Raw genomic sequence first — 70,642 nt, forward strand, 5'->3', positions numbered from 1 at the left:
TGGGCAAGGCCAATTTCCTATTCGCTATTTGGGTATTCCGATTCATTACCGGAGACTTACAATTGCTGAATGGAAAATAGTGGAAGAAAGACTACAAAAATGCCTTATTAGTTGGAAGGGTAAATTGTTGTCCCTGGGAGGAAGATTGGTACTCATTAGTTCGGTACTGACAAATATGGTACTGTATATGTTATCATTCTTTCTCTTACCAAAAGGAATACTACATAAACTCGATTATTATCGATCCAGATTCTTTTGGCAAGGGGACAGCGAGAAAAAAAGTATCGACTGGTTAAGTGGAGTATAGTTTGTAGTCCCAAAGATCAAAACGGGCTTGGAGTTCACGACCTGGAGGTCGAGAATTCAGCTCTGCTAGGTAAATAGTTGTTTAAGCTTCTTACAGAGGATGGGATTTGGCAAACTATCCTTCGGAGAAAGTATATCGGCTCGAAGACGCTATCCCAAGTGATTTGGAAACCTAGGGATTCTCACTTCTGGGCTGGTCTCATGGCGGTAAAAAATGTCTTTTTTCGCCATGGTACTTTTTTGATTAAGAATGGTGCACAGATACGGTTCTGGGAAGATGTTTGGTTAGACAATGCACCCTTAAGTGAAAAGTATCCTGCTTTGTATAGTATTGTTCGTCGCAAAGGTGATACCATTGCCACAGTAATAGCTACCTCACCCCTGAATGTGACGTTCAGACGGGTTTTGCTTGGACAAAGGCTACATGCAAGGAATGCCCTAATTAATTCACTGGCTGGGAGATATTCACCTATCGCCTGAACCGGACGAATTTAGATGGAATCTCCATGTAGATGACACTTTCTCGGTCAAATCTTTATACAATACAATCCTTCATTTTGATATACCAGTTGATAGTAATAAGAAAATTTGGAAGATGAAGATACCATTAAAAATTAAAAAAATTGGATGGTATCTTCGTGCAGTAGTTATTCTTACCAAAGACAATCTTGTTAAATGGAATTGACACGAAAATACACAGTGTGTTTTTTGTCATCATGATGAAACCATTAAACACCTTTTTTTCAGTGCCAATTTGCGAGATCTATATGATCAGTCATCCAAGTAGCGTCTACCTTGTATCCTCCCACCAGTGTGGCCAATGTCTTTGGCAATTGGCTTCATGGCATCGGTTCAAGGTTCAAGTTGCTTCTTAGGGTGTGGGCGCTAGCAGTTATCTAGACGCTTTGGCTAAGTAGAAATGACAAGATTTTTAATGATTAAAATTGTTCTTTGTTTCAGGTCATCTCCGTTCGTGGTTACCTCTTCAGCGAGTGGAGAACCGAGACCTATTTACGGAGGTCTGTACACGGTTGGAGGCTACAGCAAGGGATACTTTTTCCCTACATAGGTGGCAGCATAGCCTTCAGATTGCAGCCCCACCCACACCTTAGGCGTTATATGATTCATCGCTTCGATATGTATTTCGCCTAGTTTCTTTGTTCATTTTTTGACTTGAGATCTTTAAAACGGTTGTGTGCATCATGGTTATGCAGAGGCTGGATGTAATTGCTTCTAAAGTAATAAAGCATCCTTTATCGAAAAAAACATAGCACCGATCGATCATGTTTCCATAGTCAAACGGCCACTTGTTGCAACCTTTCTTATAGATGATAGGTGAGTGAGATCGACGCTCTTAAAATGCGAGATGTTTGGAGATGGCATTTCACTCCTATGTTCCTGTGGACAAATTGGTTGGGTTGTTCACTGTTCTTTTGTCCGGCCTAATTCGGCCATGCAAATGTGGAGGCCACAATTTGACACACCAGCCACCAGTACATCGGTATACTTGCACTTGAATCATGAAAATGTGCTCAGCTGAAAGCTCCATGCTAAAGCATTCACCGGATCTGCTGGGCAGGTGGTGGAGGATTTATTTGGTCTCAGAAGAAAAGGTGCAGTCAAACAGTCAAAGAGAAGAAGAATAATAAAAGAGAGAGCAAGAAAGCAAAACTCGTCTCAAATTGCTTTGTAGTGGCACAATCAGTACATACACTTGGGGCTCTCTTTTCTGAAGCCGGAGAAGATGGCATCAGGAAAAGAACCACTTCCCTCAAAAATAAAAGGGAAAAGAACCACACCCATGCGTGGCTGCTCAATCTAGAAACAGCTGTAATCTTGATGAGGGATCATCAGTCTGCACTTCATTGGTAGTAGTACAAGTGAAGTACATATATACCTCCATCTTGAGTGTTGGTTGGCCAATCAACAAAGCGCTCTTCTTTCTTTATTGAAAGAAAACATCATTCGGTGGTCAGTGCAAATGTTGCAAAGATATCTTCTTAGATGCTGCTTGCATCCAGCAGCTGGGCGATCTCATGAAATAAAGTTCCAAGGGATGATTCCCCTAGAAAGAACGAGGAGCAACAAAACCATTTTTTTATTTCGAGAATGGAGCTGCAAAAACATGGCTAATATGATACTCTCCACTTGCCTGCCCAAAATGAAGCTACTACTACCAGTTTTTAGTTACAACTTAAAACAGGTAAACATAACACAAATCAAAAACTAATAATTGACAAGGTGCAATTCACATATGGAAGTGGAGAAACAGACATAAAATGAACCAGGATAGGATTTTCCGCGGTTTGCTCGTCAGAAGTGGTGCCTCTGAGATGCTTCCAGCAGGGCCATCCGCTGGAGACGTTCTGGGGAGTGTGAAGGACCCTCCTTGCACCGACGAACTCGGCGGCGGTTCCGGCATTTCGCCGCCTGCTTCTGCAGGCGCTGGTGCAGATAGCGGAGGGATAGACGTCGAGTAGTCACGGTTCACTATTGTCGGTGGGTCTGTGAGTAGAGGGACTTGATGTGGCCCTGCGTGGAACGAACTGTCAGAAACAAAACTTTTTGGCCCGGAACAGCAGGACTAGACGGATCAAATGAGCTGAACTATAATCATAAGTAATCATAAAACATCAAAGGAGATGTGCATTTTTCAAGGTGTTTAAGTTTAAAGATCTTGTCAGTCGTGTTGTTTACTAATCTGAACTTTGTTCCGAGTTGTGAGATTTTACTGATATTCAGTAAGAAATTGTGATGTCGGTTACTACAACAATGCATCTGCATGTAAACAAGGGTTAGTGCGGAAGAATTTGTGAGCGTATGTTGATGCAACAGATATATTCAGGTAGTGCAGTTTGCGCATCGAAAAGTTTTTGTTCAGAGTGTTCTTGTTCAGAGTGAAAAATGCCTAGTTTGTGGTGCAGAGTCTACAAGGACGGAACGGAATGCTGTCACAGCCCTGGGTCTGAACCTACAGAGAAAAGATTACAGCAACAGCAGTTACCTGGGCATTTCGGTTGAAGGCCAGTGTTTAGCCTGCAAAGGGAAAGTAAGATTTTGAAAACGTGATACTAGAAAACTGGGATACACTGAAAAGCATTGGGCAACATGGTGCTTACAAAGTTTTAATGGTTCCATTTACAAAACCTCCATAGCTGCAAGAAGAAACATTGCAGCCTGCACTTGTGGCGTGGGTGCTCGCATTGCCCAGAAGCACGTTGCTGTTACTACACTGCGTGCTTGGGCATGATCCTGACAATGAAGCTGGTGTGCAATACAAACTGGTGCAGAAAAGAAGAGAGGAATTATACTCCATAAAAAAATTGAGCGGTAATGCTGCATTGTGTAACAGAGAAGGTATAAGCTGAATTTTACTTGAGATTTCCTGGCCCACAACTACACTGCACACAGTTGCCAGCAGTAAGCGCATAGGTCCCATTTGCCACAAGCAATCCATGGTCTGAAGCAGACTTTGGGAATGAGGATGCACATGCTAGAAACAAAAATATACAGCAAAACATCATCAGAAATATAGTAGGCGAATGCTCATGTTCAGAAAAGAGCAAGCAGAAGTAAAGCAGACAAAAACAGAGATCCACCATGAATAATTGAGTACTCTGCATGATAATTTGTTCTCAAAAGATGATTGGTAAGGAATAGGTGAACTCAGGGTGTTCAAATAATTGAGTACTCTGCATGATAATTTGTTACTACACTACATTTCACTCCAACACCAAGTACAAACATTCACATTTATGCCCCGTAGATCAGGCAATAGAGCATGGCAATCCAGTAACCAAGATCAGTAACGCCGTGACTCTTACTGTCTACGGACCATCCTTATAAAATGTGGCTAACAGATAGAAGAAAAGATCAGCAATTCGATAATACTTACCTGGCAATGGGATGGCGAGGATGTCTCCCGGCGCGGCGACCGGACTGCCCATGGCGTTGACGTTCATGACATCCGTGACGGTTGTCTCGTACCCGGCGGCGATAGCAGGCACGGTGTCTCCGACCTGCACGACGTAGGAGAGGTACACCGCGGGGAGGTTGCTGTCGGAGGAGTTGAAGCAGACGCATGGGAGCGGCACGACGAGCGGCTGGCCCGCGTCGAGCGGCGCGTCCGGGTCGGCGTCCGCGAGGCCGTTGGCGCCGCGGATCTGGTCGGCGGAGGCGAGCCCCGCGAAGACGACGTCGGCGAGCGTGGCGAGCGTGTCGGCGGGGCGGGCCGCGTAGCGGACGGCGACGGACTTGCGGACGCCGTCGGCGCAGGCGCAGCGGGCGGGCACGCGGAGGAGGAGGCCCGCGGGCAGGATGCGGTGCGCGGCGCCCGGGGCGGCGAAGTCGAGCGCGTTGGCGGCGAGGAGGGCCGAGGGGTCGGTGGCGAAGAGCGCGGCCACCTCGGACACCTTCATGTCCGCGTATAGCGTGTAGCCCAGGAGCGCCGGGCAGGAGTCGGAGCCCGAGCAGGGCTCGATCGTCGTCTTTGCGTCAGAGGCCACGATCGCGGCGAGCATTACGGCCGCTGCTGCCACGAAGGCGGACAGCTCCATTGTTCCCGATCGAGAGATGCTAGCTTGGTGCTTCGTCAGGCAGGCCGTGGAGCTCGATCGAGAGTGAAGTGAAGTGTGCAGCGGCTAGCTAGTATGTGTAAGCTGTGAGCTGTGCAGGAGCGTGGAGTAATCGATGGGGGCCTGGCCTGGCCTGGCCTAGTCGTCAGTGGGCGAAACGGGGCGCTGATGCGTGGGTTTGTAATGGCGGGAGGAGAGCTTGTTTGGTTTTGGCAGCTCGTCATGGGAATCTGTGCCAAAACCGGGGGAGGAGGAAAGGGTCGCAGAGAGACGGCCGGAAGGGCTTTCCCGTGGCAACCATTCGGTTTCGCTACCTGACCTGTGGGATTGATGAGGAAAAGCAGATGAGTAGGCAGGGCGGCGTGCGACACGCGACCGTTTAGGCTTCTGCGCAGGTAAAAGTGAGTCCTTATTAATTCACCCGGCCGCCTCCGCGTCGCAATCGAAACGTCGTCAACTTCACGTGACACTCTTCCTGCTTCACTTTATTAATTCACCCGTATTGAAGAGCAATGGTGAAGCATCGCACATTTGCACGCGCCATTAATTGGTACAGCTACCTACACGTACGCCACGCATCCATCCATTTCGTGGGTCTGTTTTTATTTATTTTTTCCTTTATTTCGCTGCAACCAAATCGCTCGCATCCTTTCCTCCCTTCTTTCATCTTCTTCTCTTCTTCTCCCTCGCTCCAAACAACGAAAACAAAACATGGCGAGATATGTACGAGTCAAGCACGCCCATGCACGAAATGCACTAATGCATGCACGTCCAACTATCGCTCAAAATTTTAAAATTCATCTCTAAATAAACTAGCCTCCTACTACCACAAGCTAGCTAGGGCGCACGCTACTCAATGGGTCAAAACTAAAACACAATTCCATGCCATGGAATGGAAAGCATCCCTGTTATCCAGCCTTTTTTTTTCCTACTATACCCAAACTCTACCATCGCTTACCCCATTTAACATGTTTTTTTCCTACTCCCTCCGTCCATAAATATATGCCAAAGATTTATTTGAATTTGGATGTATCTATACACTAAATCGTGTCTAGATACATTTAAATTTAGATAAATTTTTAGCATTTATTTATGGACAGAGGTAGTACTATATTTCGCAGCGACAAGCGGCGAAATAGCAACGGCTTCAGGTACGGCGGCGACTTCTTCGCACCGGCAACTGCTTCGTGCACGGCCTCTGGCATGGCGGCGGCGGCCTCGCGCTGCACCCAGCGATGACCACGGTGGTGGCCATGGTTGTGGCGGCGGCGGAGGCCGGCACCTGGACCATAGCGACGGCGAGGGGCAACAAGAGGTGCCCTGCGGTGGCGGAGGCCACCATTGCGGTTCAGGCGACGTTGGTGGCGGCGCCCGAAGTTCCGGCCAAAGTTCCGGCGACGAGCAGCGGCGACCGGTCCAAAACTCTGGCGGTGAGCGGCAGCCAGACCAAAGTTCCGGCGACGAGCAGCGGCGACCGGTCCAAAACTCTGGCGGTGAGCGGCAGCCAGACCAAAGTTCCGGCGACGAGCAGCGGCGACCGGTCCAAAACTCTGGCGGTGAGCGGCAGCCAGACCAAAGTTCCGGCGACGAGCAGCGGCGACCGGTCCAAAACTCTGGCGGTGAGCGGCAGCCAGACCAAAGTTCCGGCGACGAGCAGCGGCGACCGGTCCAAAACTCTGGCGGTGAGCGGCAGCCAGACCAAAGTTCCGTCGAGTAAACCGTGGGCGGCGATGCTCCCTGGCTACAAAATGTGCAAAGGCAAAAGCCAAATACGGCAGTGAAGCCATCTCTTTTTCTCACCATTTCTCTGTTCTCTCCGGTGGCCTATTCGCTTTTGGCAGAACAAGTGTTGATAACGTGAAGAGAGACAAAGATAGAATGGCAAATGGATACTTTCATTGATAGGGACCTGGGGTATTTATAGTACCCCAACAGTCGTGAGTACATAGTCGGTTTACATGCATCCCTTGGGATGGTTGCGTTTAGACAACGCTAGGCAATTGCAATGGACAAATGTTAACTGCAAGCGGTTATCCTAATGGAAATATTAACTGCTACATTAGCCTACATCTGACGCTAACTTCTAGCCACAATATTTCCTAACACATGCATCGAGTCGCAATCATTCTTCGCCCAAGTACATAGCAGCAACACAAGAAGCTGAAATGAAAAGCAAAAGCTAGCACAACAAGCGCTGCAAAGATCGATGGCACGCTTGACACCAATCGTTGCGGCTGCCACTAGTTGTTTGAACACCCTCAATCGTCTTCTCTTGAGCATCTGAGGCCAATGCCGCCGCCGTATCATCTGGATTGCGGAAAAAAAAAACTGTACATCGGTATGCGTGGCACACCACACGGATCTGACGACCTATCAAACGCTATTTAACATTTAAGAGGACTGCAAAACGTTCACTAGATGGAGTAATTTGGATGAAAACCCGTTAAACCGTGTAACTAGTGTCAAAAATAACAAATTAGGAGGTAAAAACTGGAATTCACTCATCGTTTTCTAACCGGCCTCTTCCTCTTCTGACCGCCCCAGTGTGACGCTGCAAAACAAATCCATTTCAGCCATCCCTTTATTATCTATTTATCAAAAACAATACTACTAGAGGATGTCAAACTGACACTGCTACTTCAATCACCTTCAGATTTTCGAATTTCTGGCTCATCAAACACCAAATTCGATCTGTCAAATCATCTACAAACACATTTCAGCCTCACAACTACAGGCCCGCACTACCGACCCATGCATCGCGACACCAAACATCACTACACAACCATCAACCATTACAACAAGCAATGAAGCAAACAACCTGTACGTGGTCCTTTCCACCACCCAAACATTACAACAATCCATCCTCCCAAGCACAAACACACACACAGGCCGCCACGGCCACAATGCCATGCCAGACGGACGGACACAAGCAAGTAGCAACGTCCTCCTAGGCAACATGACACTCCCCAACCATCCAGCGCCAAGAACGACCCAAGAACGAACCTGCTGTCATGCCAACATCAACCACTAGTCAAACATGAACCACAATCTTCTTCTTTCCTACTTATATTAGTATACTACATTCAATCACAGAGGAACCAGAGTCTTACCTAAACACATGCATGGAGAAGACTGTCGTCACCGCTGCAGTCCGGTCCACATCAAACAAGAACACACCATGCTCAATAAAGCAAAGTCCTAAGCAGCACACAACATGGGCACAATCGCACCTTTCAGTGCCATTTCCAAACCCTACAAACAAATCTTCTTATTAGATTGATAGCAAGTGAGGAAACGAAACCTCTAGGCCAGCAATGGACATGTTTTTAATTTTTACAGGCCAATGCAGTGCTTTTCAGAAGAGAAAACAAAAACAACACAGACTAAACCCTCCTCGCTAACTCAAACAAACGGAAATCCTCATGGGTTAGTCCTACAACAACTGCTGCAGAAGCAGATTTGGACTCAAATACACAACGGTTACGCTCTTTCCACAGGACTTGTGGAGATCACAAGCCTAAAGAAAACACAAGAGGGGGAACCACAAACTTCCCTACACACATGGAGTCAATGGTGAATGCCGCTGCTGTCTTCCAGTCCTCGTTATCCTTAAACAAGAACAAAGCAGGGTCAGCAAAAATATACAAATAAAGATATTTAAAAAAATACTCCATAATAACAGCACTCTAAGTTCGAACTCACTATACTGAGCACTTGAACATGCACAATTCAAATGTTTGCAACAAGGATACGGTGAAGCAAAAAACAAGCAGCAGCTATACAATATTCTACAAGCTGGCCATTTACAACAGAAAACACACTCTCTACAATCATTCATTTCCTGGCAAGAAAAACACTTGGACAATAGAAAATAATGGGCACAGTACAAACTACTTGCAATGTTCAAGAATATTTCAACCAATGTGACAAAGAGCACAATCTGCAAGACATAAATGTATATATATAGCAGAAAACTCTAAACCTCACCCACAGCATATCTCCATACCATCAGAAGCAAATTATAAGCAAAAACAAACCTAGCTAGTTTTACGTAGCTTTAGATAGGCCAGTACAAAGTCAAAATATATTCCAATACAATTTACCTACAGGCATCACTAGATTAAGCAAAGATACAGCACTAAAGGCAAATATGCCATGACAATAGGCTCAACAAGATCGATACCAACATGACAGCGAGATCAACCAATGACCAAGTCATATCACCACCACTAAAGTGTTAAGGGGGAGCTCATCAGCTCGCATGCCAGAGCCCAGCACAGCCATGGCTAGGCCTAAATCTCACATAAACAATCGAGACGAAGAACAGACCACCGCTGTAGGAGGTTAGTTGTCGAAGCCAAAGGAGTGGCGTCGGAGAGCCAAACCCTGCATGCAGCAATAGTATTCTTTCAGTACATACAAGGAATCAAGCCACCAATCATAAGAAGAGTCAGGACATAGAAGGAATCAAGCCACCCATCATAAGGAAGTGAACTCAAACCAGGTTACTCAAGGTCTCGTCAAATGAGAAATAGACACAACTACTTCTTCAGACTTTCTAACAAATAGTGACTATGAAAGAAACTACCATGCATCAGCAAAATAAGAAGCATAGGACCACTTAAGGTACTACTAGTATATTGGCTTCATCAAAGGAGATATTGGCTTCATCATTACTGTCCAACCAATCTGAACCAACTCATGCATTTAATCTGAACAAATTCATGCATTAAATCTAGAACAATAGATGGAAACTCTGTACACTAGTAGAACAATCGTAATCAGCACAATAGTCAATTCGCAGCCACCTGAGCATGTCCCCGGTGCACTTCTGCATGTCAGCGATGGCCTTCACCACCGCGCCTCCAACAGCACCTCACGGTACCCCGGCTTCACGCCGTTCATCTCCTCTATGCTTTGAACCTGAAAAATAAGCAAGGTTTTCAGTACTGCATATGCATCGCAAACAGCAAATGATCAACATAATTGAGCACATATGGAGTTCATATGCATCTGCTACCTATGCACACAACTATTTTTCGTTGACTGAAAGGAGCTGGCATCCATAGATGCAACAATCCTATACTGCCTACTCATTCAAATTCAACATCGAAAGAGATTTATATATTTTGCAAAATTACATGGACGAGGAGAAGAGGTGCTCAGCAGCAACAGCAGCGGAAGGTCGCCGGCAGCAGCAGGTTGGAGAGGTGGCCAGCGGCAGGTGCCGGGGGACGTGGACGCCGGCAGCAGCTCGGGTAAGTGGCTGCAGACCAGTAGACCTCGACACACTACAGAACAGCACCGGCTTGAGCAAGTGCAGGGATGGAAGACGCATAGGAGGGGGAGGAGGAAGGACTGACCTAGGTCGTGGGGAAGCAGCGAGCAAACTTGCCGAGCTCTACGGCGTCTTCCTGGTGGCTCCTAGTTCCACAGCTTGGCGCTGACGCGGCAGGAGCCGACCCGGCGGAACCGCGACGGCCGCTCCGCCGATTCCGCCGTCGCCGTCGCCCCCAGCTCCGATGCGCGCGAGCAGATGGATGGTGGCGGACGCAGTCGCCGGATCCAGAATTCCATACGACGTACGGCGAAGAGCAGCGGTCGCCGGGGACGGGGGCAGCCTCACCGGCCCGCCTTGCAGCGATTTTGGCCGTCGGCAGCCGCGGGGAAAAGGTGCGCGTTTGGACGCGCTCTGCCTTCGTCGTCCAGGGCCGAACCTCCGCGGCCAAGGGGAGAGGTCGGCCGCGGGGAGGAAGGGAGAAGGAAGGAGGCGGAGGCGGCGCCGGCGAGCGGGGTTGGGTAGGGAGAAGGCGTTGGTTCGCTCTGGGAGTTGGGCTCACGCCTGTCGCCTGTTGGACCAAAATTTGGTCTCGTGCCTGTTCGGATCTCCATCTTATCAATTCAATTTTTTTTTTTTTGTGAATTCTTATCCATTCAATTAATTCGTTCTGCCTACCGATGATTTTTTGTTGTTTCCCGCTCAGCCCAAAATGAGCACTTCTTCCCCGCCGAAAATCAAATAAGTAGGGCCTACTCCGACTTTTCATGCGATTTTGACGATGTCTTGCTATGTGGGACCTATGCATGTGAATGGATAGTACTCGAGTACTAGCTAGCTCCACATATGTTATGCGGTGTCATGAACTTGCACCTATATGTCACACGATGTCACACTTATCAAGTAGGGTATAACTTTCAAGACATCGTTTTCAGGAAAGGGCCCGATAAAAAAAATCAATCGATACAATGCAAACCGGGGATAACACATGTACGCGTGGAAAATCTCAACGAGAGTAATCATGGCATGCCAATGGTAGAGGACCTACGGAGCCGAGACTATGCAACTTGTGTCACCGTGATGTCCATGTCGTCCGCCGAAAGGCAATGCTAAGATCTAGGAGCTCCGCCGAGGATCTCACAACACTAAAGACTTACCAAGGGAGGGTCAGTAGTGAATAAATGATTGGTGGTTGGGGGAGGAGGGAGATTATGTGAGGTGATGGGAAGCCACATCGACAATGGAGACTTCTAGAAGAGATATAACATATGGGTGGAAGATTAAGTAGGAGAGACATACATCGAATATGGTAAATTTTGTGGACATGGAGAGTGATGCATGACAGCGAGGCACATCGGTGGTGACTAGGAGGAAGTACATGACATTAAAATATTACTATGACGGTCTATGCACATGAAATAATAAAGACTGGCATGGTACACAACAGGTTTCTCATTGTTAGAGTAAATCATATCAAATGAAAATGACATAAAACAATACATATTATATACTTTTTCATACTGCAATAACAAATTAAATATAATATGCATTAATAATAAGAACATATTGTGTGTGTGACCCTCTTTACACCAACCTTACATGCCACATATGAGGATCCGATGCCAAAGGTGAGCCTCCTCGTGCGATTTCAAACGCCTCTTTGTCTGGTAGGCCCCGTGCCATCCACCTCGTAGATTTTCCTAAAAAGTGGTGATTTGATGTCACTTTACTCCTTTTATGTTTTAGTAGGTCATAAGGACAATAATGTACCAAAAAATAGGCCAAGTTCTTATAAGAGTTGAGTCGATGGCCTCAAAATGGTAGCTTTGCACTATAAATTTTGAATCTTTTGCGTGTAGTCTGTTTGGTGAAGCGACTTCTACTTCAAAGGTGTGTAATGGGTTCTTCCTATTTAAACTACCCTTATATACCCATATTAGGACACATGCCCAAGGGGAACCATTTTTTACCCTTCCTCATGTGATATCATGTGTCCCTTGTCTAGCGGGCACAGCAACATCTACCCTGAACTTTCCATTGAAAGTGTTAATTCCATGAGATTTCACCCTTTTTATGTGATAGTAGGTCATATAAATTTGAACAACTTAAAAAGAAACCAAGTTTTTACAAAAGTAGGGGTCGGTGGCCTCGATGTGAGAATTTTACACTATAAGTCTAGAATATTTCTCCGCATCAATCCTTTTTGTGAAAGGAGTGCCTCTTCAAAGTTATGTATTGGCTTTTCATATTTAACACATCCCATATATACCATATTAGGACAACATGCACAAGGGGAACAATTTTCAACCTTTCCTCGTGCAATTTGATGCGTCCCTCTATCCGTCGGGCCCCACGGTGCTACCTCTAGTTTTTCATCGGAAGTGGTGATGCTATGTGACTTTACACTCTGTTCATGCAGGTACACAAACATGAATAGTTCCAAAATGGACCAAGTTGTTACAAGAGTTGAGTAGGCGGCCTCGAAGTGTGAGTTTTGCACTATAATCCCGGAGCGGGTGACTTCGGCCACGATGCGAAGTAGAGGAGTGAGGTTGTGTCAATGTGACGTTTTCCGAGTGGAGGATGGCGGCGGCAAGGGCATAATTTAGCTTGTCAATTGATAGAGACATGTGGCTGATCAATTACTTTTCCAATGGTCGAAGTCGCGACACTTACATGAGCATTTCTCTATTGTTATTTTGATTCCACACATGCTTCCTGGTCATGTTGAAAGAAATTTTTTCTATAGGCAACTATCGATCTGCCATACTAGCTACTACTAGTTGCAAGCAAAATTGTTTACCATAGTATATCAAGCTAGCTTTCCTTTTTCACACATAAAATCTGTTGACGGTTGGATGGTGTCCGATGGAAGAATCGAGCACCGGCCATACAAACAGCTCCATCGAGTGCCCATGGGTGTCTCCACGTCGCCAGGTACAAAGGAAAACAAGGGCATGGGTTTTGAAGTTGAGTGAACACATGAGTTTCATGAGATTTCTCCGCTCCTCCACCATCCATGCATGTGAGTTTGTGACACTTGGAGCAATCTACCATCGTGTGGGATCCTGGCTAGGTTAAATATGAAGGATTCTTGGCTAAGTTGATAAAGTCCATTGATTTTTCGAAGCCCATCGATTGTTGCGCTGGTAATCCTGCGTTTCCATCCTTGGTGGAGGTGGCGATGAGTACCGTACCCTAGGGTGGATGGCTGCATGGGTTAGCTTGGCTCCTAGTAGAGTGAGATGAGTTTCTTGGGAGCGGTGATTGTCATTGGAGGCGAAGGATACGACAACTAGCACGTCCTCTCTCATGATCGGTGTCGCCGCCTCGCCCTCCTCCTTGTGGCATGTCATGTAGTGCTTTGAGGAGGACGTGGTGGTGATGATGGGCTATGCAGCTGGGTGGTGCAGTTGACGAGGACCATGTCGAGGTGCGTGGTGTCTTCCCTTAACGGCGGCTCGAAGCCGAAGGAGCACGACCACTGTCGCAGCAACAAAGTAGGGTGTAAGTACATGAAGCATCGTTAGCAACTATCGGAAGGTTTTGGTTACACCGGTGGGAAAGGCGGCGATGGGGCTCTTAGACCCCAACGGTCCTGGCGCATGAGCAACTTGATGCCATTTTTTAAAAGCTATATCCCTTGGTGAAGAAATCAGCGGAACGATCGGGACTCAAGCTAGGTGAAGAAAAAATTCAACTTAGAGAAAAACTATTACAATTGCAAAAAAAGAAGGAGAAAAGTTATATTCCCATATCTAGAGACTAGTGTTTCAATTGATTGCTAGGTAGAGAGAAGCTGCACGGCTCCCATGGCTAGATCCTCCCTCTATCCCAAAATGCCTATAATATTTAGATAAAGTAAAACTTTTTAAAGTTTGACCAACTATATAGAGAAAGATGTTGAGATTTTTCTGTACATAGTTGCTCAAACTTTATAAAACCATCATGAAATATATTTTCATATTATGTGCATTTTAAATTTTTAGATGTTGAGATTTTTCTGTACATAGTTGCTCAAACTTTATAAAGTTTGAATTTGATCGAAAACTATAGGAATCTAATTTGGGAAGGAGGGAGTATTAGACTAGTCACAATGGGAAGTATCATATGGTAGTATCATGCATATGATACTAGCGTATGATATTATCTCCACAATGCATAGTATCATGTACTAGTATCATAAGCTTACAATATTTATTGATTTGTAGAATCTCAATACAAACATGTGTACAAGATTTGTTTGAAATTAATTTTTCTAGTTCTACGTGCTATGATATAGTATCTACCTATGATACTACTATCATCTCTTTCATCATTAATTGATGCGACACATCCAGCATTTTGCATGCATGCGGTGCATGATACTAGCTATGATACTCCCATTGTGGGTAGTCTTATGGATAGGATGTGCTTCAAACCAATTCCAACTTCTCCTGTGATCTTCTTAACTATGTGGAGATAATTAATGCCCGCTTTATGTAGTCTTGGGACTGTGATTTCTACTATTTCATTTCCAGCAGGTCTCTCCCATCAATTCATGTCCAACCAATAATATCAGAGCTTCATTCATGGAAACGTGATTCCCGAAAACACAGGTTAGCTAGTACTTTTTTTCTCTCTCGAAATTAGACTCCCTATCTCAAAAAAAAAAAGAGAAAAAAGAAATCAGACTCACTAAACCAAAGCACGCTACTTTTCTCTTCCTAAATGTTGTACAACTGCCAAGAAAGAAGGGGAAAAGTTATACTCCCATGTCTAGAGACTAGCGTTTCAATTAATTGCACTACTAGGTGTAATAAACATTCTCTTCTGATCTTCATAGCTATGCGGAGAAAATTAATGCCAAATTTATGTGGTGTTGGGACTATAATTTTCGCTCCCGTCGATTCATGTTCGGCCAATGAAACCAAAACTCGTTGGAAACCCAACCCACGAAAACACAGCCAGCCTAGCTATACTTTCCTCTCCCAAAGAAAAACAAAAGTGGAAAAAGAAATCAGACTCCCGAAACCAACGATTCCCTTTCTTCCCGAGCCGCCGCCTCTGCGCCTCCGCTCGCAGCTCCTGGCCGGCGCCGGAATCCCCAGCCTCGCGGCCCACCATCACACCAGCTCAGGCTCCTCACCCCCACGGATGATGATCCCCTCCCCGACGACCCAACCCCACGCCGGATTTTCGCTAACCCTAGCAGCGTCAACCTCGCGGGGTTCGGCCCTTCCGTCGATTAGCTAACAAGCGCGTCGAGGGCCGCATCTGGCTTTCAAGGTCGCCGGCGTCTTCGCAGGGATGCACGACGGCAGGGAGGCCGTGGTCGCGGCCGTCCGTCCGCGACCTGTACCAACCGCCGATCAGGTGCACCTCGCCTGGTAGGGAGGCTGTGGTCGCGGGCATGACCGCCGGTTCTCAATGCTGGGATGGGGTCGTCCACGACCTGCAGAGCTCGCTCCCAGTCCTTACCGCCGCGCTTCAGGAGGGGCTCTTCCATACCAAGGTCGATTCTTTCCCCTTTTCTGGCGCTCCAACCAATTCCGTGCTTGCTATCCGATTACGCAATGACAAGACATCTCAGAGCGAGCCTCCTGTAGGAAGGGGGCTTCACGCACCGTCATGGGTGATGTTTTCGGCCTCGGCTACATCACCCTATGGTGATGTTGTATTTTGATCGAATTTTGTTTAGTTGATGTGGTCTGATTCTGATGATAGCTTGAATAAGAACACGACATTTGATCTTATACAAGTAGGTACTCGTGCTTCAGTGAATGCTAGTTGGTTATACTCGAACCAACACTTGAACATAAGGTTGCTCCAGTAGGTAAATTTGTGAATCAGTTGCTTAGTAGACCGGTTATAGAGGTACGTGCGAGGGGCTCTTGGCTATGCTAAATTGCTTTTGTTTTGGGGGGAGCTTGGCAACACAAGTAGCATCTTCAATAAACTGGCTAGGTATAAATTTTGAACGGGAAAACACATTTTACCCTAGATTGTTGTACTTGCAAACGTTTTGGTTGAAAGAACTCTCTTGTTTATTTGCTATGGAAAATAGAAACAAAACAACAGGCTATTTTCGTGTCTTGTTCTATTCTCATCAACATTAATTTTGTTTTTTGGCCCCCCTCTATCTGGTTATCCAATCGTCTTTCATCCATGCCTTCCCCTCTTAACTATTAATATAATTCTTTTTTGGGGTCCCACTATACTGCCTTCTATGTAGTTGGCTTAAGAGTTTAAGTTCTTGCACTTATTGAATTCTTTCTATTTGCAGACTAAAATTTGGACTTGGACAAATTGGAACCAATTTATGAATAAAGGAAGAGGTAGTAGTACGCATGCTTAGTTGTTATGATTTGATTCTGATGATAGGAGGTTGAAGACACGATAGGAAGGATAACAAAAGAAATATTACTACATTTGATCTTTTGCTTTGACTTCCTGTCAATGCAATGTTTGATAAGGGTAGGACTGTGCTGACAAAATTTAATCTTTGTTTGTAGCTGTACACTGAGATTACTGTGCATTGCCATGCGACTAGTTGGTCGCTTGTCTTGTGAGATGAGAGATTTAACGGGAAGAGGTGTGCAGCTTGCCGGTGGGTGGTGACCACAGCGGTGCTTTTGCCGTTTCTGATACTGAAAGGCGTCGTTTAGTCATATATATTCCACCTAGATCTCACTGCCTTCTAGAATAAAATAGGTACTCGTTCCACTCGAAGAAAATAATAATAATAATACTAAGGCGTTCCTCTTGTTTGAGCTGTCGAACCCCCCTGTACAGAATAGAGCACACGTATTATATACCATGCGGATGGAAATTAGGCCGAAATTTGAAGATAAACAAGGCAGCGTGCTGCCCTTGTTCAGAAAGAAATATACCTATTAATTACCGCGGAGTAATGCAGTTTTCCTGTTTCACTTTTTCTAATGTATGTTGTTGTCTTCTTCGTGTTTTGATTGTTGCTCCTGAATGAAAATCGTGATTTTCCTTAACCATGTGCGTACGTGTGCTTTTATTGCAGGTGGATGTTAGTAAGTTTCAGGAGAGGTGCTGGTTGAGCTATGCTAATAGTTTCACCCTCATGCTAAGGGACCTGGAGAAGCCGAGCAACGCTTCTCTTTTTTAAGAGATCTACATGAGTGATCCAGCGTATAAGAATCGTGCAGATATTTGAGAGCCAGCCTTTGTTGCACAACAATTCCGTGTCTCTCTTCCAGTACGTGAAGGCTCTTGCCAGTCTAACATGCTGGATGAGTTCCCCTGCTCAAAACGTTGAAGAAAGAGGTGTGTAGTGCTTTCTACTACTACTTTCATCATGAAATTTCAGAACTGGAGCACTATTTTCATCTAGCTTGTAACTGCAATGAGCTAATTATTTTTGTTTGTGAAATGTTGAAGAAACGGCTATGTTTGTAACCTCAAATATCAAATTTTTGGAAGCTTTTCATGTTCAGAAACGGCTATGTTTGTATATGAAGAACACTTGATAACCTCAATTGTTAAACATGTTCATAACGAGCTATGTTTTTCATCTAACTATCTAATGTAGTAAAACTATGTAAGTCGACTATATGCCATGTTCAGGAGCATGTTTTCTGTACTCTATTTCTGTTGTATTGTCTCCTACAAGCTAAACTGATAGTTTCTTATATTGTTTTTGTGCAGACCAATGTCTATTCATGATTTGGTCCGGCGAGACCTGGTCCAGCTCTGGTCGTGCAGACGAGGAAGATGATATGGACGTCGTGGAGCCTGACCACCCTGACATGCAGAAGGTACCTCGCCTGCTCCCAACCACCACTCCAAGATATTTTTCCCCAATTCTGTGGTTCTGTGGTTCTCTATTCTACAGCTTTTCATGATAGCCCAATCGTGAAGTATCCTGCTTGTATCTAGCGTGAAATTGTTCTTTGACCTAGTCCTTACGTTCTTCAGATCCAAGTAAAACTAAATTGCTCGAAAAATGTGGTTGTTTTCTTTCGTAGAGGTTAGATCCTCCAGTTGAGGAGCTGACCGAGGAGATCCCCGGCGCGTCCCAGGAAGTGAAGGGCATGGCCCTGGAAACCCTATCTCTCTCTCAAGGTAATCTTGTTTCCCTTTGCACAATCTAGCTAGTTTGGACGAGCTCCATTTTGTTATCTAATCTACTTGGTGTTGTTTGGCTTGAAACCATCGGAAGTCGTTGAGCATCTCACCATGGTGATCCCGCTGGACTTCAGCAACCATGTATGCATGGTACTAGAGGTACGATGCGTAGGCGACTTACACCGCAAATGTGTTCCTTAGTCTGCTGTCTTTTGTTGGATTATAGTCAAGGAATCGTGGATGTTTTGCTACTACCCATGTGGCTAGCGGCAGCTAACTAAGTTGATATTAAAATCCATGTGTTTTTTTTTTGCAGCAATTGTGTTGTTTAAATGTAAAACCTGCTGCCGCCATCTGTGATGATGCCTATGTCGATCGAAAGGTGATGCCTTCGGTTTCCTATTACCACCTATTTTTCTTTCTTGCACAAGTTAAAATCAGCTTCTACTTGTTGTTTACACTTATAGTAATGTGCCTATGTATTCGGTATTATGTTAAAAAAAAGAGAGTCGTGCACAAGTGTGATATGCCGATGCAGCTCGCCTAATCTACCAAGTCATTATGTTAAATAAAATAGAGTCGCCAAGTAGCTTGCCCATCCTGTTCGCAATTATTCGCCGACCTATCCCTTGTGATTTTTGTATCAGAGTGCAACTAAATGCTCAAAAAATGTGGCATTTATCCATGACAGACGGGAGATCCTCTTGCGGTCAAGGAAGTGATGCATCCCAGCAAGTAAAGGGTGTGTCCATGGAAGCCATGTCTCTCTCTAGGTGATCAATCTTGTCCTTGATAATATTTCTCACATGTTCACACAAGTATTTATTCAAGTGAGTATGACTCCATTTGTGTATAATCTGTCAATCCCAATTGCTATTTCTGCTATGTTTGATGCCAAACATCTTGCAGCATTCCTTATAGATTCGTAAATCTTTGTAATTAAAGTACTCCGGATAACATACTCCTACTACTATCTCATTTATTGAACATTTGTTGGAACTTTTTCTTATTTTTCAGGGGACAACATCGGAGCTCTGGTACATGTATATGAGGCTCTTCTTGGTCACTCGACTCGACAAAGGCGACGAGGGCGACAAGGACTGAGTTGCAATGCGTCTTGCATTCCTTTTACAACTTCTCCACTGCTTGCCACTGAGCACCGGGAGCAAGATGGCGGCGGTGCCAGGGAGCATGGGATCGACTGAGCGTCGGCAGCAGCTGGATGGCAGGAGCTGTCTGAGATGGTGAGGACAGAAGCACGGAGACAGTACAAGGTGTCCCTCTGGTCATCGCCTTCTGTGATGACGCTGGCGGGCCATTCGATGCGTCTCCTTCCTCACCTCAGTGGCATGCTTTGCTTCAGCTTGCAGGTTATGACCTTCCCTCTCATTTTCTCACTGGTTTGATTTGGTCAGCACATCTACAGTACACATGATTTTGTAAGTGCTTCTCACAGGTGAATATCTTTGTTCATGCCTAGACTTGGATTCTATTATTAGGGCTGCATAGCATATGCTTTTTGCGATGCCTGTGGTTTTCCTAGACATGTGTATATGGTATAAATTTCATAAAGTTGGTTGCTTTGATTTATTAAAATATTTGGAATTGACCTGGTTGTTTGCTTGTGTGTGCACGCTCTTAGTTTTGTATCACTTTGGTGGTATGAATCACTGCCATTGAAATTCTTTTATGAGGAGGCAAATCAGGCAACAAAATGGGTAAATATAAATATGAGATCTCGTTAGAAGTTGAGTTTTCCTGTAACACGACCATTTTTTCCATGTGTGTTTGTCCAAGAGACAAGATTAATGTAATTTGGGAGATACTAGGTGCACATCAAAGTTTGATTAAAATATTGTAGAGGATCATCTGGGTGATCAATCAGGAAGCAATTTGTGTTGCCTCCCCTTTTACCATGATGCATTAGGCACATTACTTAGGAAGTACTGGGGTAGCTTCTAGTACTAGTACATTTAGCTCAATCTGTTGGTAATGCAGGACTAGAAAATGTTATTTGTGTTTGCTTTGCACCTGAAGACTGCTTTGCTGCTTTATCCTCAACATGGTTATGAACTGTTGATAAAACCGTGTGACTTTTTATGCTGAGACTTGGTATCTCGTTGTGTTAGTGAGATCCATACCAATATATTTTTGCAAAGCACCTACTGGATCAGAGCTTGGTTTGGAGTGGATCATTTCCACTAGTACAACAGCCACTGGTAGATGTTTTGAGTCCTGATTTAGCTTTGCACCTAATGGATATAGTAGTAAGGTTTAGGCGATTAGTGATTTTTCTGCAATGCTGAGGAATCAAGCTCTAGCAGCGTGTTTGGCAACTATGGAGAATGGGAGTGGGAGTTTGGAGCGGGGAATTTGCTTGGGGACTAGCTTAGGGAATTAGACTATTAATCCCAATCCCACGTTTGGTGACTCCTGGGAATTATGGATAGGAATTAGAGGTTCGTGGCTTTAGATGTTGCGTCCTCTCTGTCGTTGGCAAATATCTCTGCCTTGCCAGGAGCAACCGATGGCTAGCTAGCCAGTCGAAACGAGAAGCTTACATTTTTGGTAGTTACCTCGCTACGTAGTACCCAATACAGCTTTGCGACGTTGCTAGCTCTAGCCGTGAAAAGGAGTTCGACGAGTCATATCAGGTCGATGTCGGGCGAACATGCGCCCACAGTCCGACAGCACCGGCAGGAAGCGACGCTGGCCGTACACGACGGTGCTCTTGTAGCAGCCGGACTTGACGGCATGGGCGCCCACGGCAATTGACGAAGACCCCGTTGCAGCAAGAGGAGCTCTGGCATAGATGAGAAAGAGGGAGTTCTTGCGTGGCTTTCCATGACGACAAATGAAAGATGCTCGCAGAGCGTATTGAGTATTATTCAGACTCCACGGTTTGTCTTGATCGACTAGATCCAGTCATGTAGCATCAGCGCCATACACACTTGGTAGGCGTTCAAACAAATGAAACCATTTTTTCTGTCCAATTCCCTATCCCCGATCGAATTACCTGGTCACCCCAGGGAAGAAATCGAAGGGAGTTTACCTTCTTAATTCCCCTTCCCATTCTCTCCTCAACTCCCATTCCCTTCCCCCAACTCCCCCCAACCAAACACGCTGAGGTTAGCAAATTTGTGTAGATTCCTTTGCTTAACAAAGAAAATTCAAAGCCGTGAATCTTGAGTTGCTTAATGTATCTTGTATGACAACAGCTGTGTCTAGTGAAATAGAAAAGTTGCCTTCTCTACTTATGAACTAAAGTTTCTGTTTCCACTTGCTCACCTATTTTATTATCCTCGTGGTGGCCTGAAGCTAAGGTTAATAATGCACTTTGGGTGCGCCACCTGGAAATCATTTTCTGTAATACACTTTCACCTTGTTAGTGCATTAATCATCTTACTATCTTTGTGCTTTAGATAGTGAAATTGTGATGATAAACAATTGTGCAAATTAGTACTATTCTCAAGGGAATTATCAACTCTGTCCTCAGATGGCTGGCATGGTAGATAAGTTGTTTTCTGGAGAATTTGTAGTTGAGCTGGCATTTCAACGGCTAGCTGTAAGAGATAGATCCAATGCCTCGAGGATTATTGAATATGTGTTAATTTTTCAGTTGTTTGTAGTTCTGGCAAGTGAAAAACTACCAGTGTTTTCCTTATCATATTTCTCCTTCCCTTTTATATATCTGCAATATAATGTTGATGTTCACTGAATGATTGTAGGTTCTGGGGAAACCACTACCTATACCACGGATGTGCATTGTCATCAGCGGATAACTTAAACCGTCACTGGTTTGTGCCAACACATTTAAAGCTGGCGCTTTTGATCAGTTGAAGCAGAACGAACCAAGGTGAGGATCCCTTTTTACGGAATGTTCTCTAGCTTCATTGACCCAGATTTACTTACGGGCTGAAAGCTTATCATAGTATAGATCTCAGTAACTAAAGTTGCGCTCTTAATTCACAGGTATATGGAGTTGGACCCAGTTAAGATTGCCATCGAGGGGCTGGAGAGGTTTAGCAAAGAAAACTATCATCTCATCACCACCATAGAGACGAGTGGACGCCATAAGAAAGAGGTATCCTTTTTTATTGCCAACACTTGTGTTTGTTGTTGACCTGTCGTCAACATAGTGAAAATCAGGAACTTATCCATATAGGCAAATTGAGTTGACATTGCGATGTTGATTTCCCAAACAATCATGTTTCCCTATAATTAAGGATTTCAGGCAGGTTTTTGTTCAAGTATTGCTGCATATCACATATATAAAGAACTTGTTTCGTGAAATAACACTTACTCAGCTGCGGTACTGAATACCTCTGTATAGGTCTGGCATATAAATCCTCTTTTCTGTCAATTTTAAGTGTCTTCGCAAGATCTTTGTAAATTAGTATGGCCCGTCGGCGACGTTGCACCTGAGTGCTACTATGTTATTCTGCGCCCCCACTAGAAAGTATGGCCCGTTGGCGGCGTATCCTGGGCCGCCGGCGCGCCACGTGCTGTTTCCGACACTATTGTCTAGCCTCGAGGTGCTGCCATTGACACATACCATGCCGTTGGGCAGATCAATGGCGAGCACCTGAACGGTGCCGTCGCTGAGGAACAGCTGTGGCAGGCTGTGCGAGTGGTTAGATGCATTGATGCTCACTCTAGCTTGCTTTGTGATTCTGTGGTGTCTAGTAGTTGAAGCATCTGTGTGCACTGGAGAAACTCTAGTGCTGAATAGTGATTTGGGGAGAAGAGGGTGCTGAATAGTGATTTGGGGAGAAGAGGGTGCTGAATAGTGTTTGGGAACTTAATCTCATTTGAAGCTCTTGGTTTCTATTGATAAGAGCATAACAACATCACAAGAGAATTGTATTACTGTGTGTGTCCATCCGGCTTAACCGGAAGTCCTAGTTTTATGAAATTTTGTTCATTTTTTCTTGTATTTTTTCTGATCATAAACATCAATTATTGAAAAATAGGTTTACGAGATCTTATGTAATTTGGCACCCGCAGTTGACTTCAATACTAGTTGAGGTGGCTCTTATGTTGCTAATGAGACTAGACCAATGCTAATTGAGTATGTTTTGTAGTTATGGGAAGGCTGTGAGGCCGGTTGTCTCCTACGCGTGAGTCTGCTAGGTGAGGCAGGCTGATTTGGCGGCAAGCAGGGAGCCGAAATTACGACGACGAGCAGGGTCAGCTGCGGAGGAGCATGAGGCAAGCTGTGGTGCATCGTGCAGAGGGGCGGTTGCGTGGGTCTCCGTCGACACACGCTGCCAGCTCGGCGGCACCACCACGAACAGCGGAAAGTGAGCTGCAGCTGCAGCCGCAAGACGCCGGCGATCATGGCAAACTTTCGGAATGCTCCAGACCATAAGCTTTTGTAATGCTTGAAATGAGAAAGTTTTAATAGTGTAGTTTCCTTTGTCTTGTATGTATTAATCTATTTTCTTAGTTCGCTCTCTCTCTAATCATACTTGTGAGTCGAGTTGAACCGATGTGAGTAGTTATGTTTGCACACATTGTGATCTGTGATCTTAATGTCCCAAAAAGAGCCATTGTCATGGAAAATTTTGAGTGCAATTTGTAGTTATACTTTTGTTCTTAAAGAGAACGCTGCAATGTTTTATTTCCGCACTTCTGGCAGACAAAAAAAAAAGGAGTAAGAAGATGGTGTAAGTAGTTGCTTCAATCGATCTAGAGTTGGAAAACAACGAATGAAAGATGATGTACTACAATTGATTGATCAAACTAGTTGGGATGATTATCTCGTACTCCCTGGTTTCAATATCTATGGTGTACGGATGGTGTTCCGGCGATGGTGTTCCGGCTAGTAGCATCTTCACCAAAATTTTCACCAGTAAAGATGGTGAACGGAATTGATCATCTTGACACATACCAATAGCTATGGTGTTCCAATCCATCAAAGGTGTTTGCTTTCAAAGGATACTGCTTTTTTCGGTGCAAGCAGGTTCGATTAATGGGATTTTGGCCGTTATTAATGCACTTCCCTTATTTAATGTGTGGGCGTCTGTTTCGTTTCACGAGACTACTGAAAAGGAGTTTCCTCGCCTATGTATGGGCAGACGTTTCGTTTCACGTGACCCAACAGAAAAACATGCATGCATTACCTTCTCGTCTTCTCGGCAGTCACAGTCACTTAATTAGCTCCTAATTATTGGGTGTTTTTTTCCTGGAATCACTCTCCCTCCACGTCACTGATCCGTGGCGCTCTCTTGCATCCGGACGGTCGATTCTCTCCATCAAGCAACCAACAACGAGGGACACACATCGAATCTCTGCTCTTTCCCGCTCATCTCTCTTCTTAGTTTCCCCCAAACAAATCATATCTGCCTGACTAGTTCTATAAGTAGAAGCTCATTGTCACATACCGCGTGCGGATTGCGCGTGTGACTATGACTTAGACTTTGACTCTTGCTCGGAGAGGAGAGAGAGAGCTCCACTCTGGCCGAAGCTTGGTTTAGAATGGCGTGCACTCTCAAGCAGGATCGTGGCAATCGGAGTGACGCTCCGGCGTGTTAGCGACTAAAGGTCAGAATGTTCTTCCCTCTAGTCTATGTTGCGATTTTTCTGGTTGGAACTGATAAGCCAAAGAAAAGTAGTGTGATACCATTTGTTTCTCTTGCTGCTTGATGTCTGTTGCTACACCGGTGATATATTAACAGGCTGAGTTGTTTGTCCTCCGACAGACTGAGACCTATTACCGGGGCATTTCCATGCACCTCATCTTCACTAGCCATCCATTTGTTATTTCGAATTATAGCCATTTAAGATTTACTAGGGAGTTCGGATCCATTGCAAAACATACACACTTCCCTTTCATTAAATTTTGAACTATGGTCATAAAAGGGTATCAGAAAATTACTTCTTTATCATCTGTATTCTTCTTTGCATTATTGGGTACCTGATGAAACGTCATAAGAGGGATTTTTTAAACTATGGTCATAAGAGGGATTTTTTTATAGAGTCTAAGAGCATCTCTAGCAGAAACGTCAAACCGCAAACCCCATAACTACGTATCCAGGGAACCCCAACGCAGTTTTGGGGTTCGACAAACGTACGCGCAGAGCAGAAATGACAAACATTGGATTGAAGCAACAGAACATTGGTGAAACGTACGCGTGTCTTGTTTCAACAAATTTCGTTGTCTGATTTGGACAATAAAATCGATATGCTTTAGATTTGTCAGGATAACCAATAAAATGGCAACTGACTGTCTTGGGGTCTAATTTTCCCATAACCGGATTAAAAATCCTTGCTTCAGCAGGACAGCCCCATACATGAAAATAATTCAGGGTTGGCTTTTTCCCAGTCCATAATTCATACGGTGTTTTGGGCACCGATTTACTGGGAACCCTGTTAAGAATATGTGCTGCTGTTTTAAGGGCTTCCATCCATAAATTCACCGGTAAAGTGGAGTGGCTTAACATACTCCGCACCATATCCATAAGTGTGCGGTTTCTCCTTTCAGCCACCCCGTTTTCTTTGAGGTTCACCCAGTGCTTTGAAATCTGGGCGGCAATGCCATTTTCCTGTAAGAATTTTGCAAATGGTCCAGGAATTTGACCATAAGTTGCATGTCTGCCGTAGTATTCACCACCACGATCAGATCTTACAACTTTAATTCTTTTATTACATTGATTTTCAACCTCAGCTTTGAAAATCTTGAACTTGTCTAATGCCTCTGATTTTTCTTTGATTTGATAAATATATCCATAACGGGAGAAATCATCAGTGAACGTTATGAATGAATTATAACCGTCCACCGATCTCACATTAAACGGACCACATATATCCGTATGAATTAATTCCAAAACTCCCGTGCTTCGGTTTGCACCTTTCTTAATTTTCTTGGCATATTTTCCTTTGATGCAGTCGATACAATGATCAACATCCGCATCCGAAAAATCAAGAGAAGGAAGAACTTGATCTTTAATGAGACGCTCAATCCTCCCCCTCGAAATATGGCCTAAACGATAGTGCCATAATTTCGAGGAAGTCTCATTATCATTTCGTTTGCGTTTGGTACCGACATTTATATTTAAGGTAGAACCCACATTATTTATATCATCACAAAGGGAAATTACATAAAGTTTGTCGTGTCGACAGGCAAGGCCAACATTATTATTGTCATACATAATTATACACTGCTTATTCCCAAAGTGACACTCATAACTATCATCATCTAAACATGAGACGGAAACTAAATTCCGTTTCATCGAGGGTACATAGAGAACATTATTTAGCTGAAGCTTAAAACCGCCATGAAGTGTAAGAGTGAAGTCTCCAAGCGCCTCGGAATAAGCTTCAACACCATTAGCAACTCTAATTGTTCTTTCCCCTCTTTTTAGGGTCTTCCTCATATTGAATCCCTGCAACGAATTTACAACATGAATTGTTGCACCTGAATCAATCCACCAAGTATTGGTGGCATAATTAACATAAAGGGATTCTTCAACAACAGTAATAGCGTCGGTACCTCTTTCTTTGAGCCATCTCTTGAAGCCAAAACAATCATTTCGCCTATGCCCACCTTTTCCACAAAAGTGGCAAGCATTGGAATTATTTCCTTCAGCATTAGGCGCTTTTTCAGGCTTCTTTTGCTGTGATCCTTTTGAGGATTGGCTTTTTTCCTTGAACTTATAAGGCTTGGGCTTCACATATTCATTCACAAATTTTCTATACTTCTTCTTTTGTGAATGACCAAACTGATTAACATGATCAATTCTGTCAGCCTTAAGCCTTTCTTCTTCTTGCACACATCGCGCCATCATTTCATCAATCTCCCATTTAACATCCATCGCATTATAGTTGATCATAAATGGATCAAATTGGGGAGGCAAAGATGACATAATAAAATGGACGAGGAAACCATTAGAGATTTCCATCTCCATTGACTTTAGTTTGGCGGCCATGTTGCACTTTTTCATAATATGCTCTCGAAGACTTCCAGTGGGATCATATTTTTCATCAATTAGCCTTCTGATAAGACTTGTTGCATAAACTTTAGAAGACCCTTTAAATTGATGCTCAATTTTTGCAAAGTACCCTTTTCTTTGTCTCACAATCAGGAAGGGCTCCCCTCATACTCTGTGTAATGGAGCCCTTTATCATCATAAGGCACTTGCGATTAGAGTCATCCCACTTAGCCTTAATAATGTCATATTCCTTCTTGAGGGCTTCATAATTTTCATTATTTTCTTTAGGCACCTCAGGAGGATCATTAAGGAGAGCATAATCAATATTGAGTAAGGCCATAGTGATCTCAAGCTTCTCCTTCCACGTGACATAATTGTCGCCATTTAGTCATTCGATGCCATTTAGCATTCCAGCAATATTAGAGACATTAGTTGCTGCAAAAGAAAAATTCAAAATGCTTTAGTAAGCATCATCATAATCATCATTAAATTTTATTGATCAAATTCAAATCAGCTTTGGCCAGAGATGAAAATGAACAACAAAATTTTGTGGACAAATATTCATCAATTAGCTTTGGCCAAATTGATAAATAGAAGCCACACATTAATAATCCTCATTCATTATTTTCTCTTACCGACCCGGTTCACATCAGCTTTGGCCAGAAGTGAAACAGACCAATAAAAGAATTTTGCAGTTAAAATGCCCGTCAAACAACTTTGGTCAGAATGACAAGGCATAAAACCACACTTTATTTGAGGATCCATAAACTTTATTTTGCAGCGAAAGCACATAATAATTATAGTGATAAATATCACCATAATTCATTAATCATAAATAAACTAAGTAATAAAAGTAATATCAACATGTAAATTAACTAAGCATGACAATTAAAATTGTGGCCTAAAATAAACATAATAAGCATAATCAATTTATCCAGAAAAAATAGCCCTGAAAAGATATTTATTTCAGCCCTAATTTTTTTTTTATTATTATTATTAGCATAATAATCCTGCTGAACTGGGCCAAAATTGGCCCAGCCCAGCACTTAGCTCCCCCTGATCCCCTCTTGGGCCACAGCCCATTAGCAACGTGCCAGGATGACTTGGACCGTCGGATGCAATCCGACGGCCAGGAACGACTGCAGCTGGAACAAAACCAGCCCGCCGTCGCCTGGCCCCCGCGAAACCCTAGCCCATTTCATTTCCTCCTCTCCTCTCCCGACAGCGGCGGCAACGCCGAGCGACCAAGAGACAGCGGCGGCGAGTACCACGCGACGGGGAAGAAGACTCGGCGTCATCTAGGCCCTCTCGCCGGAGTTGCGTGCAGCTTTGGCCAGCGCGCAGCTCCGTCGAGCGGCTCTGGACGGCACCCTGCGCGAGGCGAGCGAACGCGTGCGGGCGTCCCCGCGACAGCGTCGACCGCCAGCGCAAGTCCGGCACCGCGGCGGCCTTCAACGGCGACGTGCGCGCGAGGAAGGAACGCCGGGGCCGGTGCGGTGGTCGGCAGTTTGCTCGGGTACATGCCCGGCGTAACCGTCATCATTAAATGGTGGCACGGCGCCGCCGTGGCAGCGACGGCGACGACACCCATAAGGTAAATTCCACCGCCATGATTCTTAAGTTAGGGTTAGGGTTCCTCCAAAATGGGGAATTTCATGATTTAGGGTTTCGGTAAATTGGGGATTTTGCTTTAGGGTTGATCACGGCATCAAATCAATCCATCCCCACTTCAATTCACACTTAGCCGAAACCATAAACATCAAAATAGGGGAAAATTTCATCACTTTAGGGTTTCGGATTGGGAAAAAATATCAAGATTTATGCATAATTAACTTATTTCCCCTTAAATCTTAATCAATCTTAAACCAGAAGCTCATAATTGAGGAGGGGAAAAGAGGACAACATTTCTAGGGTTTCTGGAAAAAATAGGAATTTAACATAAGGGCTTTAATTCCTTTAGTTAATAGCTCAAATTGAAACCCTAGAGTGTCACATAATCTGTTAGGGCTTAGAGTGTGAAAAAACAGGGCTTAAACTTAAGGCATGATTAATAACCAGGAAGAACAGCCTTTAAACATAAGCATAAAATTCTTTCACAGAAGCAACTTGGGCATATGCCTTGACTTGGTGACAACATAAACACATGGGTATGTGCATATGCCCTTGATCCTGATCTTAACTTGATAAATCAAGCATGAATCTTAACATAAGAGGGCTCAAACTTAAGAGCTAGATGCTCTGATACCATTGATGGATCCAGCAGGATCAACTAGCTCTAGTTTGAGCCACAAAAGAATAAGATCAGAAATACCTTGGTCTGAAGATGATGCCATGCCTCCTCTTGTTTAATTGCTCACACCAGGATGGAGCAATTTGTGCTAGGTTCTTCCTAGTGCTTTAGTGCTAGCCTGATCGGTGGCTTGTTCTTGAGAGAGAGTGTGTAAGAGAGAAGGCAGAGAGCAGCAGCCGTGTATTCACCACTCTTCTAGGGTCATTTGACCCCTTTATATATATTTAGCACTATGCACTAGGGGAACCAGCACCGTTGGATCAAAATCGATGTCTCCGATCAAGACACCACATAAGGATAGGTGGCCATTTACTGTAGCACCGCCCTACTGTAGCACTGGCCTACTGTAGCACCGTCCTACTGTAGCAACCCAAAAAGATCTGACCTAGGAGAGCAGCCTAGATCACCAAAATATCCAACAGCTTCTAGTAATAGTACATTTAGCTCAATCTGTTGGTAATGCAGGACTAGAAGATGTTATTTGTGTTTGCTTTGCACCTGAAGACTGCTTTGCTGCTTTATCCTCAACTTGGTTATGAACTGTTGATAAAACCGTGTGCCTTTTTATGCTGAGACTTGGTATCTCGTTGTGTTAGTGAGATCCATACCAATATATTTTTGCAAAGCACCTACTGGATCAGAGCTTGGTTTGGAGTGGATCATTTCCACTAGTTGAACAGCCACTGGTAGATGTTTTGAGTCCTGATTTATCTTTGCACCTAATGGATATAGTAGTAAGGTTTAGGCGATTAGTGATTTTTCTGCGATGCTGAGGAATCAAGCTCTAGAGGTTAGCAACTTTGTGTAGATTCCTTTGCTTAACAAAGAAAATTCAAAGCCGTGAATCTTGAGTTGCTTAATGTATCTTGTATGACAACAGCTGTGTCTTGTGAAATAGAAATGTTGCCTTCTCTACTTATGAACTAAAGTTTCTGTTTCCACTTGCTCACCTATTTTATTATCCTCGTGGTGGCCTGAAGCTAAGGTTGATAAGGCACTTTGGGTGCGCCACCTGGAAATAGTTTTCTGTAATACACTTTCACCTTGTTAGTGCGTTAATCATCTTACTAACTATGCGCTTTAGATAGTGAAATTGTGATGATAAGCAATTGTGCAAATTAGTACTATTCTCAAGGGAATTATCAATTCTGTCCTCATATGGCTAGCATGGTAGATAAGTTGTTTTCTGGAGAATTTGTAGCTGAGCTGGCATTTCAGCAGCTAGTTGTAAGAGCTAGATCCAATGCCTTGAGGTTTATTGAATATGTGTTAATTTTTCAGTTGTTTATAGTTCTGATAAGTAAAAAAACTACCGGTGTTTTTCTTATTATATCTCCCCTTCTCTTTTATATATCTGCAATATAATGTTGATGCTCACTGAATGACTGTAGGTTCTGGGGAAACCACTACCTGTACCAAGGACATGCATTGTCATCAGCGGATAACTTAAACCGTCACTGGTTTGTGCCAGTGGCGGACGCAGGAAAGAATTGGAGGGGGGGCATACCTCAAATTTTTTTTTTCAATGATTCGGGTTTTTTCCAATTTCTAAAACCATCTTTAACAAAGGCATCTCCTCCGGGACCTCCATTGGCTCTTTCTTTGAACAAGAAACACACAAAGCAAAATGCCGCATCCTTTTCGATACTATATTCTAGCCAATTGTAGTGATGAAACCAAACACAACTAAAGTGTCGATTTTTGCCCTTCTTTTTTGTTGTTGTGAAATCATGCTCATATGGTTGGCACGGAACTTTTAGGATATATCCTCTCCGAACATCATCTTGAATATTAACATCATAACTTGATATAGGAATCCTTTCCCCCGGATCATATGGAAGAAAGTGAGCATCATGTGACCTTGCATTTGGTTGTTGGGGTGAAGGTGGGTGTGGTGTTGTATCTTCAATGTCAATGTCACTCTCAATATCGGAGTCGACTTCTTCATCGTGTACAATATCGGATTGGACCGGAGATGCAATCTTCTTTGATGCTTTTTTCTGAAAAAGTAGCGCAATTTGGCTATTCCTCTTCATTTCTACACAATTGAAACATTTAAAAATTTCTAATTTAGTAATTTTATGTGTTCTTCTTAACATACAAACATACAAAGTAACAGAGAATAGACACAGGGACATACGTTCATAGTTTCATAATTCATACAGACAGTCAATGCACTTATGCACACAGAGAAATAGCCAAATAGGCAAATAGCTGCAAATCAGTGGCTCACCGGCCTCACTCTCGGCAGTTGGGAACTTGGGACTTGGGAAGATCAGGGGCGGGCGGCCGTTCCGAGCGGCAGCCGGCGACCGACGGCCGGCGCCCGGCGGTCTCTGCGGACTGCGGCAGTGCGGCGGCGGGGCTGGGCGGGCGAGCGCCGGCCGCTGGGATGGGCAGCGCCGCAGCGGCGGCGCCGGCGGGCAGCGGCGGCGCCGGGGCCTGAGCGGCGGGCGGCGGCGGTCTGGGCGTGGGGATTGCCGGATTGGGAATCGCGAATTCGCGATGCGTGGACCGGTGGACGTCTGGTCGTCTCCTCGCCGGCTCGCCCTGGTTGCCTCGACGACCAGTTCGACCCAGGATGGTATCTCCAGACTGAATCGTCAAATCGGCCTTTTTTCCAACGGATATTAATTGGGCCGGCCGGCAGAATTCTGGGTGGGCCACGGCCCCCCCGGCCCCCCCGCTGCGTCCGCCAATGGTTTGTGCCAACACATTTAAAGCTGGCGCTTTTGATCGGTTGAAGCTGAACGAACCAAGGTGAGGATCCTTTTTTACGGAATGTTCTCTAGCTTCATTGACCCAGATTTACTTACGGGCTGAAAGCTTGTCATAGTATAAATCTCACGAAATAAAGTTGCCCTCTTAATTCGCAGGTACATGGAGTTGGGCCCATTTAAGATTGCCATCGAGGAGCTGGAGGGGTTCAGAAAAGAAAAATCTTATCTCATCACCACCATAGAGACGAGTGGACGCCATCAGCAAGAGGTATCCTTTTTTATTGCCAACACTTGTGTTTGTTGCTGACCTGTCGTTAACATAGTGAAAATCAGGAACTTATCCATATAGGCAAATTGAGTTGACATTGCGATGTTGATTTTCCAAATAATCATGTTTCCCTATAATTAAGGATTTCAGGCAGGTTTTTGTTTAAGTATTGCTGCATATCACATATATAAAGAACTTGTTCGGTGAAATAGCACTTGCCTATAGGTCTGGTATATGAACATAAATTAATAGTCATGATATAAATCCTCTTTTCTGTAAATTTAAAGTGTCTTCGCAAGATCTTTGTAAATTAGTATGGCCCGTCGGCGATGTTGCACCCGAGTGCTACTAAGTTATTCTGGGCCCCCGCTAGAAAGTATGGCCCGTCGGCTACGTATCCTGGGCCACCGGTGCGCCACGTGCTATTTCCGACACTATTACCATGCCGTTGGGCAGATTGATTGCAAGCACCTGAACGGTGCCGTCGCCGAGGAACAGCTGCGGCAGGCTGTGTGAGTGGTCAGATGCATTGATGCTCACTCTAGCTTGCTTTGTGATTCTGTGGTGTCTAGTAGTCGAACCATTTGTGTGCACGGGAGAAACCCTAGTGCTGAATAGTGATCTGGGGAGAAGAGGGGGCTGAATAGTGATTTGGGGAGAAGTGGGTGAGATGCGAAATCAAAGATGACTATAAATAACTGATAGTGTTTGGGAACTTAATCTCGTTTGAAGCTCTTGATTTCTATTGCTAAGAGCACAACAGCATCACAAGAGAATTGTATTACTATGCGTGTCCATCTGGCTTAACCGTAAGTCCTAATTTTGTGAAATGTTGTTCATTTTTTCTCGTATTTTTTCTGATCATAAAATCGATTCATGAAAAAATAGGTTTATGAGATCTTCTGTAATTTGGCACTGGCAACTAACTTCAATACTCGTTGAGGTGGCTCTTATGTTGCTAATGAGACTAGACCAATGCTCATTCTGTATGTTTTGTAGTTATGGGAAGGTTGTGAGGCCGGTTTTCTCCTATGCTTGAGTCTGCTCGGCGAGGCAGGCTGATTTGGCGGCAAGCAGGGAGCGGAAATCACGACGACGAGCACGGTCAGCTGCGGAGGAGCATGAGGCAAGCTGTGGTGCATGTGCAGAGGGGCACGCTGCCAGCTCGGCGACACGACCAAAAACAGCGGAAAGTGAAGTGTAGCTGCAGCTGCAAGCCGCCGACGATCATGGCAAACTTTTGGAATGCATAAGCTTTTGTAATGCTTGAAACGAGAAAGTTGTAGTGTTGTTTCCTTTGTCTCGTATGTATTAATCTATTTTCTTAGCCCGCTCTCTCTAATTATACTTGTGAGTCGAGTTGAACCGATGTGAGTAGTGCTGTCTGCACACATATTGTGATATGTGATCTTAATGTCCCAAAAAGAGCCATTGTCCTGGAAAATTTTGAGTGCAATTTGTAATTATACTTTTGTTCCTAAAGAGAAGGAAATGCTGCAATTTTTTTTATGTCCGCACTTCCGCCAGACAAAAAAAAAGGAGTAAGAAGATGGTGTAGCTAGTTAGCTTCAATCGATCTAGAGTTGGAAAACAATGAAGAGAAAGATGATGTATTCCCTCCGTCTCACCAAAAATGTCTAAACTTTGACAAAATTTGGATATATCTAGGTCGATACATCTAAATTTTAACAAAGTTGAGACACTTTTAATTGAACGGAGGGAGTACAATTGATTGATCAAACTAGTCGGGATGATTATCTCCTATTCTCTAGTTTCAATATAGTGCATCTTCTGCCAATTTTTCACCACTAAAGATGGCGAACGGAATTGACCATCTTACACAGACCAATAGCGATGGTGGTCTGGCTAGTAGCATGTGAAAATCCATCAAAGGTGCTTGCTTTCAAAGGATAATGCTTTTTCCGTGCAATCAGGTTCTATTAATGGGTTTTTTTGGCCCTGATTAATGCACTTACCTCGTTTAATGTGTGGGCGTCTGTTTCGTTTCACGAGACTATAGAAAAGGAGTTCCCTCGTCTATGTATGGTAGACGTTTCGTTTCAGTGACCCAACAGAAAAACATGCATGCATGACCTCCTCGGATGCAGTCACAGTCACTTAAGTAGCTCCTAATTTATGGGGTGTTTTTTTCCTGGATCACTCCCTCCACGTCACTGATCCGTGGCGGTCTCTTCCATCCGGACGGTCGATTCTCTCCATCAAGCAACCAAGAACGAGGGACACACATCGAATCTCATCCCTTTCCTGCTCATCTCTTCTTAATTCCCCCCAAACAAATCATATCTGCCTAACTAGTTCTATAAGTAGAAGCTCATTGTCACACACCGCGTGCGGATTGCGCGTGTGACTATGACTTAGACTTTGACTCTTGCTCGGAGAGGAGAGGAGAGAGAGCGCTCCACTCTGGCCGAAGCTTGGCGTGGATGATGTTGCCATGAACTTGGGCAAGGCGTGCACTCTCAAGCAGGATCGTGGGCATCGGAGTGATGCTTCGGCGTGTTAGCGACTCAAGGTCAGAATGTTCTTCCGTATGGTCTATGTTGCGATTTTCTGGTTGGATCTGATAAGCTAAAAAAAAGGTTGTGTCAGAACTAATATTGAAAAATATGGAAATTACAAGTAAAGCCCATATGCTTACCACGTGTTTCCTGACCCTTAGAGCTAGATATGCTTTAAGTGGCTTAGTGCAGCCCCTCACATTGTGATCAGTACCTCCACAGTTGCCACATTCGATAAATCCTTTCTTAGCTCTTGATGTAGATGGCCCTCCCTCCTCACATTGTGACCAGTACCTCCACAGTTGCCACATTCGATAAATCCTTTCTTAGCTCTTGATGTAGATTCCTTCTATTTTTCTTTGGCCTTCCAATTGGTATAGTGTACGACGGTGGATCGATGTAAGAGCTTGATGTTTTCACCCACTCCTCTTGGTGTGGAACAGGGTGGATAATTCCTGCATATGCTGCTCTATATGCATCTTTTTTGAAAAACCAGTGTACATAGTTCTCCGGCTTCTCTTTTTCCTTGAAGATGGCTGCACATGCATGGTGACATGGAACTCCAGTGAGCTGAAAAGTAAAACATCCACAAGTCCTATTTAACAAGTTAACTTCATAGCTCTTGTTATCATAGTTTGAACGCCTCTTGGCCGACTCAAGTTTTTCAGACATAACTGGTGTTATTTCCCATCCAACACCATCAACTCCTGTCCTCTTGAGATGCTTCCTAGTCATAAGCCTTGTTCTTGTCAACTCCGACATGGTCACAATTGGCTTGTCTCTATAATCAAGAATATATTTGTTAAACACCTCACTTAGATTGTTCACCACAAGATCTGTCTTGGAGTTAGTCCTGAATGCATGCCTACTGATGTGCTCTTTGGGAATTGCTTTCACCCATTTCCATGCATCCTCATTATAGGCCTTCAAATTCTCCATGGACGTGTTGTATTCAGCCAATGTGTGCGCGTACACTATCTTATCAAATAAATCTTTGTACTTTCCACCCTTGAAACCAGCTGAGGAGAAATTGGCAAGCACATGTCTTTTGCAATACCTATGCTCACATGTTGGGAAGACTTTCGCAACAGCAGCAAGTAAACCCTGGAAAGTAGAATTATTTATGAGATGAAATACTCTATGCATCAAACATAACCGTAAAATAAGCGTGAGTAGACATCAGAATCCATCTCCATCGACACCACCGCCATCCTCATCGCCGTTGTTGACTCCCATGATGAGGAGGGAGTAGTTCTCCCCCGAGGCTGAGGGCTCTACCGGTAGCTATGTGGATCATCTCTCTCTCCCATGGTGTGATCTTTATGTGATCATGAGCTTTGTATCACTATTAATCTATGTGCTACTCTAGTGATGTTATTAAAGTAGTCTATTTCTCCTCCATGATGTAAAGTTGATAGTGTGTGCATCATGTAGTACTTGGCGTAGGTTATGATTGTAATCTCTTGTAGATTATGAAGTTAACTATTACTATGATAGTATTGATGTGATCTATTCCCCCTTTCATAGCTATTGGTGACAGTGTGTATGCTATGTTAGTACTCGGTCTAAATTGCAACGGTCTATTATGCACTCTAGAGGTTACTTTAATATGAACTTCGGACTCACTCTCCACGGTGTGATGGTGACAGTGTGTGCATCGTGTGTGATTCCTTTATGACGTTGTGGAGCTTGTTTACTCCGGCTTGAGGTGTGCTTTTGTACCCCTACACAATGAATGGTGTTTGTTATCCAACAAAAGAGTGTTAGAGAGTAGCATTTATTTATTCAATTATGTGATCATTGTTGAGAGTGTCCACTAGTGAAAGTATGATCCCTAGGCTTTATTTCTAAGCATTGAAACACCGTTTCAAACAAGTTCTGCTACATGTTTGCTTGCTGCCATTTTTATTTCAGATTGTAATTACTACTTATAATCATCCATATTACTTGTATTTCACTATCTCTTCACCGAACTAGTGCACCTATACATCTGACAAGTATATTAGGTGTGTTGGGCACACAAGAGACTTCTTGTATCTTAATTGCAGGGTTGCTTGAGAGGGATATCTTTGACCTCTACCTCCCTGAGTTCGATAAACCTTGGGTGATTCACATAAGGAAAACTTGCTGCTGTTATACAAACCTCTGCTCTTGGAGGCCCAACACTGTCTACAGGAATAGAAGCGTGTGTAGACATCACTACCTCACCCCCGAATGTGACGTTCAGACGGGTTTTGCTTGGACAAAGGCTACGGGCAAGGAATGCCCTAATTCACTGGCTGGGAGATATTCACCTATCACCTGAACCGGACGAATTTAGATGGAATCTTCATGTAGATGGCACTTTCTCGGTCAAATCTTTATACAATACAATCCTTCATTCTGATATACCAGTTGATAGTAATAAGAAAATTTGGAAGATGAAGATACCATTAAAAATTAAAAAATATTTGGATGGTATCTTCGTGGAGGAGTTATTCTTACCAAAGACAATCTTGTTAAATGGAATTGGCACGAAAATACACAGTGTGTTTTTTGTCATCATGATGAAACCATTAAACACCTTTTTTTCAGTGCCAATTTGCGAGATCTATATGGTCAGTCATCCAAGTAGCGTCTACCTTGTATCCCCCCACCAGTGTGGCCAAAGTCTTTGGCAATTGGCTTCATGGCATCGGTTCAAGGTTCAAGTTTCTTCTTAGGGTGTGGGCGCTAGTAGTTATCTTGACGCTTTGGCTAAGTAGAAATGACAAGATTTTTAATGATAAAAATTATTCTTTGTTGCAGGTCATCTCCGTTCGTGGTTACCTCTTCAGCGAGTGGAGAACCGAGACCTATTTACGGAGGTTTGTACACGGTTCGAGGCTACGGGAAGGGATACTTTTTCCCTACATGGGTGGCAGCATAGCCTTCGGATTGCAGCCCCACCCTCACCTTAGGCGTTATATGATTCATCGCTTCGATATGTATTTCACCTAGTTTCTTTGTTCATTTTTTGACTTGAGATCCTTAAAACGGTTGTGTGCATCCTGGTTATGCAGAGGCTGGATGTAATTGCTTCTAAAATAATAAAGCATCCTTTATCGAAAAAAACATAGCACCGATCGATCATGTTTCCATAGTCAAACGGCCACTTGTTGCAACCTTGCTTATAGATGATAGGTGAGTGAGATCGACGCTCTTAAAATGCGAGATGTTTGGAGATGGCATTTCACTCCTATGTTCCTGTGGACAAATTGGTTGGGTTGTTCACTGTTCTTTTGTCCGGCCTAATTCGGCCATGCAAATGTGGAGGCCACAATTTGACACACCAGCCACCAGTACATCGGTATACTTGCACTTGAATCATGAAAATGTGCTCGCTGAAACCTCCATGCTAAAGCACTCACCGGATCTGCTGGGCAGGTGGTGGAGGATTTATTTGGTCCCAGAAGAAAAGGTGCAGTCAAACAGTCAAAGAGAAGAAGAATAATAAAAGAGAGAGCAAGAAAGCAAAATAGCAAACACACAAATGACTCGTCTCAAATTGCTTTGTAGTGGCACAATCAGTACATACACTTGGGGCTCTCTTTTCTGAAGCCGGAGAAGATGGCATCAGGAAAAGAACCACTTCCCTAAAAAAAAAGGAAAAGAACCACACCCATGCGTGGCTGCTCAATCTAGAAACAGCTGTAATCTTGATGAGGGATCATCAGTCTGCACTTCATTGGCAGTAGTACAAGTGAAGTACATATATACCTCCTTCTTGAGTGTTGGTTGGCCAATCAACAAAGCGCTCTTCTTTCTTTATTGAAAGAAAACATCATTCGGTGGTCAGTGCAAATGTTGCAAAGATATCTTCTTAGATGCTGCTTGCATCCAGCAGCTGGGCGATCTCATGAAATAAAGTTCCAAGGGATGATTCCCCTAGAAAGAACGAGGAGCAACAAAACCATTTTTTTTATTTCGAGAATGGAGCTGCAAAAACACGGCTAATATGATACTCTCCACTTGCCTGCCCAAAATGAAGCTACTACTACCAGTTTTTAGTTACAACTTAAAACAGGTAAACATAACACAAATCAAAAACTAATAATTGACATGGTGCAATTCACATATGGAAGTGGAGAAACAGACATAAAATGAACCAGGATAGGATTTTCCGCGGTTTGCTCGTCAGAAGTGGTGCCTCTGAGATGCTTCCAGCGGGGCCATCCGCTGGAGACATTCTGGGGAGTGTGAAGGACCCTCCTTGCACCGACGAACTCGGCGGCGGTTCCGGCATTTCGCCGCCTGCTTCTGCAGGCGCTGGTGCAGATAGCGGAGGGATAGACGTCGAGTAGTCACGGTTCACTATTGTCGGTGGGTCTGTGAGTAGAGGGACTTGATGTGGCCCTGCGTGGAACGAACTGTCAGAAACAAAACTTTTTGGCCCGGAACAGCAGGACTAGACCGATCAAATGAGCTGAACTATAATCATAAGTAATCATAAAACATCAAAGCAGATGTGCATTTTTCAAGGTGTTTAAGTTTAAAGATCTTGTCAGTCGTGTTGTTGACTAATCTGAACTTTGTTCCGAGTTGTGAGATTTTACTGATATTCGGTCAGAAATTGTGATGACAGTTACTACAACAATGCATCTGCATGTAAACAAGGGTTAGTGCGGCAGAATTTGTGTGCGTATGTTGATGCAACAGATATATTCAGGTGGTGCAGTTTGCGCATCGCAAAGTTTTGTGGCAATTGCATGGAGTGTTCTTGTTCAGAGTGAAAAATGCCTAGTTTGTGGTGCAGAGTCTACAAGGACGGAATGGAATGCTGTCACAGCCCTGGGTCTGAACCTACAGAGAAAATATTACAGCAACAGCAGTTACCTGGGCATTTCGGTTGAAGGCCAGTGTTTAGCCTGCAAACGGAAACTCAGATTTTAAAAACGTGATACTAGAAATCTGGGATACACTGAAAAGCATTGGGCAACATTGTGCTTACAAAGTTTTAATGGTCCCATTTACAAAACCTCCATAGCTGCAAGAAGAAACATTGCAGCCTGCACTAGTGGCGTGGGTGCTCGCATTTCCCAGCAGCACGTTGCTGTTACTACACTGCGTGCTTGGGCATGATCCTGACAATGAAGCTGGTGTGCAATACAAGCTGGTGCAGAACAGAAGAGAGGAATTATGGTCCATAATATATTTTGAGCGGTAATGCTGCTTTGTGTAGCAGAGAAGGTATAAGCTGAATTTTACTTGAGATTTCCTGGCCCACAACTACACTGCACACAGTTGCCAGCAGTAAGCGCATAGGTCCCATTTGCCACAAGCAGTCCATGGTCTGAGGCAGACTTTGCAAATGAGGATGCACATGCTATAAATAAAAATATACAGCAACCATCATCAGAAATATATTAGGCAAATGCTGATGTTCAGAAAAGAGCAAGCAGATTTCAATTCTGCTATGGAGGCAAAGAATTATTAATCAACAAAAGTAAAGCAGACAAAAACAGAGATCCACCATGAAGAATTGAGTACTCTGCATAATGATTTGTTCTTCATTGACACTTTAAACCTCAAAGCTGATTGTTAAGGAATAGATGAACTATCCATCATATTGAACAATGTGCAAGTTAGCTATGCTGTCTTGCTAATTGGGACTTCGCTTCAAAACAAAGCGCAAAGCTGCTTGATATAAAAACAATAAGAATTGTCACCAAAGCTACTATTCGGGGCCCGGCGAAGACCTGAATCAATCATGTGGTAAGTACATCTGAAGAAGTTGTGCAGTGGATCACAGTACCGTATATTGAAGTACTAACTCCAAACCTGAATGGGAACTGAAAGTACCATCTACTAAAACCCCTATTCTACTGTATGTGTCCGATAATGCTATCATCACAGAACATTCCGTGGGTCCGGGACTACCATATTTTGAAAACTGAGCTAACCTGATAGGAGTACTAGACAATGCAGTAACCGAGATCACTAACACGTAGAAGAAAAAGATCATCCTTATAAACCTGGCAATGGGATGGCGAGGATGTCTCCCGGCGCGGCGACGGGGCTGCCCATGGCGTTGACGTTCATGACATCCGTGACGGTGGTCTCGTACCCCGCGGCGATGGCAGGCACGGTGTCCCCGACCTGCACGACGTAGGAGAGGTACACCGCGGGCAGGTTACTATCGGAGGAGTTGAAGCAGACGCATGGGAGCGGGACGACGAGCGGCTGCCCCGCGTCGAGCGGCGCGTCCGGGTCGGCGTCGGCGAGGCCGTTGGCGCCGCGGATCTGGTCGGCGGAGGCGAGGCCCGCGAAGACGACGTCGGCGAGCGTGGCGAGCGTGTCGGCAGGGCGCGCGGCGTAGCGGACGGCGACGGACTTGCGGACGCCGTCGGCGCAGGCGCAGCGGGCGGGCACGCGGAGGAGGAGGCCCGCGGGCAGGATGCGGTGCGCGGCGCCCGGGGCGGCGAAGTCGAGCGCGTTGGCGGCGAGGAGGGCCGAGGGGTCGGTGGCGAAGAGCGCGGCCACCTCGGACACCTTCATGTCCGCGTATAGCGTGTAGCCCAGGAGCGCCGGGCAGGAGTCGGAGCCCGAGCAGGGCTCGATCGTCGTCTTTGCGTCTGAGGATGACACGATCGCGGCAAGCATGACGGTCGCTGCCACGATGCGGGACAGCTCCATCGTTCCCGAGATGCTAGCTTGGTGCTTTGTCAGGCCGTGGAGCTCGAGACTGAAGTGAACTGCGCAGCGCAGAACAAGGGTTTGTAAGCTGTGAGCTGCGCAGGAGCGTGGAGTAATGGATGGGGGCCTGGCCTGGCCTAGTTGTCAGTGGGCGAAACGGGATGCTGATGCGTCGGTGCTTGGGTCGGTAATGGCGGGAGGATCAGCAGAGTTTGTTTGCTTTTGGCAGCTCGTCGTCGGAATCTGTGCCTAAACCAAGGGAGGAGGCAAAGGTCGCAGAGAGACGGCCGGAAGGGCTTTCCATAGCCACCACTCGGTTGCTTTGCGGTTTGGGTAAATGACCGGTGGGACTACAATGTGTACCGGACCCACGTGTCGGGGAGATCTGACGGTTGCTTCCGTTCCCTTTTTTCAAAAAAAGTAAGAGAAAATTCCTTCTATGACACTGCCTTAAAATCACATGCCTTATTTGACACTGGCCAACATTTTTTTTTTTGAGAACACAGTACAACGCAGACGCTCACAAACACGCACGTACAAACACCCCTATGAACGCACGCACGCACACCCTACCCCTATGAGCACCTCCGAGGGACTGAGCCGGCATATCTTGAGGTTGACGAAGTCACCACTGGCGCTCAGCCGTTGACGGGCACGTCACCTACCACTGAAAGCATAGCGCCGGTTAAATCCTGGAATAAATCCAGGTAAATGCAAATACCCATGTCAAGTCTAGGACTTGAACCTGGGTGGGCTGGTTCCACCACAAGGGACCTAACCACCAGAGCCAAGCTCTGTTTGCGACACTGGCCAACATTTTCTTCCCTATATGACATGTTTCCTTAAAATTTTGCCTCTCATGACACTGCCGTCACTCCCGTCACGTTTTTCCGTTAGTTTTCACATGTGTAGACCAAAATACCCCTCTGTGTAGAAGACCAGAATACACGCGGCGTCGGACGGCCATGGCGCGGCGTCGAGCGGCCAGGACGCGGCGTCAGGCGGCCATGGCGCGGCGTCAGCGGCCAGGACGCGGCGGCGGGTGGCCAGGATGCGGCGGCGGGCGGCCCCTGGCGCCGCGTCGAGCAGCCGAACGCGGCGGGCGGCCATGGCGCGGAGGCGGGCGCCACATGCGCGGCGGCGGCGGCCCTGGTGCGGCGTCGAGCAGCCAGACGCGCGGCGGGCGGCCATGGCGCAGCTTCGAAGCGGGCAGACGCGGCGGCGGGCGCGGCCATGGCGCGGCATGCGCACATGCAGATGAAAATCCGATCCAAATGCTGCTGTGAGAGTTTAGAACGTCCACGCTAGGAAAGCCTATGGGTGATTGACGTGGAGTTATTTTCGGAATTACCATGTAGATGTAAACAGCGGATATTATACGACTTCAAACAGGCCACGGACGATGGTCAAAAATCACGAAACCAAGCAGCGGACGAAGGAAACGAATGAACCAAAGTTTCGATTTTTTTTACGAACGAAAATTTGTTCTGGTTTTTTTTTGACCTACCAACACCACCGATCCGTAACTTATTAGTAGAGATATATATATGAACTGTATGAGAAATGGCATAAAAATAGGGGAGGCTCTGTCCAATTTTTTAATGTACTTACTAAATTATGTGGTCTGAAATGGTGTTGTACAGTTTTTTTTGTTTATATTATGAACCAGGGGTAAAATGGTATTTTCGTCTCTCCGTTTAACACCGTTTGGTGAGAAAATGCACTATAGTGTCATAGGAGGCAAAATTTTAAGGAAAGAGGTCATGTAGGGAAGAAAATGTTAGCTAGTGTCAAATAAGGCATCTAATTTTAAGGCAGTGTCATAGAAGGAATTTTCTCAAAAGTAACGTGTAGCGGCGGCAATAGTCCCATAGTTTTTGGCTATGGGCCTTCATTTCTGAGAAACGTAGTATGGACTCTTGCTAACCTAGGAAATCAGAGTGACGACTGTGGGCTGCCATGGGGACATGCAGTTCTCTCAAGAAAGGCCCCAACGGTGGTAATAATTGGCTAGTGTTTTTTTTTGCAAAAAATCGCCGACATTAAAAATCATCAGCAGTAGTACAAAATAACTTACAAGTAATAAAAATTACAAATATATCATTAGACCACGTAGCGATGACTACAAACACTAGCGCGAGCCGAAGGTGCGCCGCCGTCCTTGCCCGGGCAAAACTTGTCGTGGTAGAGCTTGTTGTAGCAGACATACGGGAATTCGTCGTGCTAAGGCCCCAAAGGACCAGCGCACCAGAGCGGCAATCATCGCCAATGATGACATCCGTAGATCGGAAGAGACTGACCTGAAACCATACCAACGAACACGAAAAACGACCAGGTCCCTAGAGATCTGCCGGACACACGATTACACATGCCCTCCGTCGGTTCTAAATGCACCACCGGAGCGAGGATAGGGCGGGGATGACCTTATTCTGACTTTAAGATGCCGTCGCCGCCACAGCACCCCATAGAAGACACAGAAAAACCTAGAATAAGACACGGGAACCCTCCTGCCAATGAGAGGCGGGGATCTGCCCTACCTCCAAGGCCTGAGAGGCCATCGGAGGCGGGCATACCGATGTGGTAGATCTCCCTCCTTTTCGCTTTTTCCTCCGTACCTGTTCGGGCCCAAACTAATAATTGGCTAGTCTGACCTCACCAAAAGGCCTCTCTAACTCAAGTAGTATGAGAAAGGTGGTTAGCTAATTTTCATGCTTGTGTTTGATGTGGTTAGCTAATTGATAGTCAAAGTCCTTTCCCAAGTTATACTTGCGCTTGAGGTTTAGTCAAAGTTAAACTTTGTAAAGTTTGATCATGTATATATGAAAATAATAGTATCTATAATATCAAGTGAATATAAAATATGAAACTATACTTTGTGAAGATTGTAATGACATTGTTAATATTAGAGTTGTGAATATTTTTTTAATGTATTTGGTCAAACTTTAAAAAATTTAACCGTCACTAAACTCAGAGCCAAGGTTAAGGGAGTATATTCGAGTGGAGACATAGACTATTCCCGAATTGATGATCAAAACACGTTCAACCTTTTTTAATAATGGCACTAGCCACCCGCGACTATCAACACTTTTTTGACTGTCCCCAAACAATAACAAGGCAAGAACAAATTGCAAAAAATACATTATAACACCCTTTCTTATGTGACGAGTTGGTCATGGACTTCATGACCGGGAGGCAATGCACAGTCCTCCAAACAATACGAACAACACTATTTTCCGCCACCGCTCATTCCCAATATTTTGCTCTAAACTAGCACATGTAGAAGGTTGCTTTTGTTGCTTCTCTCGCTTTGGAAATTAACCAGGGAAACCCTTGCCCAGGTGTGATTTTCTAACCATATGTGAGATTGCAATGTGCATCTTACCAGCTGTATCTACCCTTTCGAGGTTGTCATAGTTATATATAGGCGAAAAATAACCAAAAGAATAAAACATATGTTTTGAAGGGGGGGGGGGGGGGGGGGTAGGTGAGCATAATTGCATAAATATGATCTTCTCACAACAATAATATGTGATTCAATGAGACACACATGGTGTTAATCGAAGAAAAAGATGTTCTTCAATACTTTCATGGTACTCCCTCTCTCACAGTTTATTAGGCGTGTGTACTCCTAGGTCGCAAATTTGATTAAGTTATATGTTATGAAAATTATATCATTAGAAATTTTAGATGTTCTATTTTCTAATGATATTTTTTGCATCATATAATTTAAATTATATATGTCAAATTAGCAATCTACGGCTACGTGGAAGACTAGTAAACTGAGACGGATGGAGTACTATCATTAAGTTATCAATTATTAATAGTCAAGTGCTAGATGCCTTTTTAGCGGGCTTGCTTTCTATTGATACTAGATGATTCCCCGCGCGTTGCTGCGGGAATCAATGCTAAACAACATAATTTTATTAATCATTTAATCATCAGTGTGAAACGGATGGAAACAGATTGGTAAATTTTGTAGGATTGCATTTGAAAGCTATATTTGGTAAAAAAGATGAATCTTATATATAATTCCCACATTCAATTTCTGAAGTACTATTTCCCCTGAACCACATTATATTATTAAGAAAATCAACAAATACATGTTGGACTGATAATCATACTCAGGAGTGAAGATCTTACTTGTATTCGATCTACGGCTGGTAGTATGAATGACATGACAATACCGATAATAAGCTGGAGTGAAGGTTCATTCTTAATGTAAAACACATGTTGTCAAAATTAAGTAAAATGCTTTTTTTTTGTCTTGTGCAAAAGTTATCAAACCTGATATACTACTGCAATACTTGAAACCATAAGATTCGTTGCTCATAACATGTGCAAGAAATTCAGGATATATTAGTGCATAAAGCAATACACTCGTTCATAGCAAATGCGAGAGTACCGAGTATATTTTAATAATAACTGCACATTACATCCGTAGAGCAATATATGAATATTAAATATCAATCAAAAAATGGGATTGCTGAATTTACATAAGCACCTTGAGTGCAGAAACGTTTGATGAACAACACGAAATATAAAAAGGAAATAGGACAATGCGCGTGTTGCTTCAATAATTCAAGCCAACAAAATTAGCATGAAAATAAAATAAGATAAGTATGATAGATTTCTATGTACAAAACTTGCAGCAACACATACACCTACATAAGTCTCCTCGCCGACTGATTACTTGAACGTGGGCTGATCTGCGAAGTTACCTCCGTACATCTTTTTTGCCTTGCAAATCCCGTTCTGTTTGTTACCATGCCACAAATGTGTGTGCGTATTTTCCTTTGCATCTCCTCCCGAAGTGGTAGAAAAATCCGAACAGGGTTAAAAAAAACACAGATGACTGAGATGCAATTTATCACATAGAGACGTACTCAAATAAATTTAAGCTTTCTTACATGATCAAGATTAGTCTTCAAATCCGAGGTTTATAGGACATGACTCAAAATCATATAAGCAAAAAACAACATGTGAAGGATTATCTTTCAGTACATGAAAAAGAGTACCTCGATTACATGCAGCCCGCTTGAATTTTCATCATACAGTCGACATGAAAAATAGAAAAATCCTGCAGGAACTACATAAGAGAGGTGAACTTTAGCAGAGTAATGCAGCCCCAAGATGTTGGTATAGCTGCTCAAACAGAATCAAATATTAATAACACATGTCTAGCAACAATCTATGTCCAAAATCAAACAATCTAAAATGCAGCAGTATGAATCATTCAACCTACTCCTTATCCAATTAGGATTGATAATTAAGATTACAATCACCAAAAAATGAGTTTAGGAATCCACTTACCTCGTATTAATAAATTTGATGGCGAAGGATTTGAGGAGACAAAATAGTAGAAAAGTGAGCTATCTAGGAGGGCTTGCACGAATATATGGCAGATCTGATTTCCCTGCAGTTTCGGAGCCTATCTCAAGAACTCTCCGTTTCCACAATGAAACAGAATAATTAAAGCAACAGGGAGAAAAATATACTTCTTGTACACGGTCTTGTTCTGCAGGTTCGGAACCAATCTTGAGAACACTCCGTTTCCACACTAAAATAAAATAAAGCAGCATGTGAAAGGAGATATCTTCACAAATGGAAATACAAAAAAAAAATCATACAGAGATATGACGGCCTGGTATATATATAGGATGAGAAAAGAAGATTTAGTGATGGAGAAGAGATGTGAAATTAGAATGGGAGAACGGGAGACGACAGCGCAAGATCGGCCTGCTATATATAGTAGTTTCCTTCGTTGTGCACTTAATTGTAGCATCAGTTTCTTTGTCCACTTAATTCTGGTGGAGATTTTGATCGCTGGGAAGAGGAATCGGCAATGGCGTGGTTACACATGACGATGGAGAAAAACATGTTAATGGGCCGCCTCCTGTAATTTTGCAGGACTTTATTGCTTGCAATCTGAAGTGGGTCGTATGGTAGAGTAACTCCTAGCGGTTTTGTTTTAGCGTCAGATTGACAGAAACTCCTCTTAAAAAAAACTACGGAAACGGTACGTGCAGAACGAAACGGGCAATAGCTCAACAAAACTGGTGACGTGGACTCACGAGAGAGGAGAGAAATAAGGTAGTGGGGGACTCCTATTAAGAGATAAAAGATTTCTTGTCTAATAACTAAAAACACTTTCTAATAACTAAAACATTTTTTCAAAAGGAGGGCAACAACTGGTCTCAACAACAATTGGTGTGATGCACACAATCGGACATTATTGCAAGTAGTAGTTTGCTACAACCGGCACCCAAGAGAAAGCAGAAAACCCTAGTAAGATTACAACGAGCATACACATTACTATTCCTATTATTAGGCCGCCAACATATCAGTTGAAGCTACTCCAAGAAACCATCTCTCGATAGCTGCACTCAAAGTCCATTGTAGCCCGCTCCTCGGCACACTGAACTAAATACTACAGGTCTAATGGGTAAATCTCTGATTAATTAAGAATGAAAATGGAAACTCAATTTTTATTAAAAACAATATCATTGTGGCAATTCCAAACATTCAAACATAAAGCACAAACTCCTATCTGGATTTGTACTTTAAGATTTTTCTTAAACCTCCCAACCAATTTCTGAGCATATTGAAACATTAGTACGGCGTAGAAGATTCCACAGTATATATGCTAACTGAGAAGAAAACAGAAAATGGTGTACCGTGTCATCTCTAAATATTTCCTACAGAAAATGGTGTACCACGGCAACATAGGTGAGCTGTGTGGCCTAAAAGATGCTAAGCATTGTTGGCTGTACCGCTAGCCACCTTACCCGCCATCCACGCCACTTGTTGTTGCCAACGACATGGTTAACCCTCCTCTGAGGTCCCCTCTCCCCAGTTGGGGAACCAAGAGATGACCATTGCAGCCGCCACCCACAAACACTTGGTTTATCTAAAAGTAAACGAAGTGTTATGACGGTGTATAATTGCAACTGCCTATACATAGGAGAAAGAATTAAGAGTTCATTGTGAATATATTAGATCACAATCTAAGAAATAAATAGATCGCATGGCCAATCACATATGTAGTACAATCAATAAAGAACTAAACATTTTAGTAAAATGACAGATAAGATATGATGAACGGTGCTGATGAGACCACCTATATATTACTGTGAACAATTATTTTTTCTACAACAAGTAGGAAGTAATGAGCTAGGTACCAGGTTGAAGCTCCCTGCACATGTAAGGAATTAAGCCATCATAATAATTTGTATTATTTGCGGTACATACGTTCAGTTTATATTGGATGGAAATGATGGATATCTTGCAGTATTATTTAAATTGGTGTGTTTATATTGGACGGAAACGATGGATGCAGTATTATTTAAGTTGGTAGGAGGGTAAATTGGTCATTTAGGGATGAACTCTCCGGAGAAACCTTACTAGGTAAAGATTTCTTAACCATCATAAGATCCTTCTAAAAAGGAGTGCTTGCTGGTATTGAAAAGTTCCACGATAATATTTTAGCGTAATGACCCTAACCAGCACAAATGTTGGTGCCGCTTTGTTTTTCCGATATACTTGGAAGTACAGTTTTTTTGTGAACGGAGGACTCATCCGTTCCTTTTTCATTTCTGTCTTGCTTCTCGCTTTGACCAAAATTAACTACAACGCAATAAATGTGGTACAATATGGTAGTAAACTGTCACATGGCACACATTTTGGACTAGTTATCCCGGCCAAATCCATGAAGCTGCTCCCTCTAGTGATAATCCTTTAAAATCATCTAAAATTCTCTCCATTCTAAGAGTAGTGTGGATGAAGCGGCACCTAGAAGCATGCGTTCGCAAAATAACTAGTTCAACCTATAAAGGGCATAACTCATGTTGAGCATGAATTTTGCTTGTCTATGTCTTCCGAATGAATAAAAGTGCAAATTAATCGAAGTACCCTTACTAGGTAACATATATTTTATATTTGGTAGATTTTAGGTTCTGTATGAAAAACCTCGATTCTATTTGCTTTACATGTTTACGAAAGTGAAGTATATATGTATGCTACTGAAGTTCGGAAGAGCTAAATGAAGCTGTTGTGGAATTAATAACTTCCCAACTAGTGGAAATCTTCCGTGCATCATGAGCTGAGTCACGGACACATTTAGATCTGTCGAGAAACATTGTTGACAAAAAAAATCACACAATATGCACCCGCTGCATCTCTACGAAGACAAGTCATACATAGACCGAATGAGAGGAAGACATGACCATGTTGCCCATCTAGTCCGGAGAGACTGATTTCTGACACCGCCCATTCGCAAGATTAAGTCCAAACCATCATACATTAGAATGCTCTTAGTATTTTGACGTGCAAGCATAGAAAACTCTTACTTTGGTGTTCTATGTGTCTTACATGAGTACCACATTGAAGTATATATGTATATATGCGGCTAAAGTTCCATCGGAAAACCAAATGAAACTGTTTTGCTATTAGTAACTTCCGAACTCGTGAAAATCATCTGCGCATCATGAGCACAGTCTCGAACACAACAAGATGTGCTATGATCCGCTGTTGACAAATAAATATCACGCACTATGCACCCGCTGCATCTGGCTACCACGACAAGTCATGCACATACAGAACACGCCGTAAGACTTGGCCATGTTGCCCATCTAGTTCGGAGAGACTGATTTCTGACACCGCCCATTCGCAAGATTTAGTCCAAACCATCCTACATTAGAATGTTCTTAGTTCTTTGGACGTGCAAACATAGAAAACTCTTACTTTGGTGTTGGGTGCGACCATCCAAATTCAAGCATATGGGTTGCAAGTGTGATCTCCTTGCATTTGGGTATATAGATAGCTGATGGAGGTGGTCGTTATTATAAATGGGACTACACAATGAAGGGCACACACATGGAGACCTATGTTAATTTTCATCTGTGAACACGAGGTAGGTGTACTCAAATGTGATCACACAATAAAGGGAGAGACCAAGTAAGTAGGTGTGATATTACAGCTAATGTCTGAGACTCGGTAGTATTAATAACTACACATCACGAAATAAACATTCAAACCAATTGAGGGAGTTTTGTTTGGGGGCATAATTGATGTGTTGAGTTCATATGAAGAAAAAAGGAGTTTATAAAGGTGGGATAGTTATAGGTTACGCATTGGGGAGGCGTACGTGAATGCAGGTTGACTCTTAGGAAATCTGAGTGCACGCGTGGGATGTCTCGAGTGTGTTGGTAACTTGGCCCAACGCACCCCAATCAGGTGCGACCAATTTAGATCCTATAAGAAGCAACTAATTGAAAAATCCGACTTAAAAAGACTCCCAAAATTGTCAACCTAAGCTTATTGTGAGCTGATAGATTTAATTATGGAATTTCTAATTGGAGAACGTTCTGTGTACTAACTTTTGTTTGAGTCGCATCAGTATTTGGTAGGTATGCTTGCAAATAAACTTGATGAAGTGATCAGGTATTTCATACAACCTTTGTTTGCTAAATCAGTGAGCCGTGGATGCGAAATTGTCAAGTATTGTAGTAGCACAGCTCACAGATCGTACTCACACGGTCGCGCCATCCAGATGGTTGACCCGTATGCTAGCTTTTGGGGTGCTTGTATCATGCTTGCATCGGTAACGCGCCGCCGCCGTGAGTGTCAGACAGTATCTTATGGAAAAATTTGCTACATGACACCATTATTTGCTGGCATTTGCTGAAACACACCGCTTGATTGTGTCTTTGCCGGATATCATTACAATTTTGTAGCACATTTGCCACAACACAGCACTAAGTAAAAACGAAAGTTTTGCACTTTTGCCTAGGATGACTAGTTTTGAAGATAAAGGGCAAAACTTTTCGTTTTTAGTTAGGTTGTGTGTTCTAGCAAATGCGTCACAAAATTGTAATGGTACCTAGCAAAGACACAATCGAGTGGTGTGTTTCAGCAAATGCCCAAAAATAATGGTGTCATGTGGCAAATTTTCCCGTATCTTATATGCAAAGATTCCACGGCATCCTAGCTGTGACCACAAGACCAAAGGTGACCTTAAATTATATAGTACTCCCTCTCTCATAGTTTATTAGGCGTACGCGTACCCCTAGGTTGTAAATTTGATCAAGTTAGCATTGATTATATATTATAAAAATTATATCATTAGACAGTTTAGATGTTTTATTTTCTAATTATATAGTAATTTTTTGCATTATATAATTTAAATTATATGGGTCAAATTAGCGACCTAGGGATACGGCGAAGACTAGTAAACTGAGATGGAGGGAGTATCATTTTTTTCTCCGTATTCAACTCACTATCGCAGCCATGAGGATGAGGCGATTTACACAAAAATAACCCGTTGTGGGAAAGAACACACGAAATAATCCTCCGGCTAAACTATTTCACGCCTCTAACCCTTTTGTGTGGCGTCATTCGCAAGAGTGCCACACCTATCTATGTGACGCCCGTGGGAGCGGTGACATCATCGGCTGGCAGGCTCGAGCGCCACGTATGACAAGATGTGGCGCCCTTGCGAAGGGAGCCACACTGAAGAATGTGGCGCCCTTACGAAAGGCGGCACACAAAAGGGTGTGCCGTCCTTGCGAAGGAAGCGATACAAAAGGATTAGAGGCATGAAATAGTTTGACCGAATGGTCATTTCGTACAATCCTTACCCAAAAGGATTATTTTTGTGTAAATCGCATGTGGATGACACGCTAACAGGAAGGTACGCAGTTAAGTATGATTCCGCCATAAGAAGAGATGCCCCATGCCCCACGAGAGGAATGCGTGATATGGACATGGATGCACCGAATAGAACTGTAAACTAACTACTTCGGTAAAAGAAGGTGAAATAGTTTTTCCTTCAGTTTGAGCCCCAGTTTAAATTTGGATGAAAGATTCCCAGGTTCCAATTTCATGAATGGCTAACTAAAGATTTGAAGTCTGAAGTGTTACTGAAAACGCTTTCAAAGTTTTGTAGTAATAGGAAATAGTGAACACCCCAGTTAGAGACGGACCACAGAAACGTGGGCAAATATGTTTAAGATGATTAATTCTTTTCAGATAAGATCTTTATACAAAGTCAGAGAAACAAAGACATAGCACGCTCTAACGGCATGTACAACCCGGGGGGGGGGGGGGGGGGGGGGGGGTATGGCCAGACGGTAGAATTTATTTCCTGACAAACGAGAGCAGTTATGTTTTATAATCTTGGCGCCTGATTGCAATAGACGCAACAAAAAGAGTCAATGCTTCTTCTTTCCATACCACGTGAAGCAAGGAGGGCAGGAGGTGCGCATATATATAGCTATTAGCGTCTACCAAATGAAGGACGAGCGCTTGATTGATTTTCAGTTCAATACTATTTTTCTGCAATCGTCTATATAGGCGCCTCCCATTGAACATGCCCTAAGAAGCTTGGGCGGCTGCCCGGGTTGTAGGGGTGGTAGGTCCGTCCTTCCATGTAGTTATGATCTGTTTGTACATCGATGAAGAATGAAACAATCTTCAGCTATAGGCATGTCGAAATGTTCACAACACTAGGCCTTCAGATGATGCTACTGTAGTCGCAGCAAAGATTGAGGCCCATCTAATTACTCATAATTTGCTTTCAGTCATTGGGAAACCAATAACATATCATTGGCATTCAGTTTGTTGCAAAGATATCAGGCATGTCTAGGTTGTCTTCTAGGACCTAGATTAATGTAATGTTTTAGGCAAAGATATCAAGTTCTGCAAGGAGGAAGAGGGAGGAGATGGTGATGGTACTATGTGATGCCCTCCTGATGATTACAGATTGAAAGAACTGACCCCCGCCCAGAAGTTTTTTTTTGCTTCTCTCGCTGTGGAAACCAGAGAAATGCTTCGCTCGGGTGTAACCTTTTTTTAAACTAGATGCAAGCTTGCACTAGCACTATGCCTCATCTCACCCAATTGTATCCTGCCGTTGGAGGTGACTATAGTTTTATATAGGTAATAACAAATACGAAAAGAACATACTTTTCCTCTCTTATTATTGAAATTTGAAAGAGGGGTAGTTAACATAAACATGATCCTCTGCCAACAAATACGAGAGTTGGTTAGTAATACATTAGAAGCGGTCTTAATCGACATTCGACCAAGAAAAAGAAATTTTACAATAATCTCATGTGATCAGCTAACTAGGAAGGTTTTTGGTTCAGTGAGCGGTAACGTTAACGGTGTTATAAAAGCGACAAGCAAATGACGAAGAACGATAAAAGAAAACGCAGTGGGGATACGAGATTTAACATGGAAACCCCATTCCAACACAGAATGGGAAAAAACCACGGGCGTCAGCCAGCAAAAGTTCACTATATCGGAGAGTGTTTACAAATATCGTGAGTTATCTTATAATCTGATAAACCCTAGACGGCGGCTTACAAGATGTATATATAGGCGGTGGCAACGATCCATACCGCGGGGGCTGCCACCCCCCGCACCCCCCTTCGCTCCGCTTGTTAGAAGTTAGCCTCCCTTTAGTATATAAATTTGGATCACAGTATAACAAACGGTAAGGAAATGAGGTGACGCTGGTATTAGTGGTGTAAACGACAATTCACTGATTTGTTTTGTTCATGCTAGTATGGGTATTCAATTACCTGATGGTGTTTGGTTTGGCACTGTAATCTGAATCCAACAGAGTTCTCTGGACAACTCTACCTGCAGAATCCAACAAGGGTCGCACGATGAAAAGTCAATCTAACCTAAACATATGATCAGAGGAGAGATGGTGTAAGGCTGAGAAGAGAAGGACGCCGGTGACTAGAGGAGGACGCCGGTGCAGGGATCCAGAGTAGCACCACCTGAAACAGAGAAAGGGATCGGCGGCGCGGTAGCTGCTCCTCACATCAGGTCTACGCGGGGAAGATGGGGCCGACGTCCGGCAAGGATCTCTTGTACCGGGGCCGGCGTCCGGCGAGGGTCTGTTGTGCCAGGGCTGGCGGCTTTGCTCAGCGGAGAAGGGGGTAGGCAGGAGGAGATTGGGAAGGGGCGGGGTAGCTCGACTCGCTCGCGGTGGTATCGTCATTTGTTACCGCTGAGGACTGACCGGTATCACGATTAAACTACGGTGTAAATGGTTTACAGGGTACTTGTTTACGGGATTATCGGTAATAGATTGCTCTGTAATAATTAGATATCGGGCAGAAAAGCGCGAACCAAACATGTCCTAGGAGTCAAGTGCTAGAGGCATTTTACGGGTTTGTGCTGTTCTTTCTTGTCTAAGAGCAGGTCTAACAGACCCCGTAAAAGGGGCAAACCCGTATAATAACCGCCGATTTGAGGGTTTCGGCTCTACCCGGCCGTCTAGCACGCCCCGTAAAAACGGCCCCCGAATCGTTTTTTGCTGTTTTCGAGTACGGGGCGGGTCGTCGCCCCCTACTTGTGCGGGGTGGGAGTGGGGATAGTGGGCGAAGCCAGTATCCCAATTCCGAAAGCGCGCGGACATTTCGCTTCCCCACCCGTTTTCCCCGGCGCGCCGCCGCCACCCGCGCGCGCCGCCGCAATCCGTCGGATCCGTGCCCCTCCGCCGTCCGCCCAGCCTCGTCGAGGTTCGTCGACGCCCGCCGCACCCCCGCCGAAGTTCCGCGTCCCTCCGCGCGCGCCGCCCGCCCTCCCGCCGTGGTCTTCTCCGCCGGTGAGTATTCCGCCGCGTTCTTCTTCGTTGCCGCCGGTAAATTGGTCGGATTTGGGGCTGATGTATGGTACACCGTGGTAGATGGCTTCGGAGGATGTGCACATGGCCGCCGGTAAATTGGTCGGATTTACCCTAACTATGCAACCCTTGTCAAGTCCATAAAAGAGAAAAAGGACAGGCCTTTGACAAGAAAGGAAGCTTGCTTCACCAGAAATCAAGAGGCATGCCGCAAGGATATTGAGAGAGCTTTTGGTGTCCTGCAAGCAAGGTTTGCAATTGTCAGGGGTCCTGCTAGGTTTTGGGACAAGGAAACTCTTGTTGATGTCATGACATGTTGTGTGATTCTTCACAACATGATCATTGAAGATGAAAGAGGTTTAAACTTGCCATGTTTCTATGACAATGTTGGCACCCGAGTGCAGCCCGAGAGGAACCCTGATCGGCTTGAAGCTTTTCTTGCAGCTCATCGAGGCATTGAAAATGCCGAGACTCATCACCAGCTCACCCAAGATTTGATTGAACACCATTGGCAGTTGCATGGCCAATGATTTATTACATTCATTTCCCATTGTTGTATGTGTGAAACATTCATTTCCTATTTGTTGTATGTGTGAAATATTTGTTATTTGTTTAATTTTTCCATTAGAACATTTGTTGACATTTCCGAAAAACATTATTGTAATAATTAAGACGATTATTGTGTGATGTAAAACATTTATTTTATGTGAATGGTGTGTTGGTTCTAATATGCAATTTGTCAAAAAACCCTGTTTTGAGGGGTTGAAAACTCGGACGAGCTAGCAGACCCCGTATCCCACCCCGTAAAACAGAATATTCTGTTTTACGGGGTGGGATACGGGGTCTGCTAGCTCGTCCGAGTTTTCGGCCGGCGAAAAGTGAATACAGGGCCCTCTACTCGCGTTTTAAGGGGCGAAAAAATACGGGGCCTGTTAGACATGCTCTAACGAAGCCCCAGGAGCTTAGGCTATGTTTGGTAGCGAAATATCTGAAAAAGTATTATAAAACTAGTATTTTTGTCCCTTATGCACAAGGTACTACAGTTTTCATATATCAGAATAATTTGAAGTACTTGACAATACTGTGGTCGATCTGTTTGGCTAACGCTGTACGTAGTATTCAGCAACGTAAAGAGCGGGTATACCATGCGTCGCCTTTCGTCTTACGAAGCTAGCTAGACTACCTAATGTGCTGATCAATTTTGTCTTTGGCTACGTACGGTACGAAGCTAGCGCTGATTGGTCCAACTAGTTGCTTCGATCCGCTAGTAACACCTCGTTGCACTAGCAATTAGATGGACTGGTAGGTACGTGCCGCTTCTTTTGGGTTTAATAGCCCACTTGTTTCGGGCAAGAATGAATGGGACTGATCGACTCGAGTTACCGAGCGACCTCCACTCTTCGACTCGAGCTTTCGCTTCTGCTTTTCTCTTGTTTTGATTTATTAGCTTTTTAGGGAAAGAAGAGGGTCTGAAATACAATGGAGAAGTCGGCTTATAGATTTCGGTGTAGAGAAATTCCGGTGAGAAGAAGCTCCTAGAAATTATTTGTCCCTTTGTTTTAGCTTTTTTAAATTTGGCCATATTTGTTGTATTGGATTGTCAAATGCTCTTAATGTCCCTAAATTTGGTACATCTTTTAAATACGTGGACGTATCATATACGTGTTACAGTTAGTAAAAAAGTGCTCACCGTTTAAATCATTTTCTGAATCTTCTCTGCATGCAAGTGAGATGTGAGGAAACAAAGTGACTTTAGGGAGAAAAGTTCAGAGATAAGAGAAAGCTAGTGGTGTCCAACACCGACCCATTCGACTCCTCATCGTGCCACAAACCACTCTCAACCTCTCGCTCACTGTTAACGCCGCTGCCATCGCCACTACTTTCAATGACGACGGGGATCGCAGGCGCTGGGTGGGCACCAGAACACCGGCGAAGAGCACGCTGCCCAATAGCGCCGTTCGGGGGCAGATCTCTGAGATAAAGGTCGGGTTGCTCGGATTAGTGGAGCTCCTAGTTGCGGCCAACGATGCGAGGTAGAACTCTGTGCGGTGGGGATGAACCCTAGGAGGTGGCGCTAGTGCGTGAACTCGTGAGGAGACATACGAGCGCCAGGGAGAGGGAATGGGCCGGCTCGGGCTAGAAAACGGTAGAAAACGCTTCGGCCTACGCGGTGACAGTTCTGCCATAACAAACGTGAAGAATACTACCTCTATTCCGGTGGGTAGTTCTACGCATATAAGTTGTAGAATACAAAACTTATACCGTTATAAAATATAAAATCAATTTTCTAATGATATAAATTTTATAGTATATAACATGTATTATGTTGGTCAAATTAACGGCTTAAAAATACACTCAGGCTCTACCCACCGAGATGGAGGGAGTAAGAGCAATTAGAAACAACGCTTTGATTTTAAGTGCAATATCTCGGAAAACTAGTCTCGGGCAGCTTCTACCAATCGCCTAATTTATACTACCTCCATCCCAAAACTTAAGTTTTTTCTAAATTGAACCAAAAAAATTGACCAAACTTTTTGTTAAAATATCAACAAATATAATATTTAATAGATGCCATATAAAAATATATTTTATTATCAAAGTAATGATGTTGATTTTGTATTTTGCATGTTAATAATTTTTGGTAAAAATTTAGTAAAAATTAACATAGTTTGATTTTCTAAAAATAATAATAAGATTTAAGTTTTAGGATGGAGGTAGTACTACAGATAGCCCAGCGGTGGGAGGAAGCCCGGCCGAAAATTTTGTAACCACTTGAACATGACTAGACGATCGGCGGCGGCTCAAGGAGGGCTTTCTCAATCCCGTTTTCTTAATTCTGAGAAAAAACTGGCTGCGGTTCAGAGAATACTGAAGTACGGATCAAACCCTAAAAAGAAACAAAAAGAGCACGATCGAACCCTCGCCCGCCACCGCCATGGCCGACGAACTCCTGGTGGACTTGCCCTACCTGGAGTCCCCCTGCCACTTCCCCAGTCTCGAGTCCCTCCTCGACTTCTCCGCCGCCAGCCTCCTCGCCTGCTTCTCCGCCGACCCTAACCCGGACCTCCACGAATTCCGCATCGTCTTCTCCCGCGTCCTCAAGAAATACACTACAGGAATCTCTACCTATGCCGACGGCCTCCGGCCCTCGGCGTACCACAGCCTAGCCGTCGGCGTACGGTACGCCGACGGGGACCCTCGGCGTAGCTCCTCGGGCAAGGTTGGCCTCGGCAGAAGCCACGTGGCCCTCGGCGTATCAGCGACCGTCGGCGTAGAACGAGAGGGCCGAGGGCCAGGCCACCCGTCGGCGTACTAGCGCTCGGCGTAGCACGCTAACGGGCGCCGTCGAGCTGACGGCCGTTACGGCTACGCCGAGGGGGCAGCCATCGGCGTACCGCGCCACGCGTCGCACCCTGGCGAGCTGTGCTGCACGCTACGCCGAGGGGCGCGGCCGTCGGCGTACCCCGCCACGCGTCGCATCCTGGCGAGCTGCGCTGCACGCTACGCCGAGGGGCGCGGCCGTCGGCGTACACTGCCACGCGGCGCGTCCTGGCGGGCCGTGGCGCATCCTACGCCGAGCGGGTGGCCGTCGGCGTAGACTGCCACGCGTCGCGCCCCTGTTTCACTCGACGCTACCCCGAGGGGGAAGCCGTCGGCGTAGAGGGTGCCATATGGTTCATGTCGACGCTACTCCGAGGGGGAACCCGTCAGCGTAGAGATGACCATTTTTTCTTTTTTTTGCTGGTTTGGTTGTTTCCCAGGATTACCAGCACATTAAATCACAAATTAATTCACACGAAATAGAGTAAGTGCAAATAGACATAACACGAAGTTCAAGTCTCATAACATAGTTGCGGATACATAGTCGTAGTCTCATAACATAGGTACAAGTGTCATAGTGTCATAGTGCGGATACATAAGTAGCTACTATGGGACAACTAGAGGAGCTCGTCGCCGCTAAACACCGGCCGATTCCTTCCAGTAGAAGCTGCGGAAGAACCACCGGGAGAAGGACCGGGAGAAGTACCGGGAGAAGTACCGGGTGTAGCACCGGGAGAAGGACCACCATGATGAACCGGTGTCATGTCCCTCCCACCACCCTGGTTTCCGGAACATCCCGTTCCCTACACACATGTTCCCGAGATGTTAGCAATTTGCGAGGCAAAGGAAAGCCGTAGTATTCGGTTTGGCGAAGAACTTACCGTTGTTCTCCCATAGTACTCCGCAGCGAAATTTTCCTTCGATGGCATGTTTGGCGCCGGCCCCGGAAAGGGAGGCATCGGCCCTAAATCCGCTGTCTGTCCAGTTTGATTGGCCACAAACGACGCCTGCAAGATAGTTTACATGTCAGTCTTTGCAGAAATGAAGCATCAAACTAGGGGAAAGTGGGACTTGTCATCATTTGCGAAAACAAAGGTTGGAACTTACATGTATATATGCCATGTACTCCATGAACTGCTGCTGGTGCTGGTTGAAGGCCACCTGATATTCTTGATGAGCGGCCACGTAGGCCGCCTCGAAGTCAGGCTACAATTTCACAAATTCATGTCTCGTTAGCACTTAGCAATGTATGAACGAAAGTCGGAAAGAGGATGGAAATGAGGGAAACTTACGTCGTATGCGGGTTGCCGAGCCCGGCGACGAGGCGGGAGAGGGGGGCTGTCCTTGGTGAGTCCCGCCTTGAGACGCGTGAAGGTCGTGGTGAGGGTATGCTTGACGGCCTTGTTCAGCATGGCGAGACGGCCATGCGGCAACCCTCCGGACGACAGGACCAACGACTCCTCGTCGACCTCCGCGCTCATGGGGTCATCCACCTCCGGGTGACGATGCCTCACCATCTCGCAGTAGTTCTCGACGTCCTCGGCGTAGGTGCCGAAGTACTCAGGGAGCGAGGGCTGAGGCTGCGAGAGATCGGGCTTCTTAAGCCGCATCTTGTTGTATATCTCGAGGTCAGACATCTCCTCCTCGGGTCCTAACGCGGCCCTCTGCATCGCGAAAGGAAATGTTGTGAGTACCAACTTTGAACCTGAAGGAAAATAAAATGTATACATACCGTCTTCCCCTTGTAGCGCTCGTAGCTGAGGTTTCCCCCACAGTGTGTGCCACCGTCGCCTCGGTTCTCCGCGTTCCGCCTCGCCACGGCTGCAAAGTCCTCGTCCATCTTGAGCCACCTCGTCCTAACCATCTCCTCCCATGCCTCGGCATGCGGCTCGGCCCAATCGGGGATAACCTAAAAATGCAATACTCAACTCAATCTAATGCAATCGCAACTTAGTAGCAATGTAGAATCTCATTGACATTTTACTCACCGACATGTAGTCCTCCACCGTCATCTCGTACTCGGCCTTAGCATTCTTACCGACAATGTCCGGCTTATGGACCCTCTCGCCTCTCTCCGCCCAGAAGTGACCCGCGGACGTGATCCTTTGGTTGTACCACACCTGCGGTGTCAACCTCTCACAAGTCGCCCGCAAAGTCCTGTTCGCGGCCGTCTCCTCAACCTCGGGCGCCACACGATAAAAACACTTCAATCATGCACAAAACAATTGTGAGATTCATGAGTTAGAACATTGGGGTCATCAAATATGAACGAAGCTCGAGAAAATATGTCTTACACATAACTGTCTCATAACGGCCTCTGCAGCCGTCGGAAGCCTACGCCAGGGGCACTCTCGTAGTCCGTCCAAGTAGTGGCTAGCTTCTTCTCGCCAGCTGGGACAGTGCCGAGGGGATAGTACTTGCCCGGCCAGAACTTCCTAAGCAAAGCTCCAATCATGCTGCTAGGCAGGCGCCCCTTGACCCCCGGAGGAAATATCCAATTGCTGCACATGAAAATCAAACATTAGCACATGAAAATCAAACATTAGTACATGAAAATCGAAATTGCCAAATTAGTACACTTACTCAGGGCCAGCAGGAATAATAAGGGTCTTCGCCTCATGGGTCTTAGGCTCCTTCCTCTCGTCGGGGACTCTCGCTTCCCCACGAATCTTCAGTGCCTTCGGCCGCCCATCCTCCTCCGGAGTCTCAAACCCACGGCTAGAGTCCTCCTCGGCTCTAGACTCCGTCTCCGCCTCCTCTCTAGACGTCCCCTCCAAAAAGAACCCGGAAGCAACATCGCCTGAAGCCGAGGGTGGTGGCTCAAAGTCCGGTCCTCCCCAGCCACCTCCACCTCCACCTCCACCTCCACCTCCTCCCAAGCCACCTCCAGCTCCACCACCTCGTCCCCGTCCTCGTCCTCGTCCTCGTCCTCCTCCTCCTACCGCGCCGTCCTCGTAACGCGGATTGCGACGCGGTGCCCTCTCACTCCTTCTAACATTGTTCTTGCGTTGTTGCATCTTCTTAAGCAAGCTCGACGAGTCCTCCTTGCCGCCGCTCATATTGTTCAATCACCTGCATTGAGAAAGAGAAAACAATTAAGAAGCATGTTCAAAAATATATAAATAGTAAGCATAAAGACACTAAACAATTAAGAAGCATGTTCAAAAATATATAAATACTAAGCATAAAGATACTAAACAATAAAGAAGCATGTTGAAATAAAATATAAATACTAAGCATAAAGATACTAAACAAATAAGAAGCATGTTGAAATATAAACACATAAAAGACCCTCACCAGCCGTCATCAATCTCATCGTCAATCTCATTTTGTTTCTCCTTGCCACTATCACTATCACTATCTTTTGAGTAGTAAGTTGGATTTTGATAGACGGGTGGAGGCTCATCATCGCTATCATCTTCCACTTGTAACTTCTCGAGCATATCTATGTCCTTTAGATCCACCACTGACTCACCACGAGTTTCTGCATCGTTCCTGAGGTCCTCTTCAAGAACACATTCTAACTCAAAGTGCCCGAAGTCCTCTTCCTCTTGATAGAAAATTCCCTCGTATGTTACAGGGTCAATGTTGTTGTAATCGTCCTCGGAGGGAATCGGTAGGTTACCATGTGGCGATACCTGGAACACGACTTCCCAGCCGTTGAGGGCCGCTTTCTGGCATGGGTACGGCAAATAATAAACTTGCTTGGCTTGGTGAGCAACAATATAGACATCGGCTCCGGTATAGGTGGTGGGAGGCTTAACTTCAACTAACCCAATGGACTTGGTAATTCTCTGTCCACCTCTTGGGTCGAACCAATGACACTTGAACACAACGAGATTGAGTTGTTTGTGTGTACGATTGAAGGTCAGCTCGTATACATTCTCTAACCTCCCGTAGTAATCAAAGGTATCGGATCCTTTAGTGAAGACACCAGTATTTATCGTTTTTGGATTCGCCCGGCCCTTCTGGTGTGTCTCTGTATGGAATCGAAACCCATTCACGTCATACTTCTCATACTTCATGACGTCACGGTTACAACCTTGGGAAACACATCTCAACTCATCTGTCATCTCAACGTTTGCATCAGCTCCCTACAAGCACGGTTCAAATTTGTTGTGTGCATTAGTTACGTGGAATAACAGGGACAAGTCACATATTGGTAGGTAAGAGGGACAGCTTAGACATTACTTTTTTCATGAACCAAGACACAAAGTTTATTTTTACTTGAGCACCCTCTTTCAGTAGAGTCTCCAACTCCGCGCCCGTGGGATCGCGCGGAAGCCACCACTGTTCATCCGTGAATTCGCTGAAAGGATACAATAAGCATTAGACCGAGTTGAGTGTAGGTGATCGAAACTAGATACAATAAGCATTACACCATGTTACCTAATGAAATCGTGACCGCCATCGTCGTCGTCCCCCCCCCACCACTTCCTTCATGTTCATAAGCACATAGAGCATTATGCAATCCTTCTCTTCCCTCTCCAATCTATATTTTTGTCCTTTACCAGCCTTGCCACCGGGACATTGGAATAGTTGAAGCTTGGGGTCATTCATGGGCACGTCGACATTGTAACGAGAGACCGGGTTATGCAGAGTGGGAACTTCATCAGGATAGTACGTTGTTGCGGCATCTGCCATCTCCCGAAGGCACGTTGCCTCAGCTATGCATGCTTCAATCTTGGCTTTGTTTCCAGTTATCTTCCGAATATACTTGAACTCTCTCTCAATACAAAACTGCCACCGAAACTGCACTGGGCCACCCAAGAGTGCCTCGTTTGCGAGGTGCACAATGAGATGTGCCATCGGAGTAAAGAAGCCTGGCGGAAAGATCATCTCCAAATTGCATAGCAACTCCGGCACTTGAACTTGCAGCTTCTCAATAACCTTAGGACATATCTGCTTAGCACAGAGCGTGCGGAAGAAATGGCTCAACTCCGCGAGCACTCGCCATATTTTCTCGGGGAGATACCCTCGAAGCATCACCGGCATCAGCCGCTCAATCCATATATGATAGTCGTGACTCTTGAGCCCGGTGACTTTTCCCGTCGAAAGATTGACTCCCTTGCTCATATTCGAACAATAACCATCCTGTAACATCACAACGTATTTTAGCCACTTGAATGCCTCCTTCTTTTGGATGGAATCAAGGCAGAAGTCGGCGTGCGGCTTGAACCAATTCTTTCGACGGCCAGTAGGACGTTGCATGTGCAATTTCTTCCTATCACAGAGCTTCTCAACATCGACTCTAGCCTTGACATTATCCTTTGACTTCCCGGGAATGTTTAGGCACGTGTGAAATAAGGACTTCGCGACATTCTTTACGGTGTGCATCACATCGATGTTATGGGGAAGTTCGAGGTCCTTGTAATACTCGAGCTTCGTTAAGGCTGCCTCGTGAGTCCGGGCTTGTGCGTTACACCATATCCCTCAAATTGATGGCCAGCTTCCGATGCCGCTGCACGAGAGCACGTAGCTCGGCATCAACAGCTATACCATCGAACTTTGGCACCTCTGTTACTTCATGCACAACTTTGCCTTTCTTGAAGTTCTTTTTGTCTTCTCTGAACGGATGCCTCCGTTTGAGGTACTGCCGATTCGTGTCAAACGCAACATACTTGCGACCCTTATTTAGCCAAAGGAACTCAAGTCGATGCCTGCACACTGGGCATGGCCATTTACCAGCTGTACACCATCCGCATGTTAGGGCGTACCCGGGCATGTCATGCATGGTATACTGCAACCAAACTTTCATGCAGAAGTTTGTCTTCGATGCTCGGTCGTACGTCAACGTCCCGTGGTGCCAAGAGTGGTTCAAATCTTCCACAATCGGCTGCATGTAGACACTCAAGTTCTTCCCCGGGTAATGGGGCCCTGGAATGATCAGCGACAGAAACATGGTCTTCCTCGTCATTAGGACTCCGGGAGGGAGATTGAGCGGAATTACAAACACGGGCCAACAACTGTAATTGGAATTCGACATACCATATGGATTGAAGCCATCTGTAGCTATCGCAATTCTGACATTCCGAGCATCTGCTGCCCTATGGGGGTATTTTCTATCAAAGTTCTTCCATGCATTGCCATCAGATGGATGTCCCATCTTCGTCCGCCCCTGATTGTCCTTTATTCGAGTCCCCATCTTGTGCCACGTCATCTGTTTGGCGGTCTCCTCAGTCAAGTAAAGCTGCTGGATTCTTTTTATGAATGGGAGATACCGAAGAATCGACTTTGTGATCTTTGACTGCCTCACCTGACCATCCTTTCCCGTTACCTCTTCATACCTAGAGGCCTTACAAATGGGACAAGACTTGTCCTCCGCAAACTGTTTCCAGAAGAGAACACAGCCATTTTCACAACAGTCTATCCTTTGATAATCCAGGTTGAGCGCCGACATGAGTTGCCTCATCTCGTGCAGGCTTTTAGGCAGACAATGCCCTTTGGGCAACATGTTACCAGTTGTTTTCAGACTTGCTTCGAAGCCGTCACGGGTGGTGTTGTACCGGGTCTTGTCGGCTAGACATTGGGAGATGGCATCGAGCTGAGAAATCTCGGTGCCATCGTACAGAGGCGTCTTAGCAGCGGCTATCATATCATAGAAGGCCTTCGCGGCTGGCTCTGGTTCCTCCGGTTCTGGAGGTTCCTCCGGTTCTGGCGGTTCCTCCCGTGAAGGTGGCGACTCTGGCATGTGGGCATCGACAAGATCATCTAGAAAGTCTCTAACCCCATCGTACTCATTGCCATTGAGCCGCTGCCGCATCACCTCACCTCTGTCACGTTCGTGCTCATCAAAGTCGATCTGCGTGACGTAACGAGGCATATACCCATATTGCAGAAGGTGTTTAAACATGTCATCCTTTCCACGACGGTGATGCTTCAAGCAACGATTGCACGGGCAAAGTGGCTGAACCTTCTGTTTTGTACCACGCGCCAACTCCTTCACTAAATGCCAAGTCTTCCTTATCCACTCATCTGTTTTATTAGTCGCACTAACACGGCCGGTGTACATCCATCCATTATCAGCCATCCTCTGCTCTATTGGAAGCCAAACGACAAGCATAGCATTTATATCAAATAGGAAAATGCATCATATTTTAATTTTTTTACCAGGCAAAACGAATGCATCAACCTACATCTCTACTAGGTGGGCTCCTAGCAGCCGCCGGATCCGTAGATTGAGTACGTTCTCCATGCTCTACCCCGGTCCGAGTCAAAATTTCGGCAGCACCTCCCCGCTGCTCTCCTGATACACGTCTCGCCAAAAAGACAAGAGGATGTGCATCCGGAGAACAACGGTGAGGCGCTGCCGAAATCCTGACTCGGACCGGAGCAGAGCATGGAGAACGTACCCAACTACGGATCCGCCGACTGTCCCGTAAATGCCGCAAGCGTTACGGTTGAAAATATGCCGACCACTAATGCATATTTATCCGCGTAACGCTTGAGGACGGGAAGTGACACCTAGGTTACGCAACTTGACTTGGAAAATGAATCTAGTGACATAAATAAAATACGGAGAAGAAGTTCGAATTTTTGCTCACCCTCGGCGGTGGGAGAGAATCACGGACACGACGGAGCGGTCACGACGGGGCGGTCACGAAGGGGCAGTCATGACGGGGCCTAGTTAAAACAACAATAAAATTAGTCAATGCAAAAAGTAAATAGCATATTTCTATTTCCAACTATATTTTGTTTTCCAACTATTTCTATTTCAACAACAAAATCATATTTCTATTTCCAACTATATTTTGTTTTCCAACTATTTCTATTTCAACAACAAAACGTAAAACAATAACAAAATCATATTTCTATTTCCAACTATATTTCGTTTTCCAACTATTTCTATTTCAACAACAAAAAGTAAAACAACTACAAAATCCTATTTCTATTTCCTAGTACTAAATAGCTAGAAAAATAAAAATAAAGAAAAAATAAGTGAGGTATACCTCACTGCTGCCGGCCATGGTGGGTAGGGCGCCGGGGTGGAGGAGGAGGGGCCGATGGCTGCGGAGGTGGCGGGTCGGGCAGGAGGGGGTCAGGTGGGGAGGGGGCCGGCCTGCTGCGGAGGGGGTGGGGTGGGTTGGGGGCCGGCCTGCTGCGGAGGTGGCGGGTGAGAGGAGGAGCAGGGCCGGGGCCAACGGCGGCTCAGGCTACCTGAGGTGGGGTGGGGGCGGGCCGGCCGTGGAGGTGGCGAGCGAGAGGAGGAGCGGGGCCGGGGGCAGCCGCGGCTCAGGCGACCGGCGCGCGGTGGGGAGGCGGGCGAGAGGAGGAGCGGGGCCGGCAGCGCGGGACAGCGGCGGCGGTTGAGGAGGAGGACGGGGTGGCGGCGGCGGGCAGGAGGCGGCGGCGCGAGCGGGCAGGAGGCGGCGGCGGTTGAGGAGGAGGAGGCGGCGGTTGAGGAGGAGGACGGGGTGGCGGCGGCGGGCAGGAGGCGGCGGCGCGAGCGGGCAGGAGGCGGCGGCGCGAGCGGGCAGGAGGCGGCGGCGGCGGGACAGGGGGAAAAATCGAGCGGGCAGGAGGTTGGGGATTTTCGGGCCGCGCCGACCAGGTGTTTTTCGGGCTTAGATCCCGCGCTTCGCGTTTTTAGGGTTGGTGTCTATGCCGAGGGCCGGCCATACGCCGACGGCTACCCTCGGCATAGACCACTTTTTCTTTTTTTTCTTTTTTCCTTTTTTGTTTTTTCTTTCATTGTTTTTATGAATGTAATATACAAATATATATACTAACAATAGGTACATATTATAATAATAATATCTATAATAATAATAATAGACCACTCGATTTTTTGGCTCCGTTTGCTTTGCCAACTGCGCAAAACGGGGCCGCCGGGACATGCGGTATGGCCGTACCGGGCGCGCGCGTGCACCCGTCCGCCAACGCGCGAAACGGAAAACATTTAGCACATAAAATGACGCGTCCTAGACCTAAAAACATTTTTCCCTCCATTTATTGAGCGAAGGAAAGTGTGGCCCCAGTTCAAATCCGGTCAGTTTCCAGCGGATTCGGCGGGGCACCGCAGGAAGCGGGTGGGATTCCCAGATGGCTTCCGCGCGCATATGGCATGTGATAGGTGGTGCGTAGGAGGTATCCTACCGCTGCGCGGAGGTCCCGCGCGATACTGAAATGCGCACCATGTAGCTGCTTCACAAAAAAAAGCCCTTCCGGCACCCCGAAAATGGAAAAACCGTCGCCCGTGGTTCGGATTGGAAATCCGCGACCGGGGCCTTGCTTCCCATCCTAAGGCCCACGCACGTGCCAAATATGGCCTCGTTCCGACAAACTATGTGGTGAAACGGGCCGTTTCCTACTCATTTCCCCTAAAAGCCATAGAACTCCGGACGAGATAGCCCTGTTCGTGAAGGGTTCTCCAAGATAATTGCCGTATCCCAGTTCCGTCTTTTGCAGTGGTTACTAGGACACATAAAATGACGCCACGCGGCTCCGCTCGATTTTTTGGCTCCGTTTGCTTTGCCAACTGAGCAAAACGGGGCCGCCGGGACATGCGGTATGGCCGTACCGGGCGCGCGCGTGCACCCGTCCGCCAACGCGCGAAACGGAAAACATTTAGCACATAAAATGACGCGTCCTAGACCTAAAAACATTTTTCCCTCCATTTATTGAGCGAAGAAAAGTGTGGCCCCAGTTCAAATCCGGTCAGTTTCCAGCGGATTCGGCGGGGCACCGCAGGAAGCGGGTGGGATTCCCAGATGGCTTCCGCACGCATATGGCATGTGATAGGTGGTGCGTAGGAGGTATCCTACCGCTGCGCGGAGGTCCCGCGCGATACTGAAATGCGCACCATGTAGCTGCTTCACAAAAAAAAGCCCTTCCGGCACCCCGAAAATGGAAAAACCGTCGCCCGTGGTTCGGATTGGAAATCCGCGACCGGGGCCTTGCTTCCCATCCTAAGGCCCACGCACGTGCCAAATATGGCCTCATTCCGACAAACTATGTGGTGAAACGGGCCGTTTCCTACTCATTTCCCCTAAAAGCCATAGAACTCCGGACGAGATAGCCCTGTTCGTGAAGGGTTCTCCAAGATAATTGCCGTATCCCAGTTCCGTCTTTTGCAGTGGTTACTAGGACACATAAAATGACGCCACGCGGCTCCGCTCGATTTTTTGGCTCCGTTTGCTTTGCCAACTGCGCAAAACGGGGCCGCCGGGACATGCGGTATGGCCGTACCGGGCGCGCGCGTGCACCCGTCCGCCAACGCGCGAAACGGAAAACATTTAGCACATAAAATGACGCGTCCTAGACCTAAAAACATTTTTCCCTCCATTTATTGAGCGAAGAAAAGTGTGGCCCCAGTTCAAATCCGGTCAGTTTCCAGCGGATTCGGCGGGGCACCGCAGGAAGCGGGTGGGATTCCCAGATGGCTTCCGCGCGCATATGGCATGTGATAGGTGGTGCGTAGGAGGTATCCTACCACTGCGCGGAGGTCCCGCGCGATACTGAAATGCGCACCATGTAGCTGCTTCACAAAAAAAAGCCCTTCCGGCACCCCGAAAATGGAAAAACCGTCGCCCGTGGTTCGGATTGGAAATCCGCGACCGGGGCCTTGCTTCCCATCCTAAGGCCCACGCACGTGCCAAATATGGCCTCGTTCGACAAACTATGTGGTGAAACGGGCCGTTTCCTACTCATTTCCCCTAAAAGCCATAGAACTCCGGACGAGATAGCCCTTTTCGTGAAGGGGTTTCACTGATAATTGCCGTATCCCAGTTCCGTCTTTTGCAGTGGTTACTAGGACACATAAAATGATGCCACGCGGCTCCGCTCGATTTTTTGGCTCCGTTTGCTTTGCCAACTGCGCAAAACGGGGCCGCCGGGACATGCGGTATGGCCGTACCGGGCGCGCGCGTGCACCCGTCCGCCAACGCGCGAAACGGAAAACATTTAGCACATAAAATGACGCGTCCTAGACCTAAAAACATTTTTCCCTCCATTTATTGAGCGAAGGAAAGTGTGGCCCCAGTTCAAATCCGGTCAGTTTCCAGCGGATTCGGCGGGGCACCGCAGGAAGCGGGTGGGATTCCCAGATGGCTTCCGCGCGCATATGGCATGTGATAGGTGGTGCGTAGGAGGTATCCTACCACTGCGCGGAGGTCCCGCGCGATGCGAAATGCGCACCATGTAGCTGCTTCACAAAAAAAAGCCCTTCCGGCACCCCGAAAATGGAAAAACCGTCGCCCGTGGTTCGGATTGGAAATCCGCGACCGGGGCCTTGCTTCCCATCCTAAGGCCCACGCACGTGCCAAATATGGCCTCGTTCCGACAAACTATGTGGTGAAACGGGCCGTTTCCTACTCATTTCCCCTAAAAGCCATAGAACTCCGGACGAGATAGCCCTGTTCGTGAAGGGTTCTCCAAGATAATTGCCGTATCCCAGTTCCGTCTTTTGCAGTGGTTACTAGGACACATAAAATGACGCCACGCGGCTCCGCTCGATTTTTTTGGCTCCGTTTGCTTTGCCAACTGCGCAAAACGGGGCCGCCGGGACATGCGGTATGGCCGTACCGGGCGCGCGCGTGCACCCGTCCGCCAACGCGCGAAACGGAAAACATTTAGCACATAAAATGACGCGTCCTAGACCTAAAAACATTTTTCCCTCCATTTATTGAGCGAAGGAAAGTGTGGCCCCAGTTCAAATCCGGTCAGTTTCCAGCGGATTCGGCGGGGCACCGCAGGAAGCGGGTGGGATTCCCAGATGGCTTCCGCGTGCATATGCATGTGATAGGTGGTGCGTAGGAGGTATCCTACCGCTGCGCGGAGGTCCCGCGCGATACTGAAATGCGCACCATGTAGCTGCTTCACAAAAAAAAGCCCTTCCGGCACCCCGAAAATGGAAAAACCGTGGCCCGTGGTTCGGATTGGAAATCCGCGACCGGGGCCTTGCTTCCCATCCTAAGGCCCACGCACGTGCCAAATATGGCCTCGTTCCGACAAACTATGTGGTGAAACGGGCCGTTTCCTACTCATTTCCCCTAAAAGCCATAGAACTCCGGACGAGATAGCCCTGTTCGTGAAGGGTTCTCCAAGATAATTGCCGTATCCCAGT

At 45.5% G+C, this 70,642-nt stretch overlaps 4 protein-coding genes and 1 long non-coding RNA gene across 12 annotated transcripts; 1 reads left to right on the forward strand and 4 right to left on the reverse strand.

Annotated features, from left to right (window-relative positions):
- Positions 1-2,385: 2,385 nt before the first annotated feature.
- Positions 2,386-4,996, reverse strand: LOC127305965 (lysM domain-containing GPI-anchored protein LYP6). The gene is made up of 5 exons (XM_051336566.2): positions 4,202-4,996; positions 3,682-3,799; positions 3,426-3,587; positions 3,311-3,342; positions 2,386-2,838 (listed from the first exon to the last, which is right to left on the reverse strand). The coding sequence occupies exons 1-5, from the start codon at positions 4,860-4,862 to the stop codon at positions 2,555-2,557; spliced, it is 1,257 nt and encodes a 418-aa protein (XP_051192526.1). The 5' UTR covers positions 4,863-4,996; the 3' UTR covers positions 2,386-2,554.
- Positions 4,997-7,223: 2,227 nt separating this feature from the next.
- On the reverse strand, positions 7,224-10,734 carry LOC127305968 (uncharacterized). Of its 5 annotated transcripts, XR_007854265.2 has the most exons (7): positions 10,244-10,734; positions 10,022-10,171; positions 9,689-9,803; positions 9,064-9,266; positions 7,991-8,488; positions 7,528-7,883; positions 7,224-7,431 (listed from the first exon to the last, which is right to left on the reverse strand). It is a non-coding gene; the product is annotated as an uncharacterized lncRNA (long non-coding RNA). The 5 variants fall into 5 exon arrangements; XR_007854266.2 differs by lacking the exon at positions 7,224-7,431 and having other exon boundaries at positions 7,501-7,883; positions 9,068-9,266; XR_007854263.2 differs by lacking the exon at positions 7,224-7,431 and having other exon boundaries at positions 7,501-7,883.
- A 4,421-nt stretch (positions 10,735-15,155) lies between these two features.
- Positions 15,156-23,864, forward strand: LOC127305966 (uncharacterized). 3 transcript variants are annotated; one of them, XM_071822908.1, is made up of 12 exons: positions 15,156-15,652; positions 16,424-16,475; positions 17,174-17,436; positions 17,818-17,927; positions 18,138-18,234; positions 18,332-18,396; positions 18,554-18,619; positions 18,929-19,010; positions 19,255-19,607; positions 21,966-22,093; positions 22,210-22,321; positions 23,322-23,864. In XM_071822908.1, the coding sequence occupies exons 3-8, from the start codon at positions 17,403-17,405 to the stop codon at positions 18,974-18,976; spliced, it is 420 nt and encodes a 139-aa protein (XP_071679009.1). In that variant the 5' UTR covers positions 15,156-15,652; positions 16,424-16,475; positions 17,174-17,402; the 3' UTR covers positions 18,977-19,010; positions 19,255-19,607; positions 21,966-22,093; positions 22,210-22,321; positions 23,322-23,864. The 3 variants fall into 3 exon arrangements, with proteins under 3 accessions (XP_071679009.1, XP_071679010.1, XP_071679008.1); XM_071822909.1 differs by lacking the exon at positions 16,424-16,475 and having other exon boundaries at positions 19,255-19,676; XM_071822907.1 differs by lacking the exon at positions 16,424-16,475.
- A 15,025-nt stretch (positions 23,865-38,889) lies between these two features.
- On the reverse strand, positions 38,890-41,621 carry LOC127305964 (lysM domain-containing GPI-anchored protein LYP6-like). The gene is made up of 5 exons (XM_051336565.2): positions 40,961-41,621; positions 40,194-40,311; positions 39,937-40,098; positions 39,822-39,853; positions 38,890-39,341 (listed from the first exon to the last, which is right to left on the reverse strand). Exons 1-5 carry the CDS (start codon positions 41,619-41,621, stop codon positions 39,058-39,060), a joined length of 1,257 nt encoding a protein of 418 aa, XP_051192525.1. The 3' UTR covers positions 38,890-39,057.
- A 17,623-nt stretch (positions 41,622-59,244) lies between these two features.
- Positions 59,245-60,253, reverse strand: LOC139832156 (uncharacterized). 2 transcript variants are annotated; one of them, XR_011746823.1, is made up of 3 exons: positions 59,871-60,253; positions 59,460-59,784; positions 59,245-59,381 (listed from the first exon to the last, which is right to left on the reverse strand). XR_011746823.1 is itself a non-coding variant. In XM_071821728.1 (2 exons), the coding sequence occupies exons 1-2, from the start codon at positions 60,246-60,248 to the stop codon at positions 59,656-59,658; spliced, it is 507 nt and encodes a 168-aa protein (XP_071677829.1). In that variant the 5' UTR covers positions 60,249-60,253; the 3' UTR covers positions 59,245-59,655. The 2 variants fall into 2 exon arrangements, 1 of the variants encoding a protein (XP_071677829.1); XM_071821728.1 differs by having other exon boundaries at positions 59,245-59,784.
- Between the last annotated feature and the right edge of the window lie 10,389 nt (positions 60,254-70,642).

Source organism: Lolium perenne, chromosome 6, assembly GCF_019359855.2.
Source record: "Lolium perenne isolate Kyuss_39 chromosome 6, Kyuss_2.0, whole genome shotgun sequence".
In the NCBI taxonomy this organism is placed as follows: domain Eukaryota; kingdom Viridiplantae; phylum Streptophyta; class Magnoliopsida; order Poales; family Poaceae; genus Lolium; species Lolium perenne.

Coding starts and splice junctions, on each gene's coding strand:
- LOC127305964 (XM_051336565.2), bottom strand. CDS start 41,621: ATGGAGCTGTCCCGCATCGTGGCAGCGACCGTCATGCTTGCCGCGATC. Junction 40,099..40,193: donor TGTGGGCCAGGAAATCTCAA/GTAAAATTCAGC, acceptor GTTCTGCACCAG/CTTGTATTGCACACCAGCTT. Junction 39,854..39,936: donor AATGGGACCATTAAAACTTT/GTAAGCACAATG, acceptor TTCCGTTTGCAG/GCTAAACACTGGCCTTCAAC.
- LOC139832156 (XM_071821728.1), bottom strand. CDS start 60,248: ATGCAGAGGGCCGCGTTAGGACCCGAGGAGGAGATGTCTGACCTCGAG. Junction 59,785..59,870: donor CTCGGCAACCCGCATACGAC/GTAAGTTTCCCT, acceptor GTGAAATTGTAG/CCTGACTTCGAGGCGGCCTA.
- LOC127305966 (XM_071822908.1), top strand. CDS start 17,403: ATGAGTTCCCCTGCTCAAAACGTTGAAGAAAGAG. Junction 17,437..17,817: donor TCAAAACGTTGAAGAAAGAG/GTGTGTAGTGCT, acceptor GTTTTTGTGCAG/ACCAATGTCTATTCATGATT. Junction 18,620..18,928: donor ATGCCTATGTCGATCGAAAG/GTGATGCCTTCG, acceptor TATCCATGACAG/ACGGGAGATCCTCTTGCGGT.
- LOC127305965 (XM_051336566.2), bottom strand. CDS start 4,862: ATGGAGCTGTCCGCCTTCGTGGCAGCAGCGGCCGTAATGCTCGCCGCG. Junction 3,800..4,201: donor CCTCGCCATCCCATTGCCAG/GTAAGTATTATC, acceptor TTTTGTTTCTAG/CATGTGCATCCTCATTCCCA. Junction 3,588..3,681: donor TGTGGGCCAGGAAATCTCAA/GTAAAATTCAGC, acceptor TTTCTGCACCAG/TTTGTATTGCACACCAGCTT.